The 60,948-nt window shown below is 36.5% G+C and overlaps 2 protein-coding genes across 4 annotated transcripts; both read left to right on the top strand.

Annotated features, from left to right (window-relative positions):
- The first annotated feature begins 15,191 nt into the window (after nt 1-15,191).
- LOC142532378 (uncharacterized) lies at nt 15,192-15,606 on the top strand. Its single transcript, XM_075638692.1, has 2 exons — nt 15,192-15,240; nt 15,296-15,606. Exons 1-2 carry the CDS (start codon nt 15,192-15,194, stop codon nt 15,604-15,606), a joined length of 360 nt encoding a protein of 119 aa, XP_075494807.1.
- A 35,056-nt stretch (nt 15,607-50,662) lies between these two features.
- LOC142532807 (protein indeterminate-domain 4, chloroplastic-like) lies at nt 50,663-55,809 on the top strand. Of its 3 annotated transcripts, none has more exons than XM_075639292.1 (5): nt 50,663-51,101; nt 51,461-51,860; nt 53,437-53,945; nt 54,474-55,079; nt 55,609-55,809. In XM_075639292.1, exons 1-4 carry the CDS (start codon nt 50,981-50,983, stop codon nt 55,034-55,036), a joined length of 1,593 nt encoding a protein of 530 aa, XP_075495407.1. In that variant the 5' UTR covers nt 50,663-50,980; the 3' UTR covers nt 55,037-55,079; nt 55,609-55,809. The 3 variants fall into 3 exon arrangements, with proteins under 3 accessions (XP_075495407.1, XP_075495405.1, XP_075495406.1); XM_075639290.1 differs by having other exon boundaries at nt 50,664-51,097; XM_075639291.1 differs by having other exon boundaries at nt 50,665-51,097; nt 54,477-55,079.
- The last annotated feature ends 5,139 nt before the right edge of the window (nt 55,810-60,948 follow it).

Genomic DNA, 60,948 nt, shown 5'->3' with positions numbered 1-60,948 from the left:
GGGGCTCGAATCATCATTGCCAGTATCTTCGGCATCCTCATCCATGTGCTGCGGTGGTGAAAGATCTGGTGGTGGGTACTGTGGTGGCCATGCTGGATGTGGTGGAAAGGGAACCTCCCCGGGTCCAGCAGGTGGAAACCGCTGGGCGATCACCGATGTGAAGTCCATCATGAAAGACATGAAGGTATTAGTAGTTTGTCGGTGTTCGGCCAGCTCTCGGCGCTGAGATCGCGACTCTTGTTCCAGTCGAAACATCCTGTCTTGCAGGCTAGATCGAGGAATCGATAGTGGTGGCAGTGCATGGCATTGTCTGGCCCTTTGGTTGTATTCTGCCCTAGCCTCTTGTTGTTCCATCTCTCGTCTTCCTCGCAGGCGGTATGCTTCAGATACTGTTATTGGGGCTTTAGCTTTCAAAACTGGTTCCTCGGAGTCCCATTGCACACCGGCATAAAGACATAGGGCAGTAATAGTATGTGCACAAGGGAGACTGACGGTCATGAGTCCCGTGCCAGCACGCATGATAAAACTGTGGATGAGCTTCCCAAGATCGACGGTTCTCCCAGTCATTATGGCGTAGATCAACGCCACCTTATCCTTTGTAATCTCCGTCTGATGTGATGATGGCATGATCCGTGAGAGAATAAACGATGCCCAACTGCGTGGATCACGGAATAAGTCAGACTTCTTCAGAGTGACTAGGGAGACTTGATTCAAGCGCCAATCTGCACCTTCGATGCATAAGGTCCTGATAATCTCATCGTAGTTCACATCCCCAGTGATCAACTCAGTGTACCCGTCATTTTCAAAATCCGGCAGATTGTAGATTGCATTAATGGTGGCCGAATCAAAATAGACGAGTTGCCCTCGCACCAAAACTCCGTATTCCTCATGTTTGATTCTCAAATTCGCATAAAATTCACGGACTACGGATATCACGGCGTCTGGCGGAGACTGTGCTATATCTACCCATCCCCTTCGCACAACTTCCTCGATTATATCGCATTCAAGGTCGCTCATATCTATCCCTCTTTCCTTGATAAAAGATCGAGACATGGTGCTCTCATACACCTTAGAGGCTTCCTCGTTCCAAAATTTGTGAGCATCGTAGGAACGAGACGAGGAAGCCCCATCCTTTGATCTTTTTCTAGGCGGAAAAATTTTAAATTCTTGTCCACACCAATAATTAACAAATATAGAGCACAAACCCACCAAAAATTGCTTGAAATCTGAAAATTATCCCAAACAATAATAATGTAGAAGAAACGGTACCCTTGAGTGTAGATAATTAACCTGAGATGACGCTCGGCGGTAGCTAGTGGCGGCGTCGAGGGGCGGTGACGGCGGTGGCGTGCCTGAGCGGAGACGGCGGTGGCTGCTGTTGAGTGGAAGAGCGGTGGTGGTTGTGGCTTGCAGGTGGTTGTAGGAGATGAGTTGTGTGAAGGTTGTTGTGTGAGAAGGAGTTGGATGGAAGTTGTGGAGGAGAGGAATAGTTGAGAGGAGAGTTTGTGTGGAGAGGATTTGAGGGAGGCGGCTGTTTTGAGGGGAGGAGAAGTTGTGTTTGTATAAAATGGGAGATAGGGTTTTAAATGAGGGGTAGGGACGCGTTGCGCGCGGTCGCGCGACAAGTGGCGCGGCCGCGCGCTGGCTTCTGGCTTCCTTCGTTAATGATTTGCGCGCTGTCGTGCGAGAACTCGCGTTGGGGCGCGCGGACTTCTGTGCTTTTTGGTTGATAAAGTGCGCGTGGGTGCGCGAGAGTTGGCGCGATCGTGCGCACCCTGCTGTACTTACCCACTGATATTTAGCGCGCTGCCGCGCGAGATGTTGCGCGATGGCGCGCATGCTGCTATCCCTTGCCTCTTTTTTTTTAGATAACCTGCAAAAATAAAACGATTCAAATTAATACGCGAATGAAAATAATTAAAAGCAAGAAATAAAAGATAAAATAAAATAAAAGTTATTAAATAAAATAAACAAAATAAATGCGAGAATTAATCGTGGGTTGCCTCCCACGCAACGCTTGGTTTAATGTCATCAGCCCGACTACCAGTCCTGTTCAATTGGGTTCACCCAGACTAAGATTGTCAATATTCCTCACTTCAGTTCCATAGTATGCCTTAACCCGCTGTCCATTGACCTTGAAAGTTCGTCCATCACTGCACTTCAACTCGATAGACCCATGAGGATATACTGTTTCCACTACAAATGGCTCTGACCAACGTGATTTCAGTTTACCAGGAAACAATTTCAGATGAAAGTTGAATAGTAGTACTTGTTGTCCTGGTTTGAGCTCCCTTCTGACAATGATTTTGTCATGCCACTTCTTAGTTTGCTCTTTGTAGATCTTGGCATTTTCATAAGCGTCATTACGGAATTCATCCATCTCACTTAACTGCAGTTTTCTGACATCGCCAGAAGCTTTCAGGTCGAAGTTCAACTTTTTAACTGCCCAAAATGCTCGGTGCTCCAGTTCTATTGGCAAGTGGCATGCTTTCCCAAATACTAGCCTATAGGGAGACATCCCAATAGGCGTCTTGAATGCGGTCTGATAAGCCCATAACCCATCATCCAACTTCATAGCCCAATCCCTCCGGTTGGTGTTGACAGTCTTTTCCAGTATTTGCTTAATTTCCCGGTTGGATACTTCAGCTTGTCCATTCGAATGAGGATGATATGCTAGTGCCACTTTGTGCTTCACATTGTATTTAGCCAAAAGTGAGTTGAAAATTCTATTGCAAAAATGCGTACCTTCGTCACTTATGATGGCTCTCGGCGTTCCAAACCTGGTGAAGATGTTTTTATGCACAAATTTCACTACAACATGAGAGTCATTAGTATTGATGGCGATTGCTTCCACCCATTTCGACACATAATCAACAGCTAATAGAATGTAAGAGTTACCAAAAGAAGGAGGAAAAGGTCCCATAAAGTCTATACCCCAAACGTCAAAAAGTTCCACTTCCAAAACATTTGTCAGTGGTAATTCGTGACGCCTAGAGATGTTTCCTAACCTCTGGCATCTATCACATGATTTTACTAAGGTATAACTATCTTTAAACAAACTAGGCCAATAGAAACCAGATTGCAATACCTTAGCTGCTGTTCGTGACGCTCCAAAGTGTCCACCATATGGTGAAGAATGACACTTCTCCAAAATTTGTTGGGCTTCGAGACCCTCCACGCATCTCCTAATCACTTGGTCAGCACACCTCTTGTACACAAATGGGTCATCCCAATAATAAAACTTGATATCATGGACAAACTTCTTCTTCTGATGATAGCTCAAATCTGGAGGAAGGGTACCACAGGACAAAAAATTTGCAATATCAGCAAACCAAGGAATTACAGTGTTTACCTCAAAGAGTTGCTCATCCGGAAAAGTTTCCTGTATAGCTCCATCTTCTTTCTTCTCCTCCAGCTCAAGCCTCGACAAATGATCAGCTACCTGATTCTCACTACCTTTTTATCCTTGACCTCAAAGTCAAATTCTTGTAATAGCAAAATCCACCTTATCAAGCGTGGTTTTGCATCTTTCTTGGCGAAAAGGTAGCGAATAGCTGCATGGTCAGTGAAAACGATTACCTTTGTGCCAATCAAATAAGGCCTGAATTTGTCGAAGGCAAACACTACTGCAAGCATCTCCTTCTCGGTCGTAGTGTAATTCTGCTGAGCAGCATCCATCGTGCGGCTTGCGTAGTAAATCGCCCTAAACATCTTGTCCCTTCTTTGGCCTAAGACAACGCCCACTGCATAATCACTTGCATCACACATTAGCTCAAATGGCTCCTTCCAGTCCGGCACTATCATGATCGGTGCGGTCACCAATGCCATTTTGATCTTCTCAAATGCCTGCAAACAATCATCATCAAATATAAAAGTCGATTCTTTTTCAAGTAAATTACATAGGGGTTTAGTGATCTTAGAAAAATCTTTAATAAATCTACGATAAAACCCCGCATGTCCTAAGAAGCTCCTTATTCCCTTGATGCTCTTTGGTGGAGGAAGTTTTTCAATGGTAACCACCTTGGATCTGTCTACCTCTAATCCCCGAGAAGACACTTTATGTCCAAGAACAATGCCCTCTTGGACCATAAAATGGCATTTCTCCCAGTTAAGAACTAAGTTCTTTTCTTGGAATCTTTGCAAAACAAGGGATAGGTTATGTAAACAATGATCAAACGACGAACCGAATACTGAAAAGTCGTCCATGAAGACTTCCATTATTTCCTCTACCATATCTGCAAAAATGGCCATCATGCACCTCTGGAAAGTGGCAGGTGCATTGCATAGCCCAAACGGGATTCTCCGAAAAGCAAACGTGCCATAGGGACACGTGAAAGTAGTCTTCTCCTGATCTTCTGGGGCTATAGCAATTTGGTTATAACCTGAATAGCCATCTAAAAAGCAATAATGACAATAACCAGCAAGTCTATCTAGCATCTGATCAATAAAAGGCAGTGAAAAATGATCCTTACGTGTGGCATTGTTTAACTTTCTATAATCAATACATACTCTCCAACCGGTAACAGTGCGAGTCGATATCAGTTCATCATTTTCATTTCTAACCACAGTTATTCCACCTTTTTTCGGTACAACTTGTACAGGAGACACCCAACTACTATCAGAAATGGCATAAATCACACCAGCGTTTAGTAATTTCAGTACCTCATTTTTCACAACATCTTTCATTGCTGGATTCAATCGCCTCTGGTGATCCACAGAAGGAGTATATGACTCCTGCATCAAAATTTTATGCATGCATATAGTGGGGCTAATTCCCCTAATATCAGAAATCGACCATCCTAAAGCAGTTTTAAATTTCCTCAATACTCTCAATAATTTATCTTTTTCAGTACAAGTAAGAGATGAAGAGATGATTACCGGATATGTCGACTTTTCACCTAAAAATGCATAACATAAATGGCTTGGCAGTTCCTTCAAGTCAGGCGAAGGTGCTTTTACCTCAATTTTCTCATTTATATCCAACTCTTCAGGCGGTGCATTTATTTTTCTTTCCTTTTGAGATGCTTCAAGAGCCAACAGCTGTTCTTTCACTTCCCAATTGTCTTCATCAACAGATCCTGCAGCGCTTGTCAAACAACACTCCAAAGGATCCCTAGTTCCTGCACAATTAAGGGACATACATGAGTCTAAAATATCAATGCTTTTACAAGTGCTTACCTCATTTGATCCCTTCATGGCGTGATAGATATTAAAAATGACTGCTTTTCCGCCAACTCGCAGGGTAAGTTCACCCTTGTGTACATCTATCAATGCCCTTCCAGTTGCCAGAAACGGTCTCCCAAAGATTAATGGAGCATCATGATCCTCTTCCATATCTAAAATCACAAAGTTAGCAGGAAAAATAAATTTATCCACTTTTACCAGTACATCTTCGACGATCCCACGTGGGTACGTGAGACTTCTGTCCGCAAGCTGTAAGGTGATAGTGGTAGGTTTGACTTCTCCGAGCTTCAGATCCCTGTAAATAGAAAATGGCATCAAATTAATACTTGCTCCTAAATCACATAAAACTTTACTGCATTTAGAACCACCAATAAAGCAAGGAATAGTAAAACTCCCTGGATCTTTTAGTTTCTGTGGTAGCTTCTTCTGCAGTATGGCGCTACACTCTTCAGTAAGGTTCACAGTCTCAAACTCCTGCAGCTTCCTCTTCTTAGACATCACATCTTTGATAAACTTTGCATAATTTGGCATTTGCTCTAAAGCATCAGCAAATGGTATGTTGATGTGTATCTTCTTAAAAATCTCCAAAAAATTCTCAAACTGATCATCCAAATTCTTCTTTTTGAATCTCTGAGGGTATGGAAGGGTCGGTTTATATACTGGAGGTCGTTCAACTTCCACTTCTGTCTTGGATTCCTCATTTTTGCTTTCTTCAATTGTCTTCTCACTTTCCACTCTCTCTTTAGGAATGTGTACCTCCAATTCCTTTCCACTTCTCAAGGTGACTGCCTTGCACTGTTCTTTTGGGTTAACCTCTGTGTTGCTAGGAAATTGACCCCTATTCTGATCTTTCAACGCGTTGGCCAACTGTCCAATTTGAGTTTCCAAAGATTTCATTGTGGCACCCATATTTCCCATGTGAGTCTCCATGTTATCAAGACGAGACTCAGTTCTTGCCATTCGCTTTCCCGACTCAGCAACAAACGTTCCTACCAAATCTTCAAATGAAGGCTTTCCCTCCCCCTTTGATGTATTGAACCCCGGTGGAGGATTCAACACATTTTTATTATTTGCATAAGAAAAATTTTCATGATTTCTTAATCCTGGATGATAAGTATTAGGGGGAGGGTTACCTCGATATCCTCCGAATCCTCCAAAATTTCTGTTGTTGACGTACCGCGCTTCTTCAGGAATAGATTGTTCTTCAGCAACAGTTGATGGACTTTCAGTTTCGGATGTGCTTACCTTATTCATCGCTGCTATTTGAGTGGTCAATGCAGATACCTGAGCAGTGAGTGACGTAATAGGGTCCACATCATAAAATCCGGCTGTCTTTTTTACTCCTGCCCTTTCAGACGGCCACTGGTAGCTATTTATCGTCATCTGTTCTAGCAAGTCGTAATCTTGCTCGGAAGATTTAGCAAAGATCGTGCCACCAGCTGCAGCATCTACTGTTCCTCTTGTTTGCCCATTTAGACCGTTGTAGAATAATTCAATTTGCACCCAGTCTTCGAAGCCATGGTTCGGGCACTTCCTCAACAGCTCCTTGTATCTTTCCCATGCTTCATACAATTGCTCAAAATCAGTCTGCCTGAACGTGCTAATCTCAATCTTCAACTGTGCAGACTTTGCAGGGGAAAAGTATTTTGCCAGAAATTTCGTCGCCAGCTCTTGCCAAGTAGTGATACTTCCTAAGGGAAGCGATTGAAGCCATCCTCGTGCTTGATCCCTGAGAGAAAACGGAAACAAACGCAGTCTAATAATATCATCAGGCACATTATTAATCTTTACCGTATCCGTTATCTCCAAGAAGGTTCTTAGGTGAACGTGAGGATCAGAGGTGGCTGTCCCAGCAAACTGGTTTTGCTGAACCATATTGATTAGAGCATGCTTCAGTTCAAAATTATTGGCGTTGATTGTCCCTCTTGCAATACCAGAGTAATGATTGTTGATCACTGGTCGGAAGTGATCTCTTATAGGAATCGCCTCTGGCTGGACGTGTCTGTCATTCTCTCTGTTTTCAGCCATTGATTGGATCTCTTCTCTTCTTGCTTTTCTTAATCTTCTCGCAGTTCTTTCGATCTCCGGATCAAAAATAAGCAAGTCAGAGTTTTGCGATCTTAGCATACATTGTCAAGCAGAAAAAATGAGAAACTCAATCAATATAAAATAAAATAAAAAATAAAATCTCTAAATTAAAATCTAGACTAATTGGTAACAATACTGATATAAATTCAAATTAGACATTCCCCGGCAACAGCGCCAAAAACTTGTTGCGTGTTTTCACTACCGCAAGTGTACGGTGTCAAGTTTTAGTACTGGTTAGAGTACAGATATCGATCCCACGAGGAGTGTGAATAAAAATGTATATCAGTGCTCGTAATTAAAATAGTCTCAACTTTATTTAGAAAAATCAAATAAAAGGTTGGTTTGTTTGAATGAATTAATTGAAAACAATGAATTAATTAAATCACCGAATTGAGAAATAATAATGAGAGAAAATATCTAGAGAAAAGATTTCACAAAGTTTCCACGATAAATATTCACAGTTGAATTTATATTCCTGAATTCCAATTATTTAATGGCCAAGAACACTTAGGTTATGTTATTCCCCCTTTCCCAAGTGACGAATAACTGTATCTATCAACTTCGATTCAATTATTCCTAATTAGAATCTAAGTTTCATTGATAAATGCAAACAATGTTCTTACTAAGCCTCGCTAAAGTTATACGCCTTCCGAACGCTATAAACATTTAACGATGTGTTCTAATGATCTATGATCCTAGTCCTCTCCCAAGTAGTAGAATTAATCAGACAACAAACAATTTATGGTCAGTAAATTACAGTGCAATAAACACAGAGAAACACAATTAAATATGCAATGGAATTCAATCATATAAAATAACCACGTCAAATCATCGTGTCCACAAAGCTACATCATTCTCTAGAATGGGAAATTAGTTCATCACGAAATCCAAGCGAAGACAAGACATATTTTCAGTTCTAGACATCACCACACAGTATAATATATAAAAAAAACGAAGGAAAAGATAACAAATCCGAAGTGTCGTCTCCGTCCCCGGATCCGTTGTTCTTCGTATTTGTGGCAGTTCTTCGCACTCTGAATCCTCGTCTCGTGTATGCGCTCTGATTTCTCGTGATTTTCTCCAAGGCGGCTAGCTTCTCTCGTATCTTTCTTCCACAAGACGGCCCCCTCCTTTCTGACCTAGCGGCGCACATTTTATAACTTTTCTGGACGCCGCGCGCGCGGTTGCGCAAGTTCTGGCGCGGCTGCGTGGCTGCTTCTGCTCACTGGCCCGTGCATGTGTGCGCGCGGTCGCGCATGAAGTCGCGCGGCCGCGCGTAAGCGTCTGGTCATTGGCCTGTATTGGTGCGCGCGCGCCTGCACGTGTCTTCAAGTTCGTCTGTGTGCGCGCGATAGCGCGTGATGTGGCGCGGCCGCGCGCACACCTCTGCCAATCACCTTGCATATCATTGCGCGCGGCTGCGCGTGATCTCGCGCTGCTGCGCGCGAGGTTCTGTCCGATAATGGTTGGTTGTGCACTTGTTTTCTTGGCTCACTTGGCTTCGTGTCCTCTTTTTCTCCATTCCTGAAAAGGCAATCAAAACAAACCAAAAACGCATAATCCTGTTCGAAACAAGCATAATTCAAAATGGATTCCAATATAAATTAAGTGCAAATCTTGCACTTATCATTCTTGCAGGCACTATCAGTGATACCTAGGGGATCATGGAGCGATGCTACTAGACGCTCTTACCATGATCCGATGGGTGCAATCAGAAGTGAGTTCTGACATTCTTGATCAAGGTGTTGATGAAAAGGATGGGGCTAACTAGGGTAAGCCCGAATAAAGGATTATGTTCTGAATCACAAAGAGTTGTGAACCCACGGCTAGCTGTATCCCTGAACCATTGAGGGTCACACAAGTACTGGTTTACTTGTTCCCGTTGAGATAATAAATTCAATGAGTTGAATTTGTAAGAAATAAGTTTGATATGATCAATCGATAAGCTTATAAATAAAGTTTATAAAAGCTTATAAAAATTTTGAGAGCATGACTGTTAAGACAGTCAAAAGGAGTACATCTGCCTTATTTAGACATTGGTGATCTCAAAATTAAAGTGTGCATCATAATAACAAACAAGTTGAATTTGTCACATCGATGATATTGGATCGTCAATCGGGATTATGATGAAATTAATGTAATGGGAGCATGGATCATGGGCTTGTAAAAGTATAAGCACATCATACTAATTTATTAAAGTTTAAATGGGCTTTAATAATTGAATTATATTTTAATTAAGTTAAATATAGCCCATTAAGTTTTTATAAAATATGGTATTGATTTAAATAATATCAAAAATTCATGATACCATAATTTAAAAACTTGCACACAAAGAAAATAATATTGGATGATTATGAGTCTGCTAATTTTGAGAGTCAAAGATTTATTGAAATCTAATTACTTAATTAATGTGATTAATTAAAGAAATGACCATTAGTTGAAATAATAGAATATGTATTGACTTGGTTGAAAAGGGAGACCACCGAAGCTTTAAAACAATGATAAGGATTTTAGAATCTCGAGTTTACTTAATTAATTAGATTATTTAAGTAAATGATGGCATAAATAAATAATAAGATTTCTTTATTCTAATGGCATATCAATGATTCGAAGATTACTTGGAATTGGAAAAGGAAATACTTTCGACTCTTCCCAATTTTTGTGTGCGCTGCTCTCGAAAATTCTTCTTTCTTTTTGCAAGAAGTTTTCGGCAATTCTAATTAATAGAATTGAATCGATTTCTTCTTCGTGTTCTATCTCTACGCAAAAGTTCTTCTAAATTTCTAGTGCAATTTAGAAAAGGAACAAATATTCCAGTCGTGGACCGGATTATGAGATCGAAGAATGTTCGTAGGGATTTACAACAAGAGCTACGTCCGCTGATACCGGAGTAGTTGGAGCCAAATGTGAATATTCACTAAAGGTATATTTTAAACATCTTATGTATGTTTAATTCACGTAAACCATACGAGTGTCCAAAAGAATTATTTTGTTTTTCAAAATAAAATAAAAATTTTAAACTTCTGCTGCGTTTGGGCACGTAGAAAACCAAGATACAACAATATCGACATGTCTTGAATTCAAGGAAAGGAGCAACTACCCAGGTTTTAGCTTTGTTTTCCCTAAAGATAATTACTTGGTATTCTTTATATATTGGCTTGCAGAAAAAAAGAAACAACAGTGAGATTGGACAAACCACAAAGTTAGAGTTTTTCCACATTATTAAAAAAAAAAAGGTGGGCAATAAGTGCAAATTAAAGTTCCAGCAGAGAGATTAAAGAAGAGATATTCAGATGATGTAGAAGCCATTCATCAAGAATATATGCGTCATGGAAAAGAGAATGAACACGAAATAAATCTACATGTTCCCTGGAAAAGTGCGCTCGTGTGCTTAAGGAAGATGATGGCGTGAGAATTGAGATGGCGCTGCCGTAGTGGTGTACCCAAACGGAGGCGACAATTGGAGGAACTGGGTGAGCAGTTGTGATCAGCAAAAAGAGGTGAAGTCGATGAACCACGAGCTCAGGCGGTGCTACTAATGGCAAGAAAGAAGTCGAGGGGGAAGCTTGTGGCAGCAGCAGCAAGGGTAAATGAACATTTATATAAACTTCGGTTTTAACATTTATATATGAAGTTAAAAATTAGTTTGAACACCCTACCACATATCATCATCCAGCTTGAAAAATGTCACGTTGGGTCTCATTGAATCAGTAAAACCCAAACAACTGAGAGTTAAAATATAGCCTACGGGTCATTTGTTGGCTCATAAATGTAAAATCCAATATTTCGGTTTTATCATGATAGTAATTGTAATTTTAGAATACTAGATTTTCTAAAGGTTGAGTGGATAATTCTATCGTGTGCAACGCACGATCAGGATAGCAGCCAACCCCTATAAATAGGAGAGCCCTGTAACTCGAAATTCACACCTCTCATTCACTCCATATTTTTCGAGTTCTCCCTCTCTAGTATTTTCGAGTTTTTGCTTTCGAAGTTCTGCCGGGTTTCGAAGAGCTGCTGCAGTCCAGATCTGGGGAAGGAAATTCGAAATTTCCAGTGCAAGAAACCCTAGCCTTTCACGTTTTTCTTCATCAAGATCTAAGGTAAGTGGGCTTGTTTTAAATGTGTAAATTTCGGTTATGCATTTCATGTGTTTTAAATTCAGCCGAGTGCATTCTTCTTCTACCATCTTCTGGTTACGATTTTTGGCATGAGTTGTGTTTTGACACTGTGAGAATTCAACTTGATATGGGTGGGAATCCCAACCATGACGTACGCTTACGTGGTGAGGGACATAACCGCTATACGGCATCGCCCCCTTAGAGGAGTAAAAATTAGGGACTGATATCAGTAAACCATTGAAAGTGGATGAATCTCAGTGTTTGGTCGATGATATGCATGTGGTTGAGTCATGTTATGAAAATTTATTGTGTTTCGAAATTTGCATGTTGTTATTGTTGTGCTCGAACGACCCCCACTTGCTGAGTATTTCCCAAAATACTCATCCCTTACTCTCCTCTCCCCAGATAAATCCGAATAACAGATCGAGGAAGAGGAATCTGAACAATTTTGGGGCTGGTGATTTTCGAGTTTAGTAGTCATGTTATTTTGAAATTGTTATCTAGTTATTTCCTTGTAAAACGTTTCCGCATTTAATTCTTTTCACTTGTAAAGACCTTGATATTTTTATGAGATTTATGAAATAAACTGGTTTTCGGTTTATAATGTGCTACGAGGCTGGTTGTTTTCGATTGTATGATTGATAAACAACGTCGATGTCGACTAACCCCGGTTTCGGGGCGTGACTATAAAATTAACTTTTAGCTCATCCAAAGTAAATAAATAAGTAAAATTTCAGCCCACAAGAAAAGTTGAACATGCGATTTTGGCCCATCGGTTTACAACCGACCACGATGGAAATGACGATCAATTACTGTGAATAATTTGAACAAAAACGAGGAGGGAACTATTTCTCTCAAATTCATGTATGCTTTGCTTTCATATTTTCACGACCAACAGCTTTTCCCATAAGTTTATAGTGTTTTAGAAACAATCCTTACACTTTGTTTGTTCATTTCTAGTCCGCAAATATGTTCAAATTCGTTCAAAATAACATAGTTAAATCTCATGCTGTTTGCGAATCAATTTCCTGTTATTTCCTTCGTTAAACTTTCGTTTTTATAGTATCTAAATAAATTCGATTAGGCTATAATTAACTGTCAATCCGAGAGCTTCACATCGTTTACATCATAAGTCATATTTTTATTTTCCGTTGTTTCAAAGTTGGTGTCGTTCGACATCTCACAAACGCTCGCACACGACAACATTTCACAGTCGTGTTTCACAAAATATCTGTCATTTTGGTTCTTTTCACATGGATGATGCTACTTTTTTTTAAATAAACATGACAAGACCTGAGTTTAGACCTAATATTTATATTATAATTCCTTTATAGACTAGGTTTTTATTGTCCAATTTTTTTTTGTACCAATCTATAAATCATCGACTATAACCTTTCAAACAAATTTATAAAGTTAAGAAACTTTTTTGGTCTAATTTATAATTTTTTTGTCCAATTTATAAACTATGTATTTCAACTCTCCAATCATAGTTATTTCCTTTTCCCGTGGCACTTTTTTCTCATGATTTTTTTCTGTACATTGTGACATATTATAATTTCATTTAAAGAAAAAAATATAATTTAATTCGTGACTCCATTTTTGCTTCTTTTCTTTATTAATATAAGATCTAAAAACTCTTTAATTTTTTGTTCTGTTATTATTTTATTTTTCTTATAATCCTCATAATTTTGTGATAAATTTATTTTAAATTTTATTTTTGAGATAGATTATGTATGTTATTGACTAAGGAAAAAATAGTGAACATTAACTTTGTAAATTTAGTTAATATTTTTGCTATATAGTTTTGAACATCATATTTTATTTGATATTTTAGTTTACTTTTTATATTTTTGTTTTTTTCTAAAAAATATTAAGTAGGAGATCTCATTTTTTAACTTCGACTCGGGACCTTAAAATTATAAGGTATTACATTGGTGAGTAAATATTTGTTAATGGAGGCTTTGTCTTCCCTAACATTTTTGTGGTTATCTGGCATGTGTCTGATGTGTTTTTTGGAGTTTTTTTTATGTGCTTGTTTTCAAATTGAAGGATTTTAATTACGTAACTTTGTAAGGTTTGTAATCAATTTTAATATTTTATAAAATCTTTAGTTTTAAAAACAATATTAGGTCAAATAATTGTATTAAACTTCACTCCTGGAATTATCTATCATGTTACTAGGTTAACAAAAAAAATTGATTAAAATTGTAAATAAGCTAAAATGATGAGTAGGTCTCTTGTGAGACGGTCTCATGAATCTTTATCTGTGAGACGAGTCAACCCTACCGATTTTTAGCATAAAAAGTAATACTTTTTCATGGATGACCCAAATAAGATATGTCTCACAAAATACGACCCATGAGACCGTCTCACACAATTTTTGCCTAAAACGATTGGCGATATAGTCAATATAGATGGTGGGAAACAAAAACAAAAGAGGACAAAAAATATACAAACGAAAACAAAAAGGAAAAAAATAAATAAATGGTAAAATCAAAAGAAAAAACAAACAAATAAAGGTCATACCAAGATACTACATTATGTACATTTTTATCTCATTCGATATTTATATCAAATTTTACAAAAGATCACATCTCGCTAATCAAACGATGTCTAAAGGTGGATATTTGTTGGATAATTAAAGTTTCGGTGGATTAACAAAATAGGAACCAAGCTGCGCTGATCGAACTTTAAATAACCAAGGGTTAAAAATCAACAAGGTTCAAGAAAGGATCTTTGGAACTTAAAGTAATTTCAGCAAGACTGCCATTTGTAAAAGGTGCTGATACAATATGGTAAAGGTTGTTGAATGTGGATTCAAAAGATAATAAAAGAAGACCCCGTCGAATCTGAAGGGAAATATTATTTGCGAATTTAATTGATATATTTCTTGACTTAAATTATTTCCTTAACAACATGCCTTCCTTGTTGCTTTGACTAAGTAAATATTTAATATGATTTTGCCTTTCTTAGATAATGAGATAATCATTTAAATATATTCGGAGATATGGTATTTGTAATAATGAATTGATGAGATATGGTAGTAGTGTTTAAAAAGAGTTTATTCCTAACAAAACTCTTATCTTTCCTTGTGAAGTAGGTTACCTTATGGAATGAAACTCCACATCTATAAATAAGATACCAAGACATCATTGAGTTGTTTTTCTTCCTCTTGGTCAATATTCACTCACGTGTGCACGTTCAGAAGTTCAGAGAAAACCTTATTCAAGAGATGTGCTGTGAAGAGTGTGACAGAGTGTTGCTGTGAATGTTGAGAATATCTGCGGACAACATCTGGGAAGAAGTTGGCCAAAGATTGCCTCTCGTGGATCTACTGTTTAGCAACACGTTTTTGCTTTCTTGTTTTGGTTTTTATTTTGGATATTCGTTTTAGAAAGCATTTTTTTTCTCAACTTGTTGAGGAAATTGATTTTTGTGAAGATCACTAGTGATAGATTTTTTTAAACGGTTAAGTTTTCTAGTGATTAATTTTTTCCCTGAGACATCGCACAAGTATTTATACTTGTGCATATTTAATCTCGTCCATCTATTTATTTAAAGTCAATTTGTGTTTTAAAATATAATATTCCGCTGCATGTTGTCCGAGATGTTGTAACATCTGGCACAACACTTAATTCTGAATAAACACAAATTTTCTGTTTTATATACTATACTGATACTTTTATTATTTTGAGCATTTGTCGGACAAAATAGTTCTTACAAGTGGTATTAGAGCCTACTCTTGATATACTAAGTGCTGATTCTGGTTTTTGTTTTGCTTGACAGTGAATAAATCAAATGGACACTTCATTTGCAAGTGCAGCACTTCGACCACCAGTCCTAGATGGTACCAATTTACAGCCTATAGAAGGTCAAAACAAGATACTACATAAAATCTATAGATGAACGGGCATGGCAGCGCGTCATCAATGGATGGACTCCACCAGTCACGTTAGATCAAGAGGGTGACAACTTGCCAAAACCTGAAACTGACTGGACTGCTGATGAAGTGCAAAATTCCAACTACAACTCAAAGGCCTTGAATGCAATATTTACATCGGTTGACATGAACATGTTCAGTTTAATCACAAACTGTACTTCTGCTAAAAGTGCATGGAATACTCTCCAAAGACACTGTGAAGGTTCTGAGAGTGTGCGACGAACCAGATTAAGGATGCTCACTTCCAAATTCGATGAGGATGGAAGAATCTGAGAACATACTCGATTACGATCGTCGCCTACGGAAAATTGCTAATGAGGCATTCTGTATTGGAGACTTTATCTCCAATGAGCGTCAAGTTAGCAAGGTTCTCCGTTCTCTGCCCGAAAGATTTAACATAAAAATTTGCGCAAATAGATGAGGCTAAGGACACTTCTCAGATGGCATTGGAAGATCTTATCAGTCCACTGCGCACTTTTGATATGAACCTGGACATGCAGAAGAAGGACAAAGGGAAGACAATTGCACTCCAAGCTTCAAATGACTCCTACAATGAACTCCTTCAAATATCTCAAGAAGTTGATGATTCTGACCTCTACGAGGATTCTATCTCCTTTATCACAAAGAAATTCGGTGATTACTTGAAAAGAATCAGAGATAAAAAGAAGGATGCACAACCATTTAAATCTCCAAGTTTTCCTGCACCTGAAAGGTCACAAAAGAACCCTGCCAAGCAACAATTTCAATCAAGGAATGAAGGCAAGGGACAATATAATTCAAAAATGTATGATTCGGTGCAGTGTAGAGAGTGCAAGGGCTTTGGACACTATGCCAATTAATGTGCTAACAGGTTGCGAAAAAACAAAGGCTACAATGTGTCTCTAAGCGATGAAGAATCCGATGTTGAGGAGAAATCCACTGATGAAGAAAATCAAACCTCTTTGACCGCATTATTGACAGAAAATCGCAGACTGCAGGTGAACCCTTTTGGTGTTGCCCTAGGTGTTGGCACACCTGGCCGCAACATCTGCAAAAATTCAGTATGTTTGAAATCCACAACTTCTGGAAATTTGAGTGGAATGATGAATCAGAAGATGATGATGAAGGAATCACTCTTGAGGGTGTGCAAAAGCTTTATGAAGAACTGTTTGAAGACTGGACCAAAAGAAACGAGTTGAACTCAAGTCTTATGAAGGAGAACGTTGAACTAAAAGCCATAGTTGCCAAACTTGAGGTAATCTTGAGTAAAAAGGATTTGGAACTTGGTAAGACCAAAGAAGAACTTCAAAAAGCAACTGAAACCTTGTCCAAGTTTAATTCAAGCACATCCAAGCTTGATTCCATACTTTTGATGGGAAGAGATGATAGAAAGGGCCTAGGTTTCAAAGACAGCGTGTTTGAAATTCGTGAATCTTCCAAGTCAACTATTTTTGTAAAAGGAAAGGCCGATACATCCACACAACCACAATCCAAGTCGCCTATCAGAAGCTCTCCACCAAAAAGACAAACTGTGACACTCATTCCTAGGAAAAGAAAACGAAGGTACGTATGCCATTACTGCTTTAAGCCTGGTCATATCAGGCCCTACTGTTTTAAACTCAGGGATGATCGTGTGAATCAAAAGTCAAGTCGGATGTTGCCCCGAATGTTGTCCAACATTACCCGCAACACCTCCCATCATCGACCTACAGTAAGACAAATTTGGGTACCAAAGGTAAAAACTCACTGTAATGTTGTCTGTACTTCGTTAAAAACTAACACTGCAGGTTATTGGTATTTTGATAGTGGAAGCTCACGCCACATGACGAGTTCAAGAGAACATCTCATCGATTATGTCGAACAAAATTGTGGTAGAGTGACCTATTGAGGGGGAGCTAAAGGAAAAATTGTGGGAAAGGGCACATTGAATGTTGAAGAACTACCAAAGCTCCACAATGTGCTTCATGTTGAAGGATTAAATTCAAATTTGATAAACATAAGTCAATTGTGTGATGATAATCTGCTTGTTAAGTTTGATAAACATACTTGTGAAGTTTTTGATGAAACTAATTTGTGCATTATGACAGGTACAAGGTCTTCGGATAATTGCTATCAAATAAGTGAAGAATCTTCATGCAAGCATGTGCAAATCACCGAACTTGACCTTTGGCATAAAAACTGGGACATGCAAATTTCAAGACCTTGAAGAACTTGAGTAAGTACGATGCAGTAAGAGGTATGCCTAATCTTTCATCTGGAATACCATATGTGTGCGGAGATTGTCAAAAAGGAAAACAGACTCGCGTGTCGCACAGAGTGTTGCCAACATCTGGGACAACATGCTGTCTGGAATTACTACATATGGATCTTATGGGTCCTATGGAAGTGGAAAGCTTCGGAGGTAAGAAATATTCCTTTGTTTGTGTTGATGATTTCTCACGATATTCATGGGTAAGTTTCATTAGGGAGAAATCGGACACTTTTGATGTGTTTAAACAATTAGTCACAAGAATCACAAATTTCCATAATTTAAAGGTGAGAAGGATCAGAACTGATCATGGTAAGGAATTTGAAAACTCATCATATTCATCATTTTGTGACAAGAAGGGGATTTCACATGAATTTTCAGCACCAAAAACCCCACAACAAAATGGCATTGCCGAATGTAAGAACAGGACTTTGCAAGAAATGACAAGGGTAATGCTGGCTTCAAAGAATATCTCGAAGCGTTTTTGGGCAGAAGCCCTTAATACAGCATGCCATATTTCGAATAGGGTCTATTTAAGAAGTTGTTCAACCATGACATCTTATGAGATCATCATGGGAAAGAAGCCTAATCTTAAATATTTTCATGTTTTTGGTTGTGTTTGTTACACTTTGAATGACAGTGATCAACTTGCAAAGTTTGATTCAAAGAGTGATAAGTGTTTGTTTTTGGATATGGCACTAATAGTCGAGCTTATCGCGTGTTTAATTTAAGGACTAGGACCATTATGGAATCCATTAATGTTGTTTTTGATGATTGTGCAGATCTCAAAAAGAAAACTGCTGAAGATGACGTTGAAGACCTTCTGGACAATCCAATTTCACTGAAAAATGCAGATGTTGCCCCAGATATTGCAACATCTAGCACAACACGTGACACTCTGAGGTCACTGAATCTGAAGAAAATCATAGCGATGATGAGGCAGTAGATGATGGACCGTGTATTCCAAGCAAAATCCAAAAGAACCATCCATCATCTCAAATCATCGGAGGAATGCGTGAGGATATCCAAACCAGGAAAAAAGATAAAGTTGACTACCGAAAAATGGTTGGACTAGTGTGCATGAGTACCATGTACTCACAGGTTAGATTTTCATGCTTTGTATCCCAAATTTAACCTAAAAATGTCGACGAAGCTTTAAAAGTTGAGTTTTGGATTAATGCTATGCATGATGAGCTTGAAGAGTTCGTTCGGAATGATGTTTGGGATTTAGTTTCACCTCCTGACCATGGCAATATAATTGGAACAAAGTGGGTTTTTAAAAATAAAACTGATGAATCAGGGAACATCATTCGAAACAAAACAAGGTTGGTTGCTCAAGGGTACACACAGGTTGAAGGGGTTGATTTTGATGAGACCTTTGCACCTGTTGCCCGCATTGAGTCAATCCGACTTTTGCTAGCTATTGAATGCTTTATGAAAATCAAACTGTTTCAAATGGATGTTAAAAGTGCATTTTTGAATGGTTTCTTGAGTGAAGAAGTACATGTTAGAAAGCCTAAATGATTCGAAGATCCACACAATTCGAATCATGTGTACAAGTTGAAAAAGGCCCTCTATCGGTTGAAGCACGACAGACTGACTGATTACCTACTTGACATTGGATTTAAACGAGGTGAGGTAGATAAAACGCTCTTTATTCAAAAATCCAAAAGTGAGATTCTTATATGTCAAATCTATGCCAATGATATCATTTTTGGCTCCTCATCCCAAAAGCATGCTAATGACTTTGTTGAATGCATGTCTACTACATTTGAAATGAGCATGGTTGGTGAATTACACTTCTTTCTTGGTATGAAAATCAAACAAATGCATGATGACATCTTCTTGTGCCAAAGTAAGTATGCTAAGAATCTAGTCAAGAAATTTGCAAATGAAAACAACAAGCACATGAAAACACCTATGAGTTCGAATGAAAAATTATCCAAAGATGTTGCGGTCGAAGATGTTGACAATACCCTTTACCGCAGCATCATAGGAAGTCTCCTTTATTTGACAGTCAGTCGTCCTGACATCATGTTTAGTGTATGCTTGTGTGATAGATATCAATCTAGTCCTAAAATTTACCACTTAAAAGCCGCAAAACGTATCCTACGATACATAGCCGGAACAATTGACTTAGGACTATGGTACACTCATGACACCAACTCAAATCTAGTAGGGTTTTCTGACGCCAATTGGGCAGGGGATTTGGATGATAGAAAAAGCACCTCTGGAGGTTGCTTTTACCTTGGAAATAACTGAATATCATGGCATAGTAGAAAACAGAACTGTGTATCTCTTTCAACTGCTGAATCCGAATATGTGGCAGCGGGAAGTGGTTGCACTCAACTCTTGTGGATGAACCAAATGATAGAAGATTATGGTCTCAAGAGTGAACCCTTAGTGGTGTACTGTGATAATTCTAGTGCAATAAACATTTCGAAAAATCCGGTGTAACACTCTCGTACTAAACACATTGACATCCGTCACCACTTTATTAGAGATTTAGTAGAGAAATGATTGATTCGGATGGAATTTGTTGATACAAATAACCAATTGGCCGACATATTCACCAAAGCATTAGACTTTGAGAGGTTCTCCAATCTTAGGAAATCTCTCAGCATGTGTTCTGTCTGATCATACATAGATGTTGTCTCAGATGTTACAATATATCGGACAACATCTAACATGCATGTGCATTTCTAGGATTTAGACATACTGCATTTTCATGCATTCTGTGATATGATGTGTTGGAATGATGTTGCTTAATCTTCTGTTACACTTACAATTCTTTATTCTATCTTCATTAACACACTTGGATATGGTTAACAACCTGATTAAATCACAAAGTAGTTGAAAAATGTTCATATCATCCATGACATTGTCCCATACAAAAAGTGACTTGAAAAGATCGAGTAAAAAGCAAAATCAATCATGAATGTGCTCTGTATCAGAAGAAAAGATGGAAAAAGCTATCTAAAAGAGTCCAATGAAGATTGTGCTTTTAGTGTGGGAGCTCCCTCTTCTGAATTCAATACAGAAAAGCAAATAGAAGAAAATGGAGTTCTTCTAGTGTGGGAGCTACCACTTCTATGGTCAGAAAAATAATAAATCTCTAAGTGTTCAGTAAAATCAAAATTGTTTTCTGGAATTGGACGTGTTGTCAGAAGATGCTGCCAACATTTGTGACAACACCTCATCTGTAAACATATCTCATACTTGTTTCATGTTTCTATTTCTATTACATTTTGTTATTAGGCATAAATAGGTCATGCATAAACATATCATCGTGAATATTGCTGTGCCACATGGATATGCGTATGTCGACAAAGAGAAATTCGGTGAAAATCCAGTCTTTGAAAAATCTCTCATTTATGTGGTCATTGATGTCTAGTGGAGGAATTGCGATGTGGGGTTATTTTTGGACATTTTGAAACTATATTGTACACAAATCATCCCAGTAATTACCTAAATGGGTCAACGGTTCAATTTCAGCGTTTCATTTTCTAACCGTTAGACTTAGGCTGGTTACAAATTTTTTTTACCGTTGTGGGGATTGTGCATTATTACTGTTTAATTTATACTCATTTATCTCACAATTCCGATCATCGGCATTTCATTTAAATTCCTTGAAAACCCTAGCACTGTTCATCGCCTCATCTGTTCTCTGATATTTCTCTCCGTTTTTTTAAATCGTGCTATTCTCTCTAAAATTCACGTAATTCACTCTCTAAAATGGCAGGAAAAGGTTTTGATTCCCATGATATCCGAAGCGAAATAGGCCATGCAGAGGATGTTCCCTCGCCTCCCGCAACATCTGCAACAACACTCCCTTTTCAAAACTTGCAGATTATTCCTGCTGTGCTAATGCCCGAACCTCTGGAAGTCATTGCCCCCGGTGAGCCTGGAAATGCACTGGATATTGATAACCCACCAATCATCAAGGTTTTCGATCCACCCCCTCTTCCTAGAAGACGATCCAAAAGACAGGCAGGATATAATCCTGATCTTACACCTGGGAAGCGTTTCCGTTACAAGGGCCAGCCTTCCACTCGGTCGTCACTAATTGATCCTAATAGCACCTCGGGGGATGACTCAGACGATGCGGATTTTGAGCTGGTTCCTCGCAAACGGCCCGTCCCTGTTGTTACTGCTACTATTGGTAAGACCACAGTTTCTTCTTCTGCTAATGTACCCATCACTCCACAGGAAACACATACTGCATCTCAAGCCGATGAAGATGAGGTCTCCCTGGCCCAATTTATGGCCACACTGAAAAAAACAAGAAATTTTCTCGGCCCAAGCCTCGCAGTCCTCCACCTACTTCCAGTAATGACGAGATCAAAGACGCCTCGACAAGCCTCTCTGCTAGTACTGAATGTGGTGGCCCCTCTCACCATACTGATGATTCACTTGATGAGGCTGCCTCATCTGCCCCTAATGTTTCTGCAAAGTCCTCTGCTGATGAAGATGTTGCGGAAGATGTTGCCAACAGTGTGGACAACACATATGGTTCTGAGTATGATCTCACTACTGCTTTCTCGAACAAATTCTACACTGTGCAAGCCTCTGATCAATGGAATCTATATGCACATCGCTTATTTTTGGAGGAAAAGAATATTGATGAGGCTGTCTTCGAAAGACAAAATTTACTCGCCTTTCTGAAGCACTGCCATCTTCTTCCCACTGTATCAGCGGTACCACCGTTTTCCCGACTGTCTGTGTTAGAATTCTATGCCAACCTGTCCCTGAGCATTGGTGATGAATGCTCTACCAAGTATGGGAAAGTATTTGTCCGAAACATGATCTATGAGTTCACCCCTACTGTCATCAATCAGTTCTACCAGACCCCACCATTGGACATTGATGGTCTTGCCCCTGACATTGATCTGGCTACCTCAACCCTCACTGGAGGCGTTATTACTCATTTCCCAGTCCATCCACAGAAGCTTTCAGCTGCCAATCTGACATCATTTTATTCCATTCTTCACAAGCTGGCCATCCGCAACTGGACCCCTTCTACAAACACCACCACCGTCACCAGGCATCAAACTCTGGTTCTGTATTCCATCGGGCAAGATGGAGTGTTTGATTTTGGACAACTGGTGTTCAACACAGTGCTTCAATATGCTGCGGGTGGTCTGCGATCTTCGAAGCTCCCATTTCCTAGTCTGATCTATGGGCTTCTTGTCTCCCAAGGTTTTGTTAGAGATGTCAGAGAACGCCTGTCTGACCTTGGTGAACCATTCAAGATCGCTCCTGCATTCTTCAAGGGGAATAGGAAGGTTGATCTTCCTTGGTCTGCCTCTTGTAATCCTTCAGCAGCCACTACTGCACCGCAAAGTCCTCATGCTCATCCACTGCCCACTGATTACATCATGATCTCTGTCTTCGACGTAAATGAACACATTGCTCATGCTATGACGAAGGTGGAGCAAGCCAAGGCTGCTATTGATCATGCTATGCAAACGGTTGAACAGGCCAAGTCTGACATTGCCTACTATGAAGCTGTGGCGCGAAATTTTCGGATCTTTTTGGAAGTAGCGGTCTTTCCAGGATAAAAAGGGGGGAGATGGAGATGATCAAACCGTAGTTGGTCCGTCAGGGACCAAGGATGATGATGATGGAAATGCGGAAAATTAAGTGGTCTGTTTTGGTTGGTTTGGTTGAGAGGTTATCTTAATTTTGGTTTGCCTAAGAATTTAGTTTTCTTTTGTTGTTTCTGTTTTGCTAATATTTCTGCTTATGTGTTGCTTCTGCGCCTGATGTATTTGAATAGTAAACTGCTAATGGAATCGAGCCGATGTTGTCTTAAGTGTTGCCAACATTTCTAACAACACTCGTGCTAACCTTATTTTATTCAGGGGGAGAAAATGTCTCTAACTCAAGGGAAGTTAATTTGAGATAATCCAGGATAAATGGGTTTGATCTCATTTTGTCCAAGAAATGCAAAAAGGGGGAGATTGAAGGGAAATATTATTTCCGAATTTAATTGATATTTTTCTTGACTTAAATTATTTCCTTAACAACATGCATTCCTTGTTGCCTTGACTAAGTAAATATTTAATATGATTTTGCTTTTCTTAGATAATGAGATAATCATTTAAATATATTCGGAGATATGGTATTTGTGATAATGAATTGATGAGATATGATAGTAGTGTTTAAAAAGAGTTTATTCCTAACAAAACTCTTATCTTTCCTTGTGAAGTAGGTTACCTTATGGAATGAAACTCCACATCTATAAATAAGAGACCAAGACATCATTGAGTTGCTTTTCTTCCTCTTGGTCAATATTCACTCACATGTGCACGTTCAGAAGTTCAGAGAAAACTTTATTCAAGAGACGTGCTGTGAAGAGTGTGACAGAGTGTTGTTATGAATGTTGAGAATATCTGCGGACAACATCTGGGAAGAAGTTGGCCAAAGATTGCCTCTCGTGGATCTACTGTTTAGCAACACGTTTTTGCTTTCTTGTTTTGGTTTTTATTTTGGATATTCGTTTTAGAAAGCATTTTTTTTCTCAACTTGTTGAGGAAATTGATTTTTGTGAAGATCACTAGTGATAGATTTTTGTAAACGGTTAAGTTTTCTAGTGATTAATTTTTTCCCTGAGGCATCGCACAAGTATTTATACTTGTGCATATTTAATCTCGTCCATCTATTTATTTAAAGTCAATTTGTGTTTTAAAATATAATATTCCGCTGCATGTTGTCCGAGATGTTGTAACATCTGGCACAACACTTAATTCTGATTAAACACAAATTTTCTATTTTATATCCTATATTGATACTTTTATTATTTTGAGCATGTCGGACAAAATAGTTCTTAGAGAATCCACAAGCCAACGAGACTCAGCAAAGTTTATCCGCAGACTAAATGTAACTAGATGTTTTTTTAATGGTGATCTAGAATGGAAACAGTAAATATACTGGTGATGGTTCCGTTGACATTAATGGGAAACTTGTACTCAAGAGCAACTCTGGCAACTGGAAAGCATGCCCTTTTATTCTAGGTATTTATTTTATAATCTGCTCATTCTTTGTTTTTCTTTCAATTATATATCTGACATTTTAGATTGCTGACAGGGACTGAATGTTGTGAGCTTTTGGCTTACTATGAGATTGCTGCTAATCTTGCTATTTATCTCACGAAAAAATTATATGCATGAAGGGAGCGTGTCAGCTGCTAGAAATGTGACAACCTGGCAAGGCACTTGCTACCCCCCCCCCCCCCCCCCCCCCCCCCGACACCTTATTGTCCTGGCTGATGCATTCTGGGGAAGATATCGGACAGGTCAATTTTCTTTTCTCTTTTGGCTGTATATAGATTAGGTAGTGCATTGTGGTTCTATCCTTTCATTTGACGTGTGTTAACATAGTTTCTCGTCTCTCACCTTCTGCTCTATAGTTGTTCATCATCTGTCGTCCAAGTTTGAATGTTACACATAAATAAACTCACTTTCCAATTAATTCCAGTCTCCTGGTTCACCCTTTATCATGAGAAAGTTAGGAACGAGAAATCTGACAGCATGCAGATCATATTACAATTAAATTTATCTGAATCACAACAGATATTGCAATCTTCTTAATATCCTGATTAACTTTGGTTTTCTAAATTTTCTATTCTCGGGTTTAATATTTAAAAACGATTCTTTACTTCCACTCAATTTGTTCTCCAACTTTAGCACCTGCGAGGTAATTTAGATTTTAGAATCTTTGAGCAACTTGCAGCTTCTTGTTTTTTTCAGCTCAATGGTACATGTTACATTCCATGGGGCTTGACTTCACTCTGTAAATTAATGTAGGTGACGTGTAGATTGACTCTCTCTGCAACTGTTCCTCCTTTTATGCCTCCTGACGATATATGCCCTTCTGCTTCACCCGCTATATTTTTCTTTGGACTATATGTTGTTAGAGTAGATGTCCTACAAGTCAACGGTTGGCTAGGAAATTTATTGACTCAAGTGTAATAAAGAATCTTTATTTTAATTTAATTAAACTTTTTATGGTTTCATTTTGTTTTAACTGTATACGCATGCAATTAGCATAGATAAATTCCTTGATTATACTTTAAAACAAATGAATCGTAATTCGATGTTGAAACTCATTTGTAAACACTGTATAACCTAAATTCATTCCTAGTCGATTCAGCTACCTAAAACGTGGATAAAGGTCGCTTGAGCTCGAGACTAGCATCTGTGATGTTGTGTACCGCGTTTCTTGGTAAGGACATAGAGTTGTCCAAACATGCAGATGGGTAGTCATATGATGATTATATCGAACCACCCTCCTCGGACTTTCCAAGTGGTTACCATTCATTGAGAGGATAAGTTCGTGGTTGTGATTGTACACCATTAGTCCTTACGATCCGGACAACACTGAGGCTATATATGCTAGGACTATGCTTTGACTCGTTTACCGACTCCAGGAGGGTCATCAGGTAGCGAGATTGGGTACAGTTGTGACACATGTAGGATCCAGTGCATTGTAGTCGTGAATTCACCGCTCACCTACGGGTGTGGATATCCTATGTGATCTGACGAAATAATGAGTGCATGGAATCTCTGGCCAGAGTATGAAATGTACATTAGAGAAGGAGTTCTCTAGTTGTACATGCGATGCCACTATTTATTCTCAAAAATGTGTCACAAAGTTATCGAATTATTATGCAACCCTCGATGAACCAATGGTTGTAGATTCGATCGAGATATATGAGATGAAGGGACCGTGCTGTACGTTAATCATAATCGACTGGTTCTTGCAGACACTATCAGTGATACCAAGGAAATCATGAGGCGATACTACTAGACGCTCATACTATGATTCGATGGGTTTATCATAAATATGATTTCTGACATTCTCATGATCAATAGTTGATAGATAGACTGAGGCAAATTAGGATAAACCCGAATAAAGGATTATGTCCTGAATCACAAAGAGTTGTAAACTCACGGCTAGCTATATCCCTGAATCTTTGAGTGTCACACAAGCACTGGTTTACTTGTTCCCGTTGAGATAATGAATTCAATTAGTTGAATTTATAAGAAATAAGTTTGATATTATCAATCGATAAGCTTATAAATAAAGTTTATAAAAGCTTATAGAAATTTTGTGAACATGACTGCTCAAGACAATCAAAGGAGTACACCTGTCTTATTTGGACATTGGTGATCTCGAAATTACAGTGTGCATCATAATAAAAAATAAGTCAAAATTGTCACATCGATGATGTTGGATCGTCGATCGAGATTATGATGAGATTAATGTAACGAGAGCATTGAACTTGGGCTTGTAAGAGTAGTATAAGTCATCATGCTAATTTATTAAAGTTTAAATGGGCTTTAATGATTAAATTATATTTTAATTGAGTTAAAATATAGCTCATTAAGTTTTTATTAAATATGGTATTGATTTATGTAATATGAAAATATTCATGATACTATAATTTTGAAACTTGCACACAAAACAAAATAATTTTGATACATGATATTCTTAAAAATATATGCATTAATCGAGATTTGCCATGATATGAGATGCATTTAGAATCCTTAATTAAATTAATTAATTAGATTAATTAATTAAATTAAGGATTAGAAATAAATAATGTTATTTAGAAAAGGGCATCCGAAAGTTTGAAAATCGAGATTGGCAAAAGTTGGCATGCAATTTTAGAATCTTTAATTACCTTAATTAATGAGATTAATTAAGTAAATATAAGATTAGAAAATATAATAATGATTTGTTATTATAATGCATGTAATTTTTCGGTGGAAAGGATATATACATTAGAAGTGCATGCATTTGAGAGATTCGGTTTTTGATAAAGAAAAAAAATATTCAGCTCTCGAAATCCCCTTTTCTGTTGCAAGAAAATTTCGGCTTGGGTCGATTTTTCGTGTTCTATCTCTACGTAAAATATCTTCTAATTTTCTAGTGCAACTTAGAAGATAAATAAATATTCTGGTCGTGGACCAGATTAATAGATCGAAGAAAGTTCGTAGAGAAATTCAACAAGAGCTATATCCGCCAATACTGGAATAGTTGGAGGCGTGTGAATTAATTCAGTAAAGGTATATTACTAAACATTATTTGTATGTTTATTTTATTTAAACCATACGAGTGTCCAAAATATATCTTGAATGTCAAAATCTAAAATTTTTTAAAACTTCCGCTGTATTTTGTGCACGAGAAACGGAGATCCAATAGTGGTATCAGATCCAAGTTCTCTATATTGTATGATGTTAAATCATATTGAATATATTATTTCTAACCACACAAGAAAATTTTTCAGAAAATTCAAACATCATTAAAAAATTTATTTTTCCAGAAATAAAAAAAAAATTATTTTCGGATATGCCCTGAACTGTTCCGGGCAGACCGCGTGCAGGAGCTGGGCGGAGCATCCGCGCAGTGTGCGCACGGTCTGCGCACAACGTGCGCGCGGCCCGCCCGCCGCAAGCGCACGGCTGTGCGCGCAGGGCGCGCCCAGCGTCCTTGCGACTGCTCGAAACGTTCAGGCAGTGCACGGGCAGCGCGGGCGACTGCCCGAGAACGTCTCCGACACTGTGCTGATTATTGATCCTGAATTGTTTAGGCCTAGGGTGAGATTTTCTGAATTTTCAAAACTTTGAATTAAATTGATATTTTATGAAAATTAGTTCAATTTATCTTTTGAAAAATTAATTTTTGGAAAATTAATAATTTTATTGTAAAATAAATAATTAGAATATGATTTTAATTATTTATTGTAAAAATGAATTTTTACAAGAAATCAATTATTATTAAATTAATTGGAAATTAAATAAAGATTTTTGTTTAATTTATTAAATTCTTTAATAATATTGGTGGTTATAATAAAGTTATTAGATGCATGATTTATCAATTAATTAAATTTGTTTAATTAAATTGATGTTAATATTTGATATTAAATGAATGAAGAATGATCGAGAGCCTTGACCAATGTGTTAGGTGTATGTTAGGATATTTTACTGTTTTATTCATTTTGTTATTATTTTATATTATTAAAATGGGCCTGGTTTATGGCTCATTCCCACCTCATGAGATGTATCCCTTATGTGCCATGACTATTTAAATATAATTATTAAAAATAGTAGGAGATCAAGACTGGAAGATGGTGGGCCCGATGCACAAGATGGAGACGTGTAAAATATTGGAAGCACTTGTAATAGTTGCATTTGCATCCCTGCATTCACCTAGGTTTTGGACCTGGATCCATGTCTGGCTCACATGGATCTAATAGTGTTAGTGATCGATCATCCTTATTTATTGTTGAATGTCATATTATGATATATGTGATATATAGTAGTATGCATGTATGTATATTATTAAATATTATAGTTGCACGAATCCGGCAAACATACAAACTCGTGGCACGCGATTTTAAATTAAAATACTTAGACAATTTTGAAATTAAAATCCCTCATTTTGAATAAGAATCAAAACATATATCAAACCGAAAAAATAAAAATTAAAAGAGTTTAATTTATTATTGCCTTCCATCAACCGTGGTTTCATGTTGATCGTTACCCGCGGACAGTGTCTGGCTCATATTATTGGGGAGGCCTGGACGCCGGAAAGTTGTGACTTCCACTGGACATATGATGTGAATTGAGTGGAACTCTCATGACTTCGGCTCATATTATTGGAGGAACTCATTGCGACCGTCCACTACAATTCAATATTGATGGGTGGGTTTGACACGTGAAAATAAACGGCATCATATTATTGGGTCCGCAGAGGTTGCATAGGGATGCAATTGGATTCTACCTTTTAGAAATTATAATTGGCTGATATTATTTGGAATTATAATTGTCTAATTGGGCTCTACGTGTCCACTAAGGAAATACAATTTCTCTTTTTCATCAGAGGGTGGTGAAAATGTCAAAAATAGTGGAAGAGAAATTTATAAAATGAAATCCATATTTTATATCTTCGAATTATTTTAAAATAATCATTAACCATTATTCTGTTTCCATATCAATATATTTTCGATTTCGTCACATAATCCATTTATGTTATTAACAAGCTACCGAATCTAATTTTCAAGACTGGTTGGGAAATTGTTCTGAATTCGGAGGAAGTTGCATACACACTAATGTCAGTCCTGCTGAACTGACAAAGCTTGCAAGATGGTAGGACCATAGTATTCAAGCTAAAGTGTAACATGCTCGCTTCTATGTCAAATTAACGGTAGGGACAGTTTGAGGAAATGATGAATGTTTTTGACATTCGAATGCATGTGCAAGAGTTGCATGGTGCATGAAACTCATAAAATGATGCGCACCACTTTCAAGGAGCTCATGACTACACGCATGCAAGATGGGGTTTTGGCCCATGAGCGTGGTGTACATATGACTAGGTTTATTGAGAATGTTGTGGGCCTGTAATATTTGATTCCTAAGAGTTACATGATGACATCAAATTGTTGTCTTTCTGTTCCTCATTTGACGGGGTTATGGTGAACAGCCTTGAAGAGTTAGTCAATATGCTTATGACTTATGAGATCAGCATAAAACAGAAAAATGCTGTTTTTCTAATTGGCATCTCGTCAGGACGAAAAACGGCCCACAAGGTAAGAGAAAGAAATGTTCTGTCCCTCACAAGAAAAACAAACCCGATAAGAGGCAAATTTTGAAGGACACTTAAAGAGCCTACAAAGCCCGATAAGTCAGAACATATTTATTTCATTGCAAGAAGACCTGACATAATAAATTATATGCGCCAGAAATGTTCTAGAAATGAAAAATGAATGTCCAAAGTAAACAGAATTTCAACAACAAACAAAAGAAAGTTAGATGATCCGAATTTTGCACAAATATGGCACGCTAGACTATGTCACATTTTCCAAAGAAGGATGCACAAACTAGTGGGAGAAGGCATGTTTGACTTGTCAAACATAAATTCTCTACCTACTTGTAAGTCATGTCTAAAAGAAAAAATGACCAAGACTTCATTCAATGGAAACGTAGAACGTGCGTATGGTCTACTGGATTTGATTCACACAGACGTTTGTGGCCCACTAAGTTTTAGCACAAAATATGGGCAATCCTACTTCATTACCTTTATTGATGACCATTTGATGTATTGGTATGTTTATTTGATGAAACACAAATCTGAATCATTTGAAAGGTTCAAAGAATTCAGATCTGAATTAGAAAAACATCTAGAAATGAGTATTAAGACACTTCGATCTGATCGAGGTGGAGAATACTTGAGTGCTGAATTTTTAGGTTATCTAAAAGAGAATGCGATTCTCTCATAGTGGACTCCACTAGCAACACCACAATTGAATGGTGTTTCTTAACGTTGTAATCGAACCTTGATGGACATGGTTGATCCATGATGGGATTCACCGAATTGCCTAAATCGTTTTCAGGCTTTGCGCTTGAAACTACGACAATGTTGTTGAATAATGTTCATACTAAAGCAGTGGATAAAATACCATATAAGATATGGATGGTAAAAACTCCCAAATATTCTTATTTGAGAATATAGGGATGTCTTGCTTATTTGAAGCAGACAGTGGGAGACAAATTGGATAGTAGATCCACTTTGTGCTACTTTGTAGGATATCCAAAGAATTATGTTGGATATTATTTCTATCGTCCCAATGAAGCAAAAATATTTGTTTCAAGAAATGCCACCTTTTTTGAAAAAGAAATTTCTATTAGATAGAAAAACGCAAGATGATAGAACTTGAAGAAATTCAAGATACTCCTTCAACTGTAGAAGTTGACCTAATCCCCAACAACCAGTAGTTGAAGTACTCGCTCCTAGAAGGTCTGATAGGGTTGTCAGACCACTGCAAGATATACGCTTCTTCATGAACAAGGCCATGATGAGCCTTGTGTTGGATGTGATCTAATGAACTTTAAAGAAGCAATATCTGATACTGATTCATCCAAATGGCTTGAAGCCATGCAGTCTGAAATGAACTCTATGTATTCAAACCAAGTATGGACATTAGTGGATCCACCTGAGGGAATCATTCCCATAGGATGCAGATGGATCTATAAAAGAAAGCTTGGGGCGGATGGGAAGGTATTGACCTTCAAGGCAAGACTGGTTGAAAATGTTATACTCAAAGGCAAGGAATTGACTATGAGAAAATTTTTTCACCAGTTGCTATGTTTAAGTCCATTAGAATACTACTAGCCATAGCAGCATGGTATGACTATGAGATATGGCAAATGGATTGCATTCCTCAATGGAGACATTAACGAATAAATTTATATGTCTCAACCTGGGGGATACACATCAGTAGGAAATGAGCATAAGGTATAAAAACTTCATAGATCAATATATGATCTCAAGCAGGCGTCCAGAAGTTGGAACCTCAGATTTGATAACATTATCAAGGAATTTGGTTTTGCCAAGAATCCTGAGGAACCATGCGTGTACAAGAAAGTTAATGGGAGTGCAGTGACATTCCTGGTACTTTATGTTGATGATATACTGCTCATTGAGAATAATATAGGATTACTGCAATCAACTAAAGTAGGGTTAGCAAGTAAATTCTCCATGAAAGACATGGGTGAAGCATCCTATGTATTGGAGATACAAATCTATAGAGAGAGATCATAGAGGATGCTGGGGCTCACCCAAGCCACTTATATCGATACCATTCTGAAGTGATTCTCTATAAAAGAGTCCAAGAGAGGATACATACCAATGTGTCATGGTGTTACTCTATCTAAAGCTATGTGTCCCAAAACTGATGAAGAGATAAAGATGATGACACGTATTCCATATGCATCAGCCACTGTTAGTATCATGTCTGGTATGATATCGACACATCCTGATGTTGCTTACGCTCTGAGTGTTACAAGCAAATATCAGGCGAACCCTGGTCCAATGCATTGGAAGGCCGTGAAAGATATTCTTAAGTACTTGAGAAGGACTAAGAACTTGTTTATGGTCTAAGGGGTAGAGAATTGAAATTGGAACACTACACTGATTCTAACTTCCAAAGTGACGTAGGTGAATCGAAATCGACATTTGATTTTGTACTCATGCTGAAGATGCGGCTGTCTCTTGGAAAAGTTCCAAGTAAGACACCGTTTCGGATTCCACCACTGAAGCTGAATACATTGTTGTATCTGCTGCAGCCAAAGAGGAAGTTTGGATGAGGAATTTTGTCCAAGAGTTAGGCGTTATTCCTAATAGAGTTGATCCAGTCCCGGTTTACTGTGACAACATTGGTATCGTTGCGCAAGCAAAGAAACCAAGGTCTCATCAGCAATCCAAACATGTACTGAGGAAGTTCCACATCATCCGGGAGATTGTGGGAAGAGGAGATATATCAGTCGAAAGAGTCCCCTCTGCAGATAATGTTGCCGATCCACTTACAAAGCCCTTCCCAGGAGCATTGTTTGAGAAGCATCGCGAAGCAATGTGATTAAAGTTATGGGTAGTTGGCTCTAGGGCAAATGGGAGATTGTTAGAGTAGATGCCCTGCAAGCCAACGGTTGGCTAGGGAATTTATTGACTCAAGTGTAATAAATAATATTTATTTTAATAAAATTAAACTTTTTATGGTTTCATTTTGCTTTAACTGTATACCCATGCAATCAGCATAGATAAAGTCCTTGATTATGCTTTAAAACAAATGAATCGTAATTCGATGTTGAAACTCATTTGTAAACAATGTATAATCTAAATTCGTTCCTAGTCGATTCAGCCGCCTTAAACATGGATAAAAGTTGCTTGAGCTCGACTAACATATGTGATGTTGTGTACCGCGTTTCTTGGTAAGGGCATAGAGATGTCCAAAAATACAGATGGGTAGTCATATGATGATTATACCGAACCACCCTCCCTCGGACTTTCGAAGTGGTTATCATTCATCGAGAGGATAAGTCTGTGGTTGTAATTGTACACCATTAGTCTTTACGACCCAGGACAACACTGAGGCTCTATATGTTAAGATTGTGCTTTGACTCGTTTACCGACTCCAGGAGGGTCATCAGGTGGCGAGATTGGGTACAATTGTGACACATGTAGGAGCCAGTGCATTGTAGTCGAAAATTCACCGCTCACCTACGGGTGTTGATATGCTATGTGATCTCATGAAATAATAGTGCATTGAATCTTTGGCCAGAGTATGAGATGTACGTTAGAGAAGGAGTTCTCCAATTGTACATGTGATGCCACTATTTATTCTCAAAGATGTGTCACAAAGTTATCGAATTATTATGCAACCCTCGATGAACCAATGGTTGCAGATTCGATCGGGATATATGAGATGAAAGGACCATACTGTACGCTAATCATAATCGACTGGTTCTTGCAAGCACTATCAGTTATACCTAGGGAATCATGGGGCGATGCTACTAGACGCTCTTTCCATGATTCGATGTGTTTAGTCAGAAATATGATTTCTGAAATTCTCATGATCAATAGTTGATACAAAGAATGGGGCAAATTAGGGTAAGCCCGAATAAAAGATTATGTCATGAATCACAAAGAGTTGTGAACCCACACTACAACAAAAACGGCATACAAAAATCCGTTGTCGTAGCCTTTTTAAGACTGTTGTAACTGAGGGTGTTATTGAAAGTCCGTTCAACTACAACGGGTTTAATCCGTTGTGGTAGGTAGAATTTGCGACGGTTTTTGAAAACCCTCGCTAATTTTATTAGCGCCGGTTTTATTCAAAACCGCCGCTAGTTAGCGACGGTTTCTTAAACCGGAATAAAACCGGCGCTAATTAAACCGTCGCTAATTAGCGACAGTCAGCAATCAAGACCGTCGCTAATTTTAGCGACGGTCTCTAATCAAGATTTCCGTCGCTAATTTGTTTCGAAAAATAAAAAGAAATTCTTTTAATAATTTAATATATCTAAAAAAAACTAACAATCGAAACTAAAATCGTGTAAGAGAGAAAAATTTTAAGTGTTGTGAAGTAGTAAAATCGTGTAACAGAGAAAAATTTTAAATGTTGTGTGAAGTGATAAAATTGTGTAAGAGAGAAAAATTCTAAGTGTTATGAAGTAGTGAGAAAAATTTTAAGTGTTGTGTGAAGTGATAAAATTGTGTAAGAGAGAAAAATTTTAAGTGTTGTGGAAGAAAATGGACCGAAAAAAGGGTTAATTATAGAGAGTTTGCGCGGTTTTTGGTTAAACCGTCGTTAATTTTAAATTAGCGACGGTTTTCATAAAACCGTCGCAAAATGTAGCGACGGCTTTAGAAAAACCGTCGCTAAATGTAGCGGCGGTTTTAGAAAAACCGTCGCATGTTTTAATTATGCGACGTTTTGGCTTTAAATAGTCGCTCAATATAGCGACGGTTTATACAAAACTGTCGCAACCGTTGTTAAAAATATACGACAACGGTTTTGTTGTATGCAGAATAATTTTGAAACTTGCACACAAAACAAAATAATTTTGAAACTTGCACACAAAACAAAATAATTTTGATGCATGATATTCTCAAAAATATATGCATTAATCGAGATTTGCCATGATATGAGATGCATTTAAAATCCTTAATTAACTTGATTAATTAAGTAAATTAAGGATTAGAAATAAATAATGATTTTGATTATTATTTAAAAAAGGGCATCCCAAAGTTTGAAAATTGAGATTGGCAAAAGTTGGCATGCAATTTTAGAATCTTTAATTACCTTAATTAATGAGATTAATTAAGTAAGTATAAGACTAGAAAATATAATAATGATTTGTTATTATAATGCATGTAATTTTTCGGTGGAAAGGATATATACATTAGAAGTGCATGCATTCGAGAGATTCGGTTTTTGAGAAAGAAAAAAAAATATTCAGCTCTCGAAATCCTCTTTTCCAAGAAAAATTCGGCTTGAATCGATTTTTCGTGTTCTATCTCTACGCAAATATCTTATAATTTTCTAGTGCAAGTTAGAAGAGGAACAAATATTTAATATTCCAATCGTGGACCGGAGTAGTAAATCGAAGAAAGTTCGTAGAGAAATTCAACAAGAGCTATATCCGCAAATATCGAAATAGTTGGAGGCGTGTGAATTAATTCAGTAAAGGTATATTACTAAACATCCTTTGTATGTTTATTTTATTTAAACTATACGAGTGTCCAAAATATATCTTGAATGTCAAGATTTAAAAAATTTTAAAACTTCCGTTGCATTTTGGCACGAGAAAACCGAGATCCAACATATATCTCACAAGACTTGGAACAGGAGGGATCGAACCATGTGTTTCATTCATGCTTCGAGGCTGATCGATTTGATGACACTGATTCTGTTGAGAGAGTTAAAAAGGATTTCATTTTCAGTTGGTTTTATTTTTCCATCAATATTGGTGCATTGGTATCAAACAGTTTGATTGTATGGATTCAAGATAATGCAGGATGGGGTCTTGGTTTTGGCATTCCCTCGTTGTTTATGGGTTTTTCTATAGTAAGTTTCTTTATGGCACCTATCTCTTTAGATTTCAGAAGCCCTATTACTAGAATATGTCAGGTGCTGGTTGCATATAGCCGCAAATGGAATCTTGCTGTCCCAAGTGATAGTAGCCTTCTATGTGAAACACCAGTTAAAAGCTCAGCAATTGAAGGAAGTCGAAAGCTGCTCCACACAGATGAATTGCAGTAAAGTTCTAATGCAATTACATCTTCGTAATTCCTCCTCAACCTGTTGTTTTCTTTTTCGCGTCATGGTTGATGAACTTTATTTTGTTTTGGTATTTATTGTGCAACTCTGATAGAAGTACCTGCCGGTTTGGTTTCGAACATGATTCTAGTGATTGTTTATATTGCAGTGTTTTGTTTCCTGAATTATTTCACACATTGGCAATCTCTTTGTTTGGATTTATGCCGCCATAATGCCACCATGCATCCTTAGTAGACCTATAATTTGCACTCGTACTTTTCATTTTGCTTGATTAAATTCTGTCATATAGCCGGAATGATCATGCATGTGCCGTCAATTTTCTTTAGTCTGACTAACAAAAACAGTATATCCTGATATTTAATGTAACAATCAAAAAATTGAATGTTATACTTTACTAACACCCTTTTTTTCACGTATGAATTCCAAATTTCCTTTCTGATTTCTCGCCTAGGTGCCTTGATGAAAGCAAATCCTGAGATTTTTCCAACCCTCGGAAGCTTTGCACTGTAACACAGGTTGAAGAATTTAAGATCTTTATACGCAAGTTCCCCTTCTGGGCTACCGGGATAGTCTTATCTGCCGTTTATGCTCAGATGTCTACTGTATTTGTCGAGCAAGGTGCAATGATGGACACTTCCATAGGTTCCTTCAAGATTCCCGCAGCTTCTCTGTCAACTTTTTACGTCATTAGTGTAATTTTCTGGCTCCCAGTCTATGACAGAATTCTTGTTCCAATTGCCTGGAAAAGAGAGAGTATTCTCAGAGTTGCAAAGAATGGGCATTGGCCTTTTTCTTTCAGTCTTCTGCATCTCCGGCCGCTGCTGCTATAGTGGAAATTTGGAGATTGGACCTGACCCAATCACTCCGGTTGGTGGACGAGCCTGTTCCAGTACCAATAAGCATCTTCTGGAAAGTACCTCAGTATTTTCTATTAGGGGCTGCTGAAGTTTTCACATTTATCGGGCAACTCGAGTTCTTCTATGACCAATCTCCAGATGCCATGCGCAGTTTGTGCGGTGCCTTAGCGCTCCTCACAACTTCCTTAGGCAATTAACTGAGCTCTTTTGTTCTGACCGTTGTCACATCTTTAACGACCCGAGGAGGAAACATCGGATGGATTCCAGATAGGGATGTAAACGATCCAAACAAAACCAAACAGTATCAGGCTTGAGCTTGGCTCGTTTAAGATTGTTTGAGGCTCGAGCCGAGCTCGAGCTTTTATTATCAAGCTCGAGCTTGATTTGCCTTGAAATTACCAAGCTCGGGAAAAGCTCGAGCTCGGCTCGTTTAGCATGTTAATCAAGCCGACCTCGAGCTTGATTCATTAATAGCTCGTTTAGCGCATGTTTAACAAGCCTGGCTTGAGTTCGGTTCGTTTTCGAGCTCGTAAAGTGTTAGGTGAGTTTTTAATGGAGGTGGGGCCCACGCGGAATTTAAAAATGTTTTCTCACATATCCATCCCACATCGGGAAATCCTCAAAGTTGGTTCAAGAAATTTGTTATAAATTGAGTCTTCCTTGTTTGCTTTTAGTATCCCAAAAAAAAAAAGCTTTTCAGCTTTGATAAAAAGAGAGTGCATAGAAAAAAGAGTGTATTTTTTTTGAGTGCGGGAATCTCTTGTGTGAGTTAGAGAAAATATTTTTCTCGGTATACTCGGGTTGGGATCGTGAAATATTGAGTGTATTGGTGTATACACTTGTTGTAATATTTCTTCCGGTTATAAAAGTTGCAGTGCTCCGTGGACGTAGCCTATATTGGGTGAACCACGTAAATCTTTGTGTTCTTGTTGGTTATTTTATTCCGCATTTTTTGGGTACTATTATCATCGTAATCGGCATCGCTTCGGGGGTAATTTCCCAACAACTGGTATCAGACCCTTGTTGTGAAAATTCTTAAATTCTGAGTATGCTCTGTGGTTGCAGCCTTGTCTGATCTTCCACATCAGAAAAGATTTTTTAGATTTTTTGCTAAGGCTAGAGAAGTGATGGCCGGAGATGATGGATCGGGACCGGGAATCAACAAGTTCGACGAAACAAATTTTTCGTTCTGGCGGTTACAGATAAGAGATTATCTGTACAGTAAGAAGTTGCATCAACCTCTATCAGGAAAGAAACCGAAAAAGATGGAGGATGATGATTGGGAGCTCCTTGACCGACAGGTGTTAGGTGTGATACGACTGACCCTAACGAAGAACGTGGTGTATAACGTGGCGGAGGCCAAAACCACGGAGGAAATGATGACCATTCTGTCAGACATGTACGAGAAGCCATAGCAAACAATAAAGTACATCTCATGAAGAAGTTATTCAACTTGAAGATGGGAGAAGGTGCTTCGGTGGCAAAGCACATAAATGAATTCAACACGATTGTCTCTCAGCTGACATTGGTGGACATCAAATTTGATGATGAAATTCGGGCACTTATTCTTCTGGCGTCTTTACCAGACATTTGGGAACCGATGCGGGCAGCGGTTAGCAACTCTGTTGGAAAAAGAAAACTACAACTCAATGATGTTAGAGATCAAATCCTTGCTGAAGAAGTTCGCAGGAAAGACTCGAGTGAAGCAACATCATCGAGATCTGCTCTAAATCTTGATAACAGAGGAAGAGGCAGGAATGGTGAAAGGAGTTCAAACCGATGGCGCGGTAGATCCAAATCAAGAAATGGAAAAGACAAAAACATCCTTGAAAAGAATATGAAGTGCTGGAGCTGTGGTGAGACTGGTCACCTAAAAAAGAACTGCAGATCAACGAAAAATAATGCCAATGCTGTCACTGAGGAAGTACATGATGCTCTGCTATTATCCATGGAAAGCCCTGTTGATTCTTGGGTTATGGACTCGGGAGCTTCGTTTCATACCACTGATGATCGCGATGTATTTGATAATTACATCGCTGGAGATTACGGAAAAGTTTTGCTGGCTGATGGAAAACCTTTGGAAATTTTTGGTATGGGTGATGTACGAATGAAGATGTCAAATGGATCTGTCTGAAAAATCAACAAAGTCAGACATGTACCAAAATTGACATGCAATCTGATCTCGGTGGAACAGCTCGATGATGAAGGCCACAATGTGACCTTCGGTGATGGTTCCTGGAAAGTGAACAAAGGAGCCATGATCGTTGCTCGAGGAAAGAAAACTGGAACACTGTATATGACTTCCAGTTGCAGAGACACACTAGCAGTTGTGGATGCTGGAGCCAATTCAAGTCTATGGCATTAAAGACTTGGACATATGAGTGAGAAGGGAATGAAGATGTTGGTGTCAAAAGGAAAGCTACCAGAATTAAAGACTGTTGAACACCAACTATGTGAAAGTTGTATCTTTGGAAAGCAGAAGAAAGTGAGCTTTTTAAAAGGTGGTAGAGAACCGAAAGCAGCAAAGTTGGAGCTGGTTCATACTGATGTATGGGGACCATCTCCTGTGACACCCCTTGGAGGCTCGAGATACTATGTCACATTCATTGACGATTCGAGTAGAAAAGTTTGGGTTTATTTTCTGAAAAATAAAACTGATGTTTACGAGACCTTTAAAAGATGGAAAGCCATGGTGGAAAATGAGACCAACTTGAAGGTGAAGTGCTTACGATCTGATAATGGTGGAGAATATGAAAATGATGAGTTCAAGAAATATTGTGCACAGAACGGGATCAAGATGGAGAAAACCATTCCTGGTACACCTCAACAGAATGGTGTAGCTGAAAGGATGAACAGGACCTTGAATGAACGCGCAAGGAGCATGAGATTGCATTCTGGATTGCCAAAATCATTCTGGGCTGATGCTGTTAACACTGCAGCATATCTGATCAACAGAGGACCTTCGATACCGCTTGACTGCAGAATACCCGAAGAGGTATAGAGCGGCAAAGAAATAAACCTTTCTTTCTTGAAGGTGTTTGGATGTCTATCCTATGTTCATATTGATTCAGCAAGCAGAACAAAACTTGATCCGAAATCAAAGAAGTGCTTCTTTATTGGTTATGGAAATAATGAGTTTGGTTATCGTTTCTGGGATGACCAAAATCGGAAGATCATTCGGAGCAAGGATGTAATATTTAATGAGAAACTTCTGTACAAGGACAAGTCAGACATTGGAGCTGGAGATGAATGTCCTGAAGTCAAGAAGACTGATGAAGTGCCATTGACATATATTCCTGTGAATGAATCGAAAACCAGTAACCAGGAAGATGAAGAAGAAACTGCACAAGATGATAACCCACAAAATCTGGTGATTGAACTCAGGAGATCTTTGAGAACCATTAGACCACCTGAGAGGTACTCCCCTGCACTTCACTATATTTTGCTGACAGACAAAGGTGAACCGGAGACCTATGAAAAGGCAATGCAAAATGATGATTCAACCAAGTGGGAGTTGGCCATGGAGGATGAGATGGATTCACTGTCATCCAATCAGACGTGGGAGTTGACAGAACTTCCACAAGGCAAAAAGACGTTACATAACAAGTGGGTGTACCGGTTAAAATAAGAGCATGATGGTAGCAAGCGGTACAAGGCAAGACTTGTTGTAAAAGGCTTCAAACAACGGGAAGGAATTGATTACACCGAAATTTTCTCTCCGGTGGTTAAATTAACCACTATCAGGACAGTACTTGGACTAGTGGCGAAGGAAGACTTACATTTGGAGCAGTTGGATGTAAAGACTGCGTTTCTTCACGGTGACCTAGATGAAGAAATTTATATGAAGCAGCCACATGGCTTTGAAGTACGGGGAAAAGAGAGAATGGTGTGCAAACTTCAGAAGAGCTTGTACGGTCTCAAACAAGCTCCAAGACAGTGGTACAAGAAGTTTGATGGATTCATGAGTGAAAATGGTTTCCTAAGGTGTCAAGCTGATCACTGCTGTTATATGAAAAGGTTTGACGGTTCTTATATCATACTACTGCTATATGTAGATGATATGCTGATAGCTGGAGCTTTTCTGGAAGAAATTGATAAACTCAAGAAAGGTTTATCAAAGGAATTTGCCATGAAAGATTTGGGTGCTGCAAAGCAAATCCTTGGAATGAGGATCTTTAGAGACCGGGTGAATGGATTCTTGAAGTTATCTCAAGAAGAGTACGTGAAAAAGGTGGTTAGCAGATTTAATATGGATGAAGCTAAATCTGTGAGTACTCCTTTGGCTAGCCATTTAAAACTAACCAAAGCACAATCACCATCGACGGAGCAGGAGAAGGCTTATATGAATAAGGTTCCTTATGCTTCTGCTGTCGGAAGCCTCGTGTATGCAATGGTGTGTACAAGACCAGACATAGCACATGCAGTGGGAGTTGTGAGCAGGTTTATGAGTAATCCAGGAAAGCAACACTGGGAAGCAGTTAAGTGGATTCTCAGGTATTTGAAAGGTACTGCTAGTTGTTCTTTATGCTTCAGGAGGTCAAAATTGGGCTTACAGGGTTTTGTCGATGCCGATATGGGTGGTGACCTGGATGGCAGGAAAAGTACTACTGGATATGTGTTCACATTAGGTGGTACAGTTGTAAGCTGGGTGTCTAAGCTGCAAAAGATTGTTGCGCTTTCGACTACAGAGGCTGAGTATGTTGCAGTTACAGAAGCTAGCAAGGAGATGATATGGTTGAGATCCTTTCTAGAAGAATTGGGTCAAAAGCTTGAAGATAGCACGTTACACTGTGACAGTCAGAGTGCTATTCATTTAGCAAAAAATCCTGTTTATCATGCTAGGACAAAGCATATACAGGTTAGGTACCATTTCATCAGATCGGTGCTGGAAGATGGAATCTTGATGCTGGAGAAGATTCCTGGAAGTAAGAATCCAGCCGATATGCTCACAAAGACAGTAACCATTGACAAACTGAAGTTGTGTTCAACTTCAGTCGGACTGCAAGTTTAAATGGAGATATATGAATTGCTGCAATGATGGTGTGAAGACATGATTGAAATCAAGTCTTCAAGTGGGAGAATTGTTAGGTGAGATTTTAATGGAGGTGGGGCCCACGCGGAATTTAAAAATATTTTCTCACATATCCCACATCGGGAAATCCTCAAAGTTGGTTCAAAAATTTGTTATAAATTGAGCATTCCTTGTTTGCTTTTAGTATCCAAAAAAAAAAAAAAAGCTTTTCAGCTTTGATAAAAAGAGAGTGCATAGAAAAAAGAGTGTATTTTTTTTTTGAGTGTGGGAATCTCTTTTGTGAGTTAGAGAAAATATTTTTCTCGGTATACTCGGGTTGGGATCGTGAAATATTGAATGTATTGGTGTATACACTTGTTGTAATATTTCTTCCGGTTATAAAAGTTGCAGTGCTCCGTGGACGTAACCTATATTGGGTGAATCACGTAAATCTTTGTGCTCTTGTTGGTTATTTTATTCCGCATTTTTTGGGTACTATTATCATCGTAATCGGCATCGCTTCGGGGGTAATTTCCTAACATAAAGCACATAATTGAGGTTGAGTTTGAGCTTGATTCGAGCTTTTTAAAAATTAAATATATCTATAAATTAATTTTAAATCAGACATAAAAATTTAAATTCATTCATAAATAACCAAAACGACACAAATAAGAGCTAAAAAACATAAATCAATATATTATTGAAGATTCCAAAATAATAAATCTAGAATATATATCATACGCTGTTATCACCCTATAAATAACAATGAAATAATTTCACCCCTTTAATACTTCAAATAAATCTGGTGAGAAAGTAAGGAGGACGTCAGAGAATCCATTAAAATAGGAATTACAAAATCATCTACAATAACAACTAGTATCCTGCAAAGTCCATAATAACATTAGTACTAATATTTTTATTTGTCTTGTATTCAATTTCTTCCATTGACATTAGTACTAATATTTTTATTTGTCAACTCAACAAATGAGCCAAGCTCAAGCTTACGAGCCACTAAACGAGTCGAGCTCGAGATCGAGCTTACGAGCTATCTAAACGAGCCGAGCTCGAGCTCACGAGCCTATTATCGAACATGTTTGCGAGCTCACGAGCCGAATATCTTTAGGCTTGAGTTTGGTTTGATTAAATTTTCGAGCTCAAAATCGAGCTTGAGTTTGGCTTGGTATGTTTAAAAAACGAACTTTTTATCGAACCGAGCTTCGAATAGCTCACAAACGGTTTGGTTCATTTACATCCCTAATTCCAGACAATCTGAACAAGGCTGGACTCAGCCTACTTAACCTGGTGATCCATGTCTTATGCTCCAAAAATTTTAAAATGGAAGAAGGTGACATGAGATGAAATGATATTGTACCGGAAACTACACAGTACAGAAGAACATGATTATTGTTTGTATATGCTCTTTATATACTTTTAGAAAACGTTCTTCGACTATTTACAATTTTTAAACAAATCGGTTCAAAGTTTCCTTTTAGATGCATTATGTACAGAGTGTTTGTCCTTTGACAGTTTGATGATACATGAATAATCGGTTTGTTAAGGGCATGTTCAATGACCGAGGAATTTCGTTGGTGATAGATAATATCGAAGTGGAGATGATTTTAAAATATTAATTTTTTATTTTATTCAATAATTTTTATATTCAATCTAATAAATTGATAGTTAAAAAAACAGAATAATTAAAACATAATTTTAAAAATATAACTATATATAAATAAACTTTAAAACATAATTATAACTACAAATAAATAGAAAAAATATATAATTTGAAAATTTAAACAATTTTTTTTAAAAAAATCGGGCAATTAAAAAATTATAAATAATTAATTGAATCATTTACGAAGAATTTTTTCTTGCATCTTCGTATAATAACATAACTCGGGTTTGGATCGTTAATATTTTTCCTCGTTATCATATTTTCATGTTACATCTCTTTTCTTTCTTGTTCCATCAACCTTATTTCTCACTTCCTTTCAATATGTTGCTCAACTTTTGCAAAATGGTGAGGAATCTTCGCATCTTCCTTTTCATAGTATTGCGTCTCTCAATTTTTTCATTTTTTCGAGCAAATCCACAACCTTTCGAGCTTTTGATCCTTCTCTTTTCATGACCTTTTTGAAGGCCTTCCTTCCCACACGTCTAATGGTTTTGCTCAATTTCTGCACGTCATCTCCTTCCTCGATGATGGGTGTATCGGAGAGTGTAAAGATAGAAGATGAAGAAGATTCATCACTAATATTCTTAAGTTTCTTGGTAGCATTCATTAAAATTCTTTTGAATTTTTCGAATGACCATATCTATCATTTTGGTTGATGTCTCGGCATTAACCAAGCTTTCTCATCAAATCATGAAATCTCATACTTTTGCTCGAATATTGTTTGAGCTTGGGCATACTAAACAAAAAATATATAGAATTAGGAATTTGCTAAATTTCAATTAAAATAAATATTTCGGAATGAATACATTCATATCAAATGACAATCTATTTTGACTGAATGCTTCTAGTTCACTTATTTTATTTTGGAAAGCGAACAATCATTTCTCAACATCGGTGAAATGTTTTCACATATTGTTACATATACGTAAATTCCATTCATTTAGCAACTCATGATTAAATTCATTCAAAACCAATCCCCAGAAACTAGAGTTACTTTGATCATTGTCAATTGTCGGATTGGTGGAAGCGTTGCATCATGATTTTACGAGGCCTTCATCTTCCTATTCGATCTTGTTCCAATGTTTCCTTGTGACGTCTTCACCCCACCATCAGCAACGATGTTCTTCCCTTTCATTTTTGATTTAGTAGGACGGACTTCCTTGAGATTTTGGAAGAATTGAGTTTTGATTGAATAAAAAACTCAACATTTGATCATTTGAGTGTTCAGATTTGAATTGAGAAGAATTTGGTGACATCATTTCTCTATGAATAAATTTCATATTTGGATTCAAAATGAAATGAAAGAGGAAAAAAACTTGATTTATAGAATGAAAGTAGAAGAAATTGTTATTTTTAAAGGTTTAAATGATATTAATTTATAAGAATATGGTTGAATTTTCAAAATTAGGAGCGTTAATGATTTATCATAATTATTTAAAAAAACATCAAGTTTTTTTTTCTTATTTTTTAATTTTTTTTAAAATTTTAATAAATTTTTATTTTTTTTAAAAAAAAAATAAATTAAAAGTTGGGTGAAATCTGATCGTTGATCTACAATGACCACATCAACCCAGCCATTTTTTATTTTTAAAAAAATTTGTTTTCAAGTTTAAACATTAATCATATTAAAAGTGGAATTCACTGCGTGAAGAGTTTCTATGTGAGGCCTGCCTTAACCCTTCCGCGTGCTTCTTCCTCGACCATTGGAGGTTGAAGAAACTAGCGGGCTCGCCAGCTTCCTCGCCCGTTGGACACGTTCTAATGGGTTTTGTTATTTGAGGATTGATGCTTTGATCAACATAACTCATTGAATCAAGTAAAATGGTACGTATTTGTTCTGATTTTGGTCTTTTATGTCAACAAATTTGGATATTAGTGTTGTATTTTTTCTTTTATTAATTTTGGTAATTTTATTTATTTTTAATCGAAGTGCTGATATGACACTACATATGTCAACTACGTATTGGTTTCGTATCAACGTCAAATCAAAAAATGACTAAAATTACAAATAAAAAGAGCTGATGAAGACTGAAATTTGACAACATGAAAGACTAAAATCACAACAAAATAAATATGCATGACAAAAAATACAATTTTTCATGTAAAAACGCTATTTATTAGTCTTTGACCACTAACTTGAAGTGATATACTATGTTTATTTTGCAGAATGAAATCAAGAATAGAATTATGATTTAAAGATGAATTCTCGGAAAAATTATATTTGATTTTTTAATTTTCTATATATGTTGATTTTTTTTTTAGGTATTAAATATGGTGATTTAAGACTATGATAATTTGTTGGTCACAAAAAACAACTAGCTCAAGATTACGCTTTCTTTCAGATTTTTTAAACCTAAGATCATATTTTAAAATAGAAATTTATTGTAGTGTAAATACATTATCTACTGAGAAAACAATCGAAATGTGATATGATTTAAAATATTAAAGATATACTGTTAGCCCTATATACCAACTATAACCTTCGATAAAACGACAAACGTTCGATCCTACAAAGTTTGTAGGAAGAAATATTTATCACATTAGGAAAATGTAAAATAAAAAATATTAATAATAATTAATTCTATACAAATAGTGATTTAATTACCATCCAAAGTAAAAAGTAACCTTGAGGTATTTGGATAAACATTTATGGAAAACATGTCACGCAATATGCTAGTAAAAGTGGAGTTCTGAGTTAGTAAACTGAACTTTTTTTATTACAAAGTGTTTGGATAAACATGCGATGACAAATATGCCAAGACAAATAATGTAATTCCATAGAATTAAATATGAAAATAATTTATATGTAACACTTTTTTTTGTGTCGATTTATTCTAATCCCTACAACTAACTAAGTAATTAAAATATAAAACAAAATTGACTAACAAATATGGATTTAAGTTATAAAATTATCGTAATTAAATGTGACAGGCATGGATGAGGAACTGACGAACGTACTGTTGTCCCCCTACTGACCCAGAAAGGTAAACCAATTCATCTATTAATTTAACTATTTTATATATATAATATTAATAAAATATATACTTATTTATTTAATAATAAATAAAAGGAGGTGGACCCCATTAATTCCTCCGCCGCATATGGACAGAATATGGGGCGTGGGGCTCAGCCTGGAAGCTCTGCGCTCGCACCTTCCTCCTTTCTTCCGGCCTACACAAAAAATCTGGCCCATCCGGTGGCGCAAACGCTAACTGTTATTTTATATATATATATATATATATATATATAAATTAGAAGAGGAGTCACGTGGAATACGTAAAAATGGGGAAATTATAATTTTGATGTTTTATATTTGTTTTTTTAATTATCGTTTTAGTATATTTTATGTTGTCAGATTTCAATGTTAGCTCGCTACATTTATTTTTTCAACCATTTTTATTTTCATTTTCCTAACGTACGTGCTAATATAATGCCGATGTGGCGTTTTAGGTATTTAGTATCATTTCAGGACTTACGATGAAAAAATGACAGAAATTACAAAAAAAAAAAAAAAACATCATCTTGTTGAATTCTCAAAAAATTAATTTTATGTGTATAAAAATCACTATCATCATGTGATTGATTGTATGCAATGATTTAGTGTTGAAAATTTGATTGTATACTTATTAAAATGAATTAATATAATGTAGGTAGGATTTGGATTCTCTGATGTGGCTGAACATGTGATGTGTTTTTTTTACACGAGCCGATCATCTCGTTACGTCCGACAATTTTTCAAATTTATCTGACACTATGTGAGGTCCATCAGATGACCAATTGATCATCTCATGTAAAAAGTACACAGCACCATGTTCTGTGTTTTCAACCACAACAGAGGATCCAAATCCCACGTAGCTATGTGATAATTTAAGGCAAAATTAATTAGCAACTTCGTTTAATAACTTGGCTTACTAGGGTTTGATATTAAAGTTTGGTCTTGATATGATATTTTCTTTCACTACTTTTTTTATTAGAGTGCTGATATAATATTGGTTATAGTTGATAATTTTATATGATGTTTGACATTGCTAACGTGGTAAAAGACCAACTTATTGGATTAAAATCAAAATTTGACGATTCGAAACACATTAATTAATACGACGTTTGTACTTTATTTATTATTTTTCGAATTTGGCATTTGAGATTTAATTTAGAAATGTGTGATGTCCTCATGAAAAATCAGTGTTTTTTTTTTTTCAGTTTTGATCATATTACGTTGAATTTTTATTTTTAGTACGGTAATTTGCATCTTTTTTCATTTTTAATCATTTAACTTGATTTCGTTTTTGGTCTTTTTTGACAAGAAGAAACAATGGACTCTGGTTTTAAAAAAATACAAAAAAAAAAAGAAGAAGATATAAGTTATATGATTAAAAATAAAAATTCATCATAACATGACCAAAAATGAAAATATAAATACAAATTACACGAATAAAAATGAAAATTCATTGTTAACTTGACCAAAAGTTTAAAAAAATGCAAATTAAAGGACCAAAATTATAATTTTTCTATATATATTGAGCTACAAATTATATTTATTTCAATGAATTCAATATTTTAGATCTATAATGATAATTCATTATGTTGATTGTAAGGTTGAAGCTCGCGATAAATATTATAAATCAAATATACAATTTTGTGTTTTGTTAGAAATGAACATAAAATTATTTGATTGATCTACTACATATCATCAAGTGATTTATTTTTTTCTTACAAACATAAATCAAATTTTTTTTTGGTATAAATATTGGTGAATTATTATTCAAAAACAAAAATATTAGAAATAAATATGTTGAACTAAAATATTGAAATAACATGTATATCTGGACTTAAAATTCTGACTATGCCCCTGCCTAGTAGCCTGTAAATCAAGCTCGTAAGATAATCCGTATTGGACAATTCTCGTGTTACATATTCATCCGAAAAAGTATTAAAAATTTTGTCGATTTTAACTCATTTCTTGTCGTAAGTGATTGCTATTTTCAGTTACCCAATATAATCAGGCAACTCCGGTCCCTTTTTTTCTTACATTGCAAAATGGATAGCAAACAAAAGGGAAAAAATGAGAAATTTATTGTCAATTCAATTTGGTAAATTTATAGTGTCTCTTAATTGCATGGAAGTTTATATAGTGTTAGAAAAAAAAGTTATATTAGGGAAAAATTTGAAATTAACAACACTTCATCAGTCCAATTTATTGTCAGATTGCTGTGCTCTACCAGTCTAATGTAATTATAAATAATTGAGTTAACTCATCTTAATGTTTTTTAAAATATTAAAATTTTAGTTTTGTAAAAAATTCCAGGTAAAAAATAGTCTAATTAATTTAGTTATAAATTTGTTATAAAAAAATTGAATATCAGTTTAGTAATATTTTTTAGTTTACTTTTATATATATGTGTGTGCCTATAATATATATGAAAAGGTTACAAATGCTAAATTTTATTGCATTCTCATGCTCGACATTTGTTTACAGCTACGTCACATACGTTTTTTCATGAAAGACAATTGCCATACGCAATACAAAAAAAATAAATTAACGCAAATTGCCAAAATTTTAAAAAATCGACTACTTTTGTCATACAATATAGATAATCATTCCAAGTTATTTCATATGTAATCTGAATTTTGTATTCGAATCGCACTCATAATAATGAGTAATTAATAAATTAAAAAGAAGCTAATCAATGGAAAAAAATCTAATAGAAAGATAGGGAGGTTAAATAAGACCCAAAATACAAACCATTTAATGATATAAATTTTATTAAAAAATTTATTTTAATTTATAAATCAGTTATTATTATATAAATTTATTTTATTCTTTCAAATATATTACCTAGATTCACCATTATATAGCACTGCCTCTTAAGTCTTAATTGACATGGAAATTATAAACAGTGTTTGAAAAAAAGGAGAAAATATGTCAATAAATAACATTCCATCAGTCCCAATCTGCCCAATCTGCCCAATGTGTCATATTCAAATAAATCATTTTCGTCATTGGTAAATTTACTTTGCTAATTTTCTATTCTCAACCAGTTGATTTGAACAATTTTTTAAATGTAATTATAAAATACTGAGTACTTAATCTACCTTAATTTTTTAAATTTTTTTTAAAGAATATAATAAATAATGTTCGAAATTTTGGTTTTGTTAAAAAAATTTCAGGTAAACAATAATCTAATTAGTTTAGGTATAAAATTTTATAAAAAAAATGACTTTATGCATAAATAGGATTTTTATTTTAAAAATTATTCTTACATAAGTTTAAATAAAAATTTGTCACCATAATAACATACAAAACTCTTCCATTGATATTCACACGCACATATATACCCATTCTTTAAAAAGAAAAATTGTAGAAAAAAGTTACAAATGCTAAAATGTATCATATTTTCATGCTTGACATTTGTTTACAGCTACGTCACGGACGTTTTTTCATGAACGACAATTGTCGTGTGCAATACAAAAAGATAAATTAACGCAAATTGCAAAAATTTCGAAAATGGCATACTTTTGTCATACGATATATATAATCAATGCGCGCGATTTCACATATAATCTGGATTTCGGATTCGAGTCGCATTAATATTAATAGAAATTAATTTTAACAAAAATCAAATTGATAGAGAAAAATCAAATAAAAAGAGAGGGAGGTTAAATAAGACCCAAAATATAAACAATTTACTAATAAATAAATCTATTTTATTTTTCAAAAAATGAAATCTATCTAATTTCTAAATCATTCATTATATAAATATAAATTATTTTGTTCTTTAAAATTATATATTACCTAGAGTCACAATTAGCCAAAATAGCTGTCTATACAAAAGCATCTTTTCAATTGGAAAATTTAATTTTCACTGAAAGCAAGGAAAATTACATGTACAGTCCAAACAAAAAGGTATCATATCGAAACAGCCATGGCTAATAATATTGAAGCTTTATACACACACACATATACACACACATATCCTCTTTCGTTCTCTATATTTATCTCTTTTTTTCGCTTATCCATCGATTTTCGCATCGTTTTCTATTAAATTTCTTTCTTTAATTTACATATATATGTTTATCTTCAAGTTCCAATCTGCAGAGCTTCAATCCCATGCCTGTTCTTGAATCATTTCCATGAGATAAAGCTAGAATTTGCAGAAGTAAAGTAATCGAACAGAAACACATAGATGCGTGAGTTTTAGCCGAGCAAAAATGGCGGCTTCTTCTTTTTCAGCAGCTTTTCTTGGAATGGGAGATGAGAATGAGATTCAGATTAAGGAGCAGCAGCAGCAGCAGATTTTGTCGGCTGTTCAATCTCAGCCATCTGCTTCTAATTTGCTCAAGAAGAGGAGGAATCAGCCTGGAAATCCATGCGAGTATCATCAAGAAATTAATTATACATATTCATTGTTTTAAGCCAAATCTACGATAGCCAAACGAGTTTTTTTTCTTTAAAATTTTGATTAATTTCTTGCCTTTTCCTCTCTAACAAACTTGTAATTAAGGTTGAAACCCTAGCTGTATGTGTGTCTTTTCAATCCCACAAAAGTTTCCAAGAAATGAAGTGGAATTAATCTTCAAATAGCTGGCTAGCTATATATTTAGCTAGAAGGCATAATCGATGTGAAAAATTCCATTTTATTTTATTTATTTTGCATACAGAATTTTGATGATGGGTGAATTATTAGTTGTATGTTAATTCTAATTTTGAGGTTCCATTGATTAATTTTTGCAGATCCGGATGCAGAGATTATAGCACTGTCTCCAAAAACCCTAATGGCTACCAACAGATTCATCTGCGAAGTGTGCAACAAAGGGTTCCAAAGAGAGCAAAATCTGCAGCTCCACAGGAGAGGCCACAACCTGCCATGGAAGCTGAAGCAGAAGGGTCCCAAGGACCAGGTCAAACGGAAGGTGTACCTCTGCCCGGAGCCGACCTGTGTCCACCACGAACCCGGCCGGGCCCTCGGTGACCTCACCGGGATCAAGAAACACTACTCGAGGAAACACGGCGAGAAGAAGTACAAATGCGACAAATGCTCCAAGAAATACGCCGTACAGTCCGACTGGAAGGCCCACTCCAAGACCTGCGGCACCAGAGAATACAAATGCGACTGCGGCACTCTCTTCTCCAGGTCCGCCTACACACGCACACACACGCATACATATACATATATGTTTGTATGTATCTGAGGTGGGTTTTTGGTTTTCTTGATGATTATTTAAGTGCATGCAGATGGGGTGAAAACCCAAAAATAAAAATAAAAAAGGTTTTGGTTTCACGGGTGTTACAGATCTTGAAAATTATTCGTTTTATTCTTTGGAAGTTTGCCTGTGGGAAAAAAGAGAATGAGTCCACGTGAAATATGTATGTGGAAAACGCCATCACATAAGAGGGGGACTCTGGAACATTTGCATGTGTTTCTTTCAAGTGTTATTTTGTTTGTGTAATCTGTGGTCTACAAGGTTTGTTCCCTTATGCCTTGGTTTTTATGCGCTGTGTTGTTCTATTTGCAGCTATATATCCCTTCCCCACTCTCAAATCTCATCCACCCATTCATTTTTACTCCCACTCTTTTATACAATCATTTCAAATTTCTCTCTATTCAATTTCTTATCAACAACATGATTTTGTATATTTTTAGGACAAAAAAATTTCAAATCAAGTTTAAAATGTTAGAAATTCTGTCCTCACGACGCCTCCCTTGCGAATAAATCAAGATTTATTCAAAGTTTGGTTTTTTTGGGTACTAAACTCATTTTATAACTGTTTTCAAAAAAAAAAAAAACTCATTTTATAATGAAATTCAAATCTTAATTAGTTATTTTTTTTTATTCATTGTGATAGATTTCAAATTTATCTCAAATCCAAATTCCTACATTCAAATGCAACCTAAGAGTATGGTCGGATGGAGTTATTTAGATACGAGAAAATGATCTAGCAAATTAACTTCAAATAATTTTATTTTGTACTGATTTGTAATCCATTAAAGTTAATAATGGATTTCAAATTCATGAAATTTAAAACTTTTCAAATTATAAGTTCAATAAATTTAAATATTTGAACTTAAAATCATTTAATTTCAAATATTTTGATCTGAAAATAACCTAACATGATATATTTGTGTGTAGCTTATACTTTTCTATGTATATACATGTAACTACTACCTTGTAAATGTTGTGTGCAAATAGCTAGTGAGAAATTGATCTACCTCCCAACATTGGATGCTCATGCTCAATTATATATATACATCTTGTCTTCTTTCCCTTAAACTTTTGTGAGTTCAATCTACCAACTAAATTATTCCACCCTCTCATGATTCCCTACTAAGGACTGAGGAACAAAATGTCTCCATATTTTATAGTCCCACTCATATTTATTTCAATTTACTATATTTCTAGAGAAAAATATTGACATTAAATCAAATTTATAACGGCGTTCCGAGTATGTATATATATATATATATTTTGTGTGTGTGTGTAGAATGACGTGTATCATATTTTAATCTTGTACATTCCACAATCTTGTCATTAAAAATGCACCCAAATTAAAAAATAAATGAAATTGCTGAAACATATGTATTTAATGAACAAGCCATTGTTATTTCTTAGAGCATGCATGCTAAAATTTAAATATTAATTTAATACACAAACTGTTGAGTGTATTGCATGGATGTTATATATAATTTATTTATTGGAATTTTGTTGCAGGCGTGATAGTTTTATCACACATCGGGCATTCTGTGATGCCCTAGCCCAAGAAAGTGCTAGGAATCTTAATCCACCTTCACTCAACACCGTTGAATTCAATCCGGCTTTAGCAACTCATGATGTACTCAGGCACGGCAATGGCGGCACCACCAGGCATGGCCCACAGTTCGACACCCTCGTTGGCCAGGGATTCCGCCTTCAGCCTCCTTCTTCTGCGGCTGCCGCCGCTCTTTTCGGGCTGCAACCACATAATGATAATCAAGAAGACGAGAATAATCAATGTTTATCCTCCTTCGGATTAACATTGCCAAACAAGTCGCCTTCATCGTTTCAGGGACTGATGCAGCTTCCTCCCCAGCTTCAGATAACTGCCAACAATGGCTCGAATTCTTCCTCCATGGCTGGCCTTTTCAATCTCGGCTTCTTTCCAAATAGTACCGTTGATAATGTTGGCGCCAGACAAGGTTCCGGTGGCGGGCAGGAAGAGTACGTCACTCTCTTCTCAAATGGTACGTATGTGATTTGTGTATATATATGTGTGTGTCATGCATACCTACACTAGATAACATAACTGATTATTATCAATGGACTGCATTAGTATATGTGAGGAGTCGAGGAGATATGATCATATGAATCTTGGAATTTTTTTTAAAAAAATTCTTTAAAATTTAAATATTTTTCACAATGGAATCATATACATTTGAATCTCATGTCTAGCCAAATTTGCACTTTTTTTTTTATGACAATGGAACTTATAACTGTTACTTTTCGGTACATATCGAGTAAACCTCGAACTGATACATTACATATTATTTTCTTGCAATTATGCATCCAATAGTAAGCATTCTTAAGCGATCTTCCTGATAGAGCATAAGCATTGCTTCAATTCAATTGTATATGTATGTATATATGTGTGTGTGTGTGTGTGGGAATCAAGAACTAATTAAAAAATTAAACTTAAAAACTATATATTATTATTTTTTATAACTGAATATTTAGTTTTTCTATTTATATATTGTGAATTTTGGATTGATCAGCAGGTAACATCATGAGTGCTGCTATCCCTTCACTCTACAGCACCTCACATGCCACACAAAACCCCAGCGCGGCACACATGTCCGCTACCGCGCTGCTACAGAAGGCTGCTCAGTTGGGCTCAACCACAAGCAACAACGCTGCATCGTCCCTGCTCAAAACCTTCGGAAAATCGAACCAGTCGACGCTCGACCAAGAAAACTATGGAGGGTCTTCTTCTGTCTTTGGAGAAAGTTACAATGGGATTAGCCATCTCCAAGATTTAGTGAACCCCATGAACTCCTCCATTGTTGGGGGCACATATGATGGAGAAATTCATGAGAACGATCAATACAGAGGATTCCGAGCTTATAATAGTAACAATAATAATAATACTAATGAGAATGATACAGGTTTTAGCGGCGGCGGCGGCGTAGAAAGAGCTGGGGCGGGGAGATTGACGAGGGACTTTCTTGGGGTAGGAAGAGGGCAGCTGCAACATGGCATGTCGTTCAGCTCGTTAATGGAGCCGCAAGGAAAGAACGGCGCATCGCCACAAGCTTTTGGGAGGGGAAGTTTCCATTAATGAAGCAATTAAAGCTTTTCATCCTATGAATCGGAATATGAAGGTATGCCAACTATTGGTAGCATTACTATCATCTTTATTTTCTCATTTCGAAAATACCTTATTATATGTTTTACACACACAAATATACATAATGTGAAATTTCATGTATGGTCCTTAATATTTGATTCATAACGATTTTGATCGTCAAATTTTAATACTACGTCTGTACTTTCTGATTTGTTGCAATTTTAGCAACTGCTGATGTGGTACACACGTCAGTGTACATTGGTGCCACATCCAAGAACGCAAATTTTCTTTATTTTTTTATTAATTTTAAATCGTTTTTGTCTACAAAATTAGATATTACATCAAAACTGATAAATTTATGAATGATTTTTTTACAACATTTATCTATTAATGCATTAATATGCAGGATTGTACGATCGTCATGCAATTACATCATGCATGCACGTAATTACTCTATATTAATACCTCGTACTGAAACAATAATGCAACAATTATCGTTTACATGATATTATTATTTAAATCTTTTATTTATAACATGAAATTATTGTTATCCATGCATGCAGGAAACATATGATCGGGTGTGATTCAAGAAGCGCTTCTGACGATCTCCATGCAAGGGTACAACCACAAAAGAAGACCTTTTTTAAAAATAAGTTATTTTGGGGAAAAACTAGACAACATATTATAATTAATTAAATATAATATAGGGAGACAAGTTTAATTTTGTTTTTCATTTTGTAGCAGACTTTTTCTTTGTTACTTTGATGAACCTTTGGGAAAAAAAAACGAAAATGAATGCGAAAGTTTATATTATTGCAGAATTAAAATTTTAGAAAAAATCATTTGTTTTAGTTTATTTACTTATTTTATTTGGGGTTTTAGTTTACTAACTCGTCGAACTTCGGTTTAGATACACACACTAACGTGCAATTTCTGGCTATTTTGGTGTAATTATTGTTGATATAACGTTGAGCAAGTCAGCAATTTGCAGCACTATATCAACTCTTCAATGAAATACGACTAAAAACCAACAAAAATCAAATTTATTGCATGTATCAAAATAGAACTTTGAATATTTAGTGAACCAAAACTCAAAATGAGATAAGTTAGTGTATCGTAAGAATTATTTTCTCAATACTTTGGTAGTATTTGCAATACCTTATTTCAAGTATCTCTCAGCTTATACATACAATTTATAAATAATATTTCATTAGCTAGAAGTTTGGAAGTACTTGAAATAAACTCTTCTCTAAATTTACATGATCAGCTTTTATATAGTGATAGCTAGTCTTGACAATCAATTATTTTGAAACGAAGTTAAGATCATAATTATTAAATTTGTAAAAAAAGTTTAATTTTCAAAAAAATAAAATAAAATTTATGAGCGGATAATTATTGTGGGACCCGGACACTAATTCATTTCTTAAACATCTTTGGGAATAATTAGATCAATTAAATAAATCGGCTCTAATTTTTTTTTTAAAATACAAATGCGGAAACGTAATGTAATCAATCTGATATACATATCAAAAGTAAAGTACATGTCTTGTACTCAATACATTAAAATCAAACTAGGGTTCAACTACTATATATCAAGTGTCAAAGCCTATCTACTTCTGATCCGGATCTCCACGCTAACTTGTCCTCTCTCATCCTCTTCTTGACCCTGATCATGTCCCATCTGTTGTCATGCACACATACAAACACGACAACAGCCGGATAACTCTGGTGAGAATATAATCCCAGTATAAACAATGTAAACATGCAATCATATAAAAACATATATAAAAGCATATAACAGTTATCAATAACATGTATCAAATCCGAAAACATGAATGATGTAAAACTGTAAATAAACTCATGACTCGTCATCTCAGACTCGACTCATCTTTAATCTAGGGATCCCGATCTAACTCAGACTTTGGTATTCTGTATCGAATTTCTGCAATAGAAGTCGATCTACTCCTACGCAACATCGATACACCAAAATTCTAGTGTCTTGGCGGTTCTGCCGAAGACTTGGCGGCTCTGCCAATGACTAGGCGCATCTGCCTAAGACTCTAACTCATGCTTTGCTATAACTCAATAGACTAAGCATATCAATCTCATGAATTGCAAATACAATTGCAATAAAATAAAGTATGTGGTTTTGGAAAACTCAAGTCAAATCAAACTCGAGTCGTATCTTCCTGGTTCAACATTGATTTATACATTTCTTTCTGTCTATCTGACGAAGTCGAAGTCTCGAATTCGAAGCATGTCAATACTCAATCTCGCAATGACAATATCGAGGAGTACAATATCAATACACAACTCAAATCAATATTGGATATAATCAGAGCTCAATCTAATTCTTTTTCAACGGCATAACTGCACAATCTCAACATACCCAGCAATACAAATTAACAGATATCAATTCTCACAACTCATAATCGATAACAACACGAATCTGATATAAAATCTCAATCAAATTCATTCTGAAAATCATAACAATTTCGTACAGTATCTGTTCCTCAATCCGGTTTCGATTATACGATGTTTACTATGTCAAGAACACCATATATGAATCATATCTGATTCCTTCAATATCATATTTTCAACTCATATCAAAACGTAGTAAAACTTATGTCCAGTTGAAGCTCTCGTCAATAGAAACACAGTATCGAAGTCGGATTGAAATTCAGACGACTGGATTTTGCAGAAATCACAAATCTCTGATTCAAGGAACTTTGAGAATCTTCCCTGAAGCTTTTCGTTTCTTCTTGTTTTCAGCTGAAGGAATGACAATTAATATATATACAATGCATGTTTAAGCCATGTGGCTCATTCTTCACACTGCACGTCTCGCGCATATGCGCGACCTCCTTCGGTGCATATGCGCGAGACACTATGTCTCGGCGCGTATCTTCACAGCAACTCGCGCATATGCGCGCCCTCACCCGACGCATATGTGCGAGGTTCTTTGCAACTCTCTGCCATACTCGCGCTTATGCGCGGGTCCATGTCGCGCATATGCACGAGGTTCTCTGCCTACCTCGCGCATGTGCGCCCTGTCCGGTCGCGCATATGCGCTAGGGGTTCAGTCCTCGCACATAATTCGTGTCTTCGCTCATCTTTCTCGGTCTGATCTGTTCCGTCTATAATCATATCAATTTATCAACAAATCATTTCAGATTACAATAATCAAAATCTCGGGCATTACATTTCTCCCCTCCTAAGATACGATTTCGTCCCCGAAATCACAGGCAATCAAATTGTAACGTCTACTAATTTTAAAAGCACGGATTTTTTTTAAAACCTCACATTTTCGAAATAATATTTAAAATAATCGTAATTATCTTACCGTAAAAATATTACAGTTTAAAATAATCAAACTCATTCAAAATCATACGTAAACATAAACGAATAAAATCATCATCGTACCAAAACCAGCGTATAAAAATGTTCATATCATCTCAAATCTCATAAAAACAAAATGCGGAAAACATGTGGTCCTAGGGTCGTGTCACCCCACCAGGTCTGTCTACTCAGTGTTCAGCACCTCCAGTCCTCTCAATAACAAGCTCACCTGCATCACACACGCCTAGTGAGTCTAAAGACTCAACACACCTGTACCGTTAATAAAAAGTACATATACATAGCACACAGCAGTGAAAAATATCATACTCAACATATCTTTCATGAACTTAAAAGCATAACGTAAACGTGTCGTATAAAATCATGTCATCTCATATCATCATATACGTGTCAAGACAGCTCATCGTGTTATCATAAACTTAAACATTTTCTTTTAACTGAATTCAGTTCATTAGTTGTGACTTTCGTATCAGCTCTATCGTATCAGCTCTATTCGATGGATTCATCTATAAAACCGTGGTACCCGGCGGCGGGGGACATCAGCGACAAGCATTACCCGCCCACTGAGCCCGGGCCTCAGCTCATCATATCTCATGTCATCGTATACATATACATCGTCAGTCACAACCAATTCTCATCCTTCAAAAATATCATCATTTTCATCACTAAATAAAAATATGCATATGCGTACACTACAAGAAAAATGATTTTCCGCAGCACTGTCATCAACAGCGTGCATTAAAAGCACGCTGCGAATACTACTTTTCACGGCGTGCACCCATATGTGCGCCGTTAATAGTGTTGCACTTGATACTATTAACGGTGTGCATTAAAAGAACGCTGCGGATATTACTATTGACGGCGTGCATTAAAAGCACGCTGCGGATAGTAACTTGATACTATTAACGGCGTGCATTATAAGCACGCTGCGGATAGTAACTTGATAATATCCGCAGACTATCCGCAGCGCACAATAAATGCACGCTGTTAATAATACTATTAACGACGTGCATGTTTATGTGTGCTGTTAAAAGTAAATATTTTTTTTTTAAAAAAAATTATGTTCAGACATTAACCGCATACATTAATAACACGCCGTCAATGGTATTATTCACGACATGCATATTATTAGGACGCCGAGTTCGAATTTTTAAATTAGCGAAACCGTCGCTATATTAGCGACGGTTTCCATTAAACCGTCGATCGGCGACGGTTTGCATTAACCGTCGCTAATATACGTACATCGGCGACGGTTTAATGAACAACCGTCGCAAAAAATCGCAAATTCTCTATTTATATCCGATTTCTGTTTCATTTTACTTCACATCACTTAAAATTTTTCTCTACTTATACGATTTTAGAGCATTTAAAATTTTTCTCTACCTATACAATTTTATTTTCGATTTAAATACGTGTTTTTGTTTCAATTTATAGTTAATTTTTTAATTGTTAATTAAGAGAATGAGTATTAATATTATAGTTGTATTATTAGTTTTTATCAAAATTTATTAAATTATAAAAGTAATTTTTTTTTATTTTTACGCAATATTTAGCGACGGTTTTGGAACTGTCGCGAAATTTTAAAATTGTCGCTAAATTTAAAGATCGTCGCTGAATTAGCGACGGGTTTGAGGTTCTTTTCTGTCGCCGAGTTGCGACAGTTTTGTCAAAAACCGTCGCAAATATTTTATTTTATTTTTACTATTAACGGCGTACATTGCACGCTGCGGAAAGATGTATTAACAGCGTACATATGCACGCCGTTGATAATAGTATTAACAGCGTGCCCATGCACGCCGCGGATAATCTTGAGCTTTTAACCGCTTGCAACTTTGCGGTGTGCAATGCACGCTGCGGAAAGCCCATATGCGCGCTGCGGAAAGCCATTTTTGTTGTAATGGTAACTTTTTCTTTAAACCAAGCATGCACCGTATTTATCTTAATTGCGTAAAAATCATGAACATGATGCATGAACATTTAAAATATCATGAATTTGTGCTCAGGGCGCTGCCAGGACCAAACTATCACCCCGTGTGCAAAATGACCATTTTGCCTCTGGAAACCCATAAATTATCGTTTCAACCATGGACTTCTAAAATTTACCCGAAGCTTACTAATCACCTTAAAATGTCCCAAAAAATTTTTATAAGTATGCCTAGACGTAAATTCAAGCCAAAATCACAACTTAACCGATTCGTTTTAAAACTTGGACTGTGGATCCCGGTTTTAACCCGAATCGACTCGAAACTGAACCAAATTCTTCCCAACTTTCCACCATGTCTTATAAACACTTAATAGACCCTAGAAAAATGTCAATAAGCTGCTAATCCACGGCTGCATTTTCCAGAACCTAACTTCATCTCTTGGTCCTATCTCATTATGCCACCTCACATGCACATATCCCTCAAAAGCTCTCGCCTCAAGCTCCCCCGTCGTTCCAGCCACATACCAGCCTACCAAGGACCTAGAACAGACCCCAAGCCACCTAACCGCACTAAGCTCTCAGCCCCATGCACGCATCTAGCCACTAGGATCCGAAACTTCAC

Source organism: Primulina tabacum, chromosome 18 (genome assembly GCF_025594145.1).
Source record: "Primulina tabacum isolate GXHZ01 chromosome 18, ASM2559414v2, whole genome shotgun sequence".
Classification (NCBI taxonomy): Eukaryota; Viridiplantae; Streptophyta; class Magnoliopsida; order Lamiales; family Gesneriaceae; genus Primulina; species Primulina tabacum.
Note: the sequence above shows the minus strand (reverse complement) of the source record. Positions and strands in the feature narration are given on the sequence as shown.

What these genes read in the sequence shown, in the direction of transcription:
- LOC142532378 (XM_075638692.1), top strand. Translation starts at nt 15,192, where the DNA reads ATGGACACTTCATTTGCAAGTGCAGCACTTCGACCACCAGTCCTAGAT. An exon ending in TCGACCACCAGTCCTAGATG is followed by an intron (nt 15,241 to 15,295) that starts GTACCAATTTAC and finishes TAAAATCTATAG; the next exon opens with ATGAACGGGCATGGCAGCGC.
- LOC142532807 (XM_075639290.1), top strand. Translation starts at nt 50,938, where the DNA reads ATGGCGGCTTCTTCTTTTTCAGCAGCTTTTCTTGGAATGGGAGATGAG. An exon ending in GAATCAGCCTGGAAATCCAT is followed by an intron (nt 51,098 to 51,460) that starts GCGAGTATCATC and finishes TAATTTTTGCAG; the next exon opens with ATCCGGATGCAGAGATTATA. An exon ending in TGCGGCACTCTCTTCTCCAG is followed by an intron (nt 51,861 to 53,436) that starts GTCCGCCTACAC and finishes ATTTTGTTGCAG; the next exon opens with GCGTGATAGTTTTATCACAC.